This window comes from Phycodurus eques, chromosome 4 (genome assembly GCF_024500275.1).
Source record: "Phycodurus eques isolate BA_2022a chromosome 4, UOR_Pequ_1.1, whole genome shotgun sequence".
Classification (NCBI taxonomy): domain Eukaryota; kingdom Metazoa; phylum Chordata; class Actinopteri; order Syngnathiformes; family Syngnathidae; genus Phycodurus; species Phycodurus eques.
The window spans coordinates 20,213,201-20,265,323 of NC_084528.1; the positions used below are offsets into that span (position 1 = coordinate 20,213,201).

At 42.2% G+C, this 52,123-nt stretch overlaps 3 protein-coding genes across 5 annotated transcripts; all 3 read right to left on the bottom strand.

Moving 5' to 3' along the window:
- Positions 1 to 843: 843 nt before the first annotated feature.
- dbpb (D site albumin promoter binding protein b) lies at positions 844 to 10,471 on the bottom strand. Of its 2 annotated transcripts, XM_061674507.1 has the most exons (5): positions 9,847 to 10,471; positions 9,383 to 9,708; positions 7,345 to 7,803; positions 3,906 to 4,174; positions 844 to 3,030 (listed from the first exon to the last, which is right to left on the bottom strand). In XM_061674507.1, the coding sequence occupies exons 2-5, from the start codon at positions 9,570 to 9,572 to the stop codon at positions 2,815 to 2,817; spliced, it is 1,134 nt and encodes a 377-aa protein (XP_061530491.1). In that variant the 5' UTR covers positions 9,573 to 9,708; positions 9,847 to 10,471; the 3' UTR covers positions 844 to 2,814. The 2 variants fall into 2 exon arrangements, with proteins under 2 accessions (XP_061530491.1, XP_061530493.1); XM_061674509.1 differs by lacking the exon at positions 9,383 to 9,708 and having other exon boundaries at positions 9,847 to 10,470.
- Positions 10,472 to 14,369: 3,898 nt separating this feature from the next.
- si:dkeyp-69b9.6 (Krueppel homolog 1) lies at positions 14,370 to 31,294 on the bottom strand. 2 transcript variants are annotated; one of them, XM_061674510.1, is made up of 4 exons: positions 30,886 to 31,294; positions 30,405 to 30,520; positions 20,200 to 20,863; positions 14,370 to 18,098 (listed from the first exon to the last, which is right to left on the bottom strand). In XM_061674510.1, exons 3-4 carry the CDS (start codon positions 20,414 to 20,416, stop codon positions 15,763 to 15,765), a joined length of 2,553 nt encoding a protein of 850 aa, XP_061530494.1. In that variant the 5' UTR covers positions 20,417 to 20,863; positions 30,405 to 30,520; positions 30,886 to 31,294; the 3' UTR covers positions 14,370 to 15,762. The 2 variants fall into 2 exon arrangements, with proteins under 2 accessions (XP_061530494.1, XP_061530495.1); XM_061674511.1 differs by having other exon boundaries at positions 30,390 to 30,520.
- A 7,884-nt stretch (positions 31,295 to 39,178) lies between these two features.
- Positions 39,179 to 51,437, bottom strand: LOC133402091 (uncharacterized). Its single transcript, XM_061675674.1, has 5 exons — positions 50,040 to 51,437; positions 47,480 to 47,634; positions 46,925 to 46,990; positions 44,637 to 44,822; positions 39,179 to 44,468 (listed from the first exon to the last, which is right to left on the bottom strand). The coding sequence occupies exons 1-5, from the start codon at positions 50,729 to 50,731 to the stop codon at positions 43,432 to 43,434; spliced, it is 2,136 nt and encodes a 711-aa protein (XP_061531658.1). The 5' UTR covers positions 50,732 to 51,437; the 3' UTR covers positions 39,179 to 43,431.
- Between the last annotated feature and the right edge of the window lie 686 nt (positions 51,438 to 52,123).

The following is a 52,123-nucleotide window of genomic DNA, read 5'->3' on the forward strand; positions in this document are numbered from 1 at the left end:
ATGATCCAAAGCATACCACATCATGCGAGATTCGTAGTGACTGCAGTGTTATGACCTGGACATGCTGAGTGATGTTGTCGCTACTAAGTTATAAGATGAATTGTGACATGCACAGGGCTATACGCTCGGTTCACATTCAACCCCATGCTACTAAACTGACAGAGAAGTGATTATTTTATACTTTTTACACCAAGTACAACAGAAAAAAATACTTAGCCCTCCAAGTACTACCATTATGACTAACATTAAAATACAGTAGAGTACTCGCTAGTAGCCCTAAGATTTCATCAAGAACGAGACAAAGGTTATATTCCTAAAAGGAGCATTCCTTTAACATCATGCACAATTAGAATATTAACACTGCTCTTGCATATATATAAAAAAAAATTAAAAAAAAAATTGTAAATGTAAACGATGACAAAAAGTTCAATAAAATGTGTTTACCTAAATAAAGGTTTAAAAACACACAGTGCTTAAAGATTGAACACAAACATAATCAACTTAAAAGTGAAATACAACTGAACTGTATTTAGGCACTTATTCGTTTGCATACCACTAAATTATCAAATCATGTCCAGAACATTCAGAATTTAGCAGCGTCCATCGACTCCACACTTCAGGCCCCCATTGACTGGAAAGGATTTTCATCAAAATATTAATAGTGATGTATATACTGTACTCACAATTATGTCAACAAATTAAACATTTCAATGACATTTTCACCAATCTATTTCAAATCAATTGTGGTGTGTGGTCAAGGAAAAATCACACAAAAAATACTATCCAGATACTGTATTTCTTGACCTAACTGTATTTTACCGTACATACAGACAAACCAGAGAGTTGGTGAATGAGAATAATTTTTTATTGGTGTAATTCTGGGGAAATCTCAACTACATCCATAAAACCGGCACATAGTGGGTTGGACACCAAGGAGCCCGCTGATGTCACAGGGTGCAGATGTAGTTCAATTAGAGTCACTCTAAAGATTTATAGCGCACATCTGTGAGGCTTTTAAGAACAGTCCTGTTGGGAGAGAGCGAACTATCACTTGACGGAGGTGACAAAGGCTGAAAGAAAACCAACGAAAGGACGACGCCGTGCATAGTCCACCGGGTTCGTGAGGAGGTCGTCCCGTAAAGAAAGGCATGTAGTTGTTGTTGTTTTTTGGGGGGGGGACACACACACAATGGGAAACTCCATTAAAGCAGAAGTGTAGCAGTAGTGTCTGTGGGCGATGTTGAGGAATACCAGATTGAGAAGGTCATAGTCTTGTTTTTTGGGCAGGGTGGGGGGGGGGGGGGTGGTCACTGTATCAAGGTGCATCAAGGTGGATCATGTTCATCCAAAGGAAGAAAAACAGTCGTTAATATATAACAACGATAACAGGGATAATCCTTATAATAATCAACAAGAAGAATAATAGCAGTCATGGTGATCACTCATTACAGGGATTACAATCACGCTCTCGAGTTGTCATGCCATCCCGCCGAACATGTCATTGTTACAGAGAGTTTAATAGATGCAGTATTAAGTCGAGGGGAATTGTTAAGAAAAAAAAACAAAAAAGCAACTTCGTTGCTCAATAGAAGTGATTTTGGCTTTAAATCTGAGACATATCTCTTTCAATATGCATAAACTAGCACATACCCTGTCAATAACCCATTAGAGAACAGTCATTGAAAGATAACTTGAATATGATTGGAGCACTTTGCAAAAATGTTTCACCCTTAAAAACTACTTTTTAAAAATATTTTGAATTGTAAAAATAGTTATCACAAAAATCTATGTCATCTAGTTTTCTGTCAAATTGCCTTTGTTTGCTGATTGGCCGGGTGAAAATCCCATGCTCATTTGACTTACCCTATGAAAGAATAATGATGCTTAATGAATCAATATTATGTAGTACAGTATCTGTTTTAGTGTTAAAGTCCAGTACCGTCGAAGTAAAAAAAATAAATAAAATGTTACGGGGAATGACATCATACTACAGTTGGAAAAGGAAATGGGAATAAAAGGAGTAGAAGTAGACAAAGGCTTTCACCACTAATGCCCATTTAGTGAAGTACCAGTCTGATAGAATTAGCCCGGGTGGTAAATGGGGTAGTAAAGGTGCTTATAATTACAGAGGATTGTCTATTTTAAAAATTAAAAAAAAGATGCACAAAACGTCTCGGCTGGTCTCTCCCTAAAATAGGGAGGATGGGGCGGGAGGGGTAAATAAAAGAAAACATAAGTGCTTGCGTTGCTTCAATGCATAAGTAAAATCCACAAAAATGTTGAACTATACGACGTGAAGATCATTTTTGCTCTCTATATTACAATTGTTACACGCGTCTTCGCCCTCGCCGCAGCGTCCTGACATTAATAAAAGAGTCCCAAAACTGAATAGACCCATCAATGGCTGACCCCCGTTACACCTGACTCGTCTGCGATAAAAAGATAGTGTTTCCCCAATCTCTAGTCACGTAGAAAATATACAAAATTGTTCTCCAAATTTCTACTCTCCTTCTAAATGTTTTCTGAAGTATTATAAAAATATACAATTCTCCAATAGCAAAACCCTTAAAAGTCACATCTGTTAAATTATTCTCTCCGTCCGTCGCTTTTAAAGCGCTCAACAAAAACAAGACACCTGAGCTGCAGTACGCACTCGTTCCTCCTCCTCCTGATACATTCATCATCATCATCATCATCATAATCATTATCATCATCATGATTCCAGACTTTTCCATCCTGTCATCCTAAAAATCCAAAGTCTTAAAAAGGAATCCAGCTTATTTCAGTCCTCATCCTCCTCGTCCTCCTCCTTGATCACTGGTCAGACAGACGGTTCTCATATTTGCTCAGGATGTTGCGGCACCGACCCAGTTCCTTGCGCATCTCGGCCACTTCCTGTCGCAGGGCGGCATTCTCTCGCTCCAGGTAGGCGGCGCGCACCGATATTTGGTTCTCCTTGAGCCGGCGCGCGTCTCGGGAGCGCTTTGCCGCTTCGTTGTTCTTGTATCTTCTGCTCCAATACTTCTCGTCCTGAGAAGAACACAACACAGGAGATTGATAGATGGATGGATATGGATATCTAGATAGATAGACAGATAGATCGATAGTGCGATATAATTAAATTCTGACACGCACAAAAAACTACATTAGTAATAAAATAGTGACTTAAACATCAAATTACTTTTGAAATAAATTTATTCAACTACAAATACAAAAAACACATGAGCTTAAATGAAAGAATGGAAACAAGAAATAAAATGTGAAAATTAAATAAATTACAAATAATATTAAATGTGGTAAATTATTTAGCTGGGTTAAGGAGAAATAAAGGTAAAATAATAACTACAATACATTTTTAATTAAACACCGCAGTTAAAGTACAAATAAAATATTAAATTATATTGATAAAATAATAATGCCTAACTAAATCACAGTGTAAGTAAAATAATTAAATACAAATAAAATAGATTAAATTAAAGTGCTGATAAAATAAATATATTAGGATTTTAAAAAAATTGCAATAATTTTAGAAAATGTATTACAAATAAAAAATATTAAATTAAATAGATGGATAAAATGATTAGATGACATTTAAAAAAAATTACAAAAATAATTACATGAATTTTTTTTATGAAATTGAAAAATATATTGAATAGAAAACGAAAGGTCAGTAAAATGGCTACAAAGATGGGTGAAAAGTGAAAATTCAGCACAATAAGTGTAACTATTTGGATTACAAAAAAGTTTCTATTAAGTAAATCCATAACTCATCAAAAATACAAAATAGTGCCAATTTTTACTCACATTCTGAGTTACATTTATCAGATAGAGTGCTGCTTATATGAAAAAAAGCGATATTTCTAATGAAGTTAAAGTGTATGTGTGCCACCATGGTGCAGGCTCACCTTCATGTTATCAGGCACCAGGATCTTGCGTGCCTTCTTCACCATTGGCTGCGGCTTGAGCTCCTCTTCGCTGAAAGTCTGCCTGGGGTCAAAGTTCTGCTGGCCGGGGCCATTGGACAAAACGATGTCCGATGGATCCATGTCGAAAATTCCCACCACGTCCGGCCCGCTGCCCGTGGGCGTCAGCAAGGGTGGGCACGAGGACGACGACGGTGAGGAGGACAAGGATGATGGCGACTCGCAGGAGTCGTTCATACTCGTCTGGCTCCCTGCGATTTTAAGAGAGGAGACGTCAATTCTGTTTACATACAATTGCACTTAATGGGTCCGAAAATTGTTATTTGTTTACGACTATTATATATGCCAGCGACTGACAGCGACAGGCAGAACAAGTAAATGTTGATCCACTAAATGGCAGAAGGTACAATTCGCCCGTGTATTCTGATTTAGGTTATATCCACTTTTTCGTGGCATTTTTGTTTGGTGGTGTCCCGTGAGATTTTGTAATATAATATATGCGCCTTTTCTAAATGAAGGTTGTGAAAACACATGCAGTATTACATAAAAAAAAGGCCACCAGGGGGGAATAGAGAGCTACTTTTATATGTCATGAATGTCATTCCAGCTGTCTTAACTCCATGCCATCAATAACTCAACCTACAACATAAATAATCTATTACACAAGAATACTAGTAGTACTTTATCAATCAAAGCATTCTGAAGTTCTGGACGGAGACCTAACTGAGAGATCTGAACGTGGGAAATGCTACGTAACGCTCTACCCCTCCCCTTGAAACAAGTTGAGTAAAGTGGGGCCACAGAAGGGTTATACCAGCAGGCTTTAAGGTGTGATGCACCTTCAGCACACTGCAGGCAGTCACACAAACTCCCATATGCACACACACATGAAGGGCATTTGTTATGGATGTGGGCCGAAAATAGAGCTGGGAATCAATATTTGCTCGGCGGGCGGGGGGGTTGCCATGCTATTGCTGTGATATGGATGGTCCAAAGCTAAGCGGCATACAGGAGAGATGATAATGCTATATGTCCATGCAATAGCAGCCAATTGCTGTGGAATATGAGATGTAACTGTTTGAATGACAATAAAAACCAAGTCTGTGTAGTGTTTAGAAGAGGGGGTGAAGAATCTACAGCTTGAGAGGCAAATGCAGAGTGCTAGCGTATTTCATCTGGCCCATTACACATTTCTAAAAAATAAAAATGTAGCTATTCGCGAGGGATAGCAAATAGCCCTGCTGCGAATAGTGAAAATCTTCGAGTAATTGACGCCCACCCAAAGAAAGGTTAACAATTGCCACAAGATGGCACCAAAGCAATATTTTTATGTGAGACATGGCTGTGGCGTGAGCACAAAAACTGGATAGGGTCCCTCAAAAGAAATCTGCAAATACATGTATGCAAATTTGTGAATGCCCAACCATGACTATGTGGGGGTTCACTGTAAAATAATGAAGACACATTTCAAACATTTTGTATGGCCGTCATAGGACTTTAAGAAAATAGAAATGGCCCCTGATGGCAAAAATGTTAAATATTTTTAAAGGTTCCTCCTGTTGCTAAAAGATAATTCTCCAAATCTGGCTCAATGCTGTCAACAAGCCACACAACAGTGACTGCAGAACGGCTAAAAAGACAAGCAGGGGCCTAAAAACGTCAAGGTGACAACTAGAGGTGCAACAATTAACTTATTAATCAACAATGAATTGATTAAATTAAGAGACAACTATTTTATTAATCAATCATTTAGAGACATTAACTACAAATTGTCCAAATCCTCAGGATTTCAACTTCTCAACAGTAAATCTTCACATTTCTGTCCTCAATGAAAGCAGACTGATTGATTATCTTTGTATTGAATCCAAATAAGAAATTTGCAAACATCTGCTTTGAATTTAGAAAAGAATGATGAACATTTTTCACCCATTTTCTGACATGTACTGAATCATAATCAAATCATGTTTGTGCATTAAACTCGTAAGTCAAGGTGTCATTGTACTATTCGATCATGACATGTCATCGAACCAGGTGCAAACAAAACCACATTCCGCACCACGGATCTCCATCTAACAATCTCACAATCAACCGCCCATGAGAACTTTGTTATCCATCGCTTCTTAATTGTTTTGATTTTATTTTCCTTCTCGGCTTGCACTTGCTGGCAGGAAGCACTGAGCACAGCCACCTGCTGCTGGGGGGGTTCTGCTGCAATGTGCAGGCTCTATCCCCGGACCTCCAAACTAGAACATCTTTCACAGCTGGAACTCCAGTTCAGATTTATGCTTGAATACGCCACTTTGCCCTTAAAGGTGAAGCGCTCTTCGGTGTCTTTTCATCATTCTGTTTGACGTTAGCACAGTGGTCTCTCTCACGTATCGGAACGAGGAACCAGATTCAGTAACGTGTTCAAATGGACGCAGCGTGCCTTGAATAAGGCAGTCAGTGATTAAGAATAAGGCAGCCTGTGATTTCTCCCAGCCACTCACAGAAAATATGTGAATGTTAATAATGAAAACACATTGTATGGATTTTAAAAATTGGCAAAAATTAAGATGACTTTAAAGTACAGTAGTAGTCTACAAGTGTGGTATAAAAGGTTCAAAGAGAATGTGAAATATTCACTCCTGGCCCCAGCACGTACATATTCGCTAACATTATTCATTGGTGATCAGATGTCCAGTGTTTCCAGCAGCAGCAGCAGCAGCAGCAGCCGTCTTCCTGTAGCCACGGCCCTCCCCCTCGTGGGCTCCTCCCCTATGTGTACCGGCCCGCCTCTAGTTCTCTCACTCCAGCGGACTCAGGCAGCCTCGGCACGTGTAGCGACGCGTGCACATGGCTGTGGCGTGTGAAGTGAGGGAAGATTTAAAGACACGCAATCATAAACACTCCACGCGCTGCTCTCGCTCTTTCTGTCTCATTTCCAGAAAGTGTTTTGACCTCCACCCCCTCCCATGCCGGTGAATATTAATAATTGGCCGGGGTTGAATGCTGATCATGTCCTTACACGGAGAAACATTGATCACATGCAAAATACTGAAGCTGACTCATAATATTCTCGTGGTCTGTTTTCCTCGCTCGAATGCCACATATCTTGACTCCTCTGAGCTAAAGGGACCAGATTTGAACCCTGGGGGTGAATTCCGGGCCTTGTTTGAACCCTTAAGTCTATTTCTATGCTCTTGTGAAGCCCTGTGACAGTATCTCGGGCGTTCACTTTGATTCCACAGGACAGAAAGTGCTTTGTCACCACGGTATCTTCTTTTGTGACTACTTCACTAGCCTGTGGGAATATTACACGCATGACATAGCCTCCGCTGCATTTGCAAGTGTACTGCAGGAGCCTCAGTTTCAAGAGACAATTCTTACTAATGAGGGGCCCGTCTTCTCGAGCCTCCTCCGGTCGTGTCAGTGAACTCACCGTGAAGACAGTCGTTTCCTCCGGTGAGGCTTTGAGGCTGCGCCACCTCCAAACCGAGCAGGGACGGGGAGGACGAGGATGAGGGCGACGAGGACGAGGAGCAAGGCGGAGATGGGGGCGGTAGGCACTGGGAGCTCTGGTTGGGCACTGCGGACTGGGAGCTCTGCGAGGGGATCTGGGCCGAACTGGAGCTGTTGTTGCTGTGCATGCTGCCCATTCCGTTTTCAGTCAGAAACTCCTCCAAGTCCATGTACTGCAGCTGGAAGAGGCCCCCATCCGCTGGCAGGGTGCGATCCCATAAGAGAGGGCCCAAGAACTGGTTGAAATTGCCCCCTCCATTACCACCGGTACTTCCTCCATTGCATCCATTGCTACTGCCGCCGCCGCCTATTCCAGATGTGTTCTTCATGGAGCACACGCCCATAGAGTCTTCATCGAGGTCCATAGATCGCTCTTTGTCTAAAATTAAACAGAGGAGCATATTATTATTATGGTATACCAAGTCGTTAGGTAACACCAAGAAACATTTTAAGATTGAGCCTTTTAAGCTTACAACAACCATTTGTACCATTGGGGAGAGGGGGGGGGGGGGGTACTTTGTTGTCACTTGGGCGGTATCTTTAAAAGTGCTGCCTTTTCACCATTGACATTTACAGCTAGGGAACACCCTTCAACTTTAGTATGAGGTACGAACAGTCACCTTGGAGTCCTAAAACTATCCCTATGGGGTCCATTAGTGAAGACTGTAACATGAGAGAAAGAAATAAAGGTCTAAACCCTTTATTCCACCAAACAGTACGGTTTGGTTCAGTTTTGTATGGTATGCTATTTTTGGTTCCAATTGTCAAAGTTGTAAAGCTAAGAGTCACATTGGAGTCCAACAATTCACCCTGTGGGGAGTATTGGATTGTATCTTGTGGGACAGAAATGGAGCCTTAAGCCCTGCAGTATAGTTTTGTTCAGTTTGGTATGGTATGCTTTTTTAGTGTCCATTGTCAAAGTTGTAATTCTAACGGGCACCATCGAGCTTAACATTTAGCCCTTCGGGGTCTATTACATTGTATCTTGAGGGATAGAAATGGAGCCTTAAGGCTAGTTTCCACCAAGCAGTACAGTTTGATTCGGTTTGCTATTGTACCCTTTTTTGGCTCTCATTGTCAAAGCTGTAATGTTAAGTCACCTCGCTCAACAATTAGCCCTATGTGGTCCATTAGATTGACTCTTAAGGAAACGAAATGGAGCTTTAAGGCCCGTTTCCACCTATCAGTACGGTTTGGTTCTGTTTTGTATGGTCAGCTTTTTTGGTTTCCATTGGCAAAGTTGTAGAGCTAACGGTCACATAGGAACACAACAATTAGTCCTACTGAGTCGATTAGATTATATTTTGAGGGATAGAAATTGAGAATTAAACCCTGTTTCCACAAAGCAGCTTGGTTTGTTTCAGTTCAATATGGTCGGTTTTATTTACGATGCCAAAATAGTATAGGTACACTTACAGTGTGAGATTGACTAACAGATCAAGGTTTACCGTTCCGAATAGTACCATAACCAAAGCAAACTGTGCCGCTCGTTGGAAAGGTAGCTTCGACTGTTCCCCAAATTCTAAGGGTGTTTCTATAAAACTCGCTTCGACAAAAAAGTCATTTTTATGCTCCCCCCAACGCCACCCACCTCACACAAGCACACCACTCACAGATAGAGCAGATGGCAACAGAATTGCTGTATTAAAACGAGAGCCAGGGCCAGTCTGTTATCCTCATGTCGACAGTGCTGAAGATCCTGAGCTAATCTCACTATGATGGAAGATCAGAATTCATGGGAGTAGCCTTGACATTAAACACACATTGTAAAGTGGATACTAATTGTCATGTGATTATACTCAAAAGGGAGGGGCGATTAAAATGTGTGGCGGTAGATCTCGCATGAATTACGATGGATTAATGTTGCATATTTGTACTGAAAGGGCAGCAGCAGGTGAAACTGTGACTTATTTGTGGGAGGCCGTGTCACACGGTGCACAATATAAACAAGAGCCCACCTTTGAGATCACAGGGGCTTCTCAAGCGCTGGTCCCCCTTCATGGGGTGCTGCAGGAGGGATTTGAGTCCCGCCATGGAGTTGAGGTGCCCCCCTGTGAGGGAGCCCCCAGGCTGGGTGCAACTTCCAAACTGTGGGCTCGCGCCTGCGGGCAGGTCCGGTGTAGGGAGCTGGGTGAGCTGCCTGGACATCCTGGGCCAGAGGGCAGGAGGGTGGGGGGAGTCTCGGAGAGACACCTGTGAGGTGAAGGTGGGCGGTGGGAGGGGGATGTATATGGGAGGGCCGAGAAGAGCTGACCACAGGAGGTAACAAAACCAGTTTGGATGACTGTGCATGCAGTGGGGGTGGAGGAGGGGGGTGGAAAGAAAAAGGGGGGAGGAGGAGGAGGGGGATTGTTTATAGTGCTGGCACCGTACAGAATTATAATAACAGTACAGTATTAACAACACATGCATGTTTAATTACCTTTTTTCACGTGATAAGATAGCCAGAAAGCTCCCTTTATTTCCTTGCAGGGCTGTTTGCCTCGAAGTATTCCATTGCACTCCTCTGGGGGGGATCAAAATCGTTCTTCTCAGTGCAGTGTGGGAGGATCAGCTGAGTGGAAAAGCTCACGAAAATGACTGGTGAAGAGGGGAGAACAATGCAATGCGTGAAATTGCAACCCAAAACAAACAAAAAATGAAATCCAGTTGTTTGACAAATGGAGCACTGGAGCTGGTGAAAAGTCCTCAAAAGAATGTATGGATCGATGTTTACAAAAAAAGAGAGAAATCGACGACAGCGTGTCGATGTTGTCGTTCAAATGACAACTTGATGTTTCTCTTCTGTGGGCTCGCGCTCACTTGTCCGTCGCGTGGAAGTGGGAGGAGGTACCCGAGTGGCGGTGGGAGGGGGTCGTTTCCTCCTTCTGTCTGTACTTTCTCATTTGCATCCGGCGGCTCCAAGTCACGGGCACGGTTGTGTGTGTGTTGTGTTGTGAAGCCGTCGTCGAGCTCAGATGGAACGGACACGGGAGGCTCACGTGACGTCAAACGTCGCCGAATAAGCCCGAAGAGGGTTGGCCAAAACTCTTCACTCATCCCCTCCGAGCTTGTGCTATTATTTATGAGCTACGCCCACTCTCGTGCCACACCTCGAGGAGAGCCGTCTGCTGTCACTTGTTCTTGTTTGTTTACTCCGCGGCGTCAATAACACGAGTGGGGGAGTTCACCTGAGCGCTCACCTAACCGTGCTGTTTAAACAACCCTAAGGGAAGTTTAATATACGACTAGTTGTCAACTCACACATATTTTTTGTCTGACCGGTAAGATTATAATGATGTGTGTTTTCAATTTCCCTCCTGAATAGCAGGCCAAAGAAAACGTGAGTGTGCTTTTTTTCTACGCTGGCTCCCTCCCGGTGGACTGTACAAAAGCTCCACGGCTCACGTGTAGCGGGCACGCGGAGACAAGCCTGTCCGCTGGCGGCTCTCGCTCCGATTGGCTGGGAGCTCGTCGTCTCCGAGCGCCCCCATTGGCCACAAGTAGGTCGGCTGGTCCCGCCCACTCGGATCCCCTGCGTGCATGCTAGTGCCGCGTGAGAGCGAGTTGGAAGGGGGAGATGAAAAAAAAGAGGGGAAAGGCACGAGGGCGGCCCAGCTCGCTCCGCTGTACCCGAGCACATGCAAAACAGCGCGCCACAGGAATCCAACTGTGCACTGCCCACAGACGGATGTGCTCGAGTTGACAAGTAAACATTTGACAGGGTTTTGAGACACCGTCGGCGGGGGAAATCATTTACAAGCGTGAGCACACACGTGACGACTTATTTGTATAATTTAAACATGATGTGAACAGGAGTGGCTCGATTATACCTACATTCAGGCTTTGTTTATTAGTAATTCCTGCCATTTCAATATCGATTTGAAAGCCTTTTAACGTCACCTTAATGTCTAGATGTTTAGCCTTTATCATCTGGCCCAAACCTTTATGGGGCCATGAAGAATTTGATTTGGGGTTAGGGATAGATACAACATCGGCCATGGCGATAGTCGGCGCCGATATTCGGCATTTTGATGCATCTGCTCTATTTTTATTTTTTATCTGACTGCCAATAAGAAATCAATTTAAAACTTTAAACTTCAGGGAACTATTCATTTATTTAAATTTTCAGTTAAGTTTGAGATGCTGCTAACACGAGGAAGCCCCTGCACCTTTTGTTTGAACTTAAGACAAATATAAGTCAAAGATTAAAATTTCAGTTCTATTGAAATTTTGGAAAACGTTATTTACTGTGGAAAATTTTAGGGAGCTATATTTTTGTTTCATTTAACGTTGCAAGGTATGCTACTTACTGAGCCTGGAAGCTAGCTCTCTGCACTTTTTTGTTAGAATTTGAAATCAAAGCTGTCTACTGTCAAAAATAAAATGAAAAGCTTAAAACATACTTATAATCTGTTTGATAAACATATGCTAAAAGGCATTTAAACAAAGTGTTGGAGTTTGTATTCAAAATTATACAATATTTCCGCTTTTACCGCAAATGAATATCGGCTCCAAATATCGGTTATCAAATTCCTTGACTAATAATCGTGTCTGCCCTGGGAAAAAAAACATCTATCCCTACTTTGTATCATTTGGACCAGTGCCAGACAAAGCCTTTATAGGGCCCATAAAGGATTTTATTTTGGCCCCCCTTCCACGACCGCAACATCTCGACTCTGCTTGAACTAATTGTTACACTTGTACATTTGATTTTGTTGTCTGTCACCTCATTCATTTCTTTCTCTCTCTTTTTTTTTTCAATCCTCACACTATTGGGAGGCCTCCAAGCAGCTGTGTAGTCCACTTATGTCTCAGGCCGGCTGTTTAAATTTGACCAAACTGAGGCTTGATTTAGAAGTCAATCTCAGCAATCAAGATTTACAAATTAAACCTCTATCAACATGGCCTTAAGTGTAAATGTTTATATCAATGCTTTCTAACCTTTATTTAGCCAAGCCACATATTTTCCACAAATGTCACACCACACCACTTAAAAAAAAAAAAAAATTAAAAAGTTGATACGCAGGTTATGCAATTGTTATTGCCAAGTGGAAGAAATATTTTTTTGTTCTGCCTGTCACTTTACGTCACTGTCATAAACGGTTAAATCTTCTTCTGACCAATTAGTGAAAATGGGATAGTTTCCTGGAGCTCACCTGCTGATCTCACACAGTACACTAATTTACCACAGCAAAGTGGTTGTGACTCACTGATTAAGATTTTTTATAATTAGAAAATAGTCTACATTTGTAGCTCTTCACAAAATTGGTGGAGTCAAGGAAACCACTATCATCTGAGTTGTGCTTTAGATATGGGTCAACTGGTCACAGCGCCTGAGAGATGCTAAAGCATATTCATGTCCTTCCTCAGGTCTATTTTAAGAGGTAAAACAGCAGGCAGAACTCAGAGCCATACAGCATTATCCCCTATCACAGTGCAAGTCCATGTGACTTGGATGGCAAAGCCACACTGGAGCATGGGAACAGTAGTCCTGTGTGGTTTACTGACACCCAGTGGCGCTACAATGACAGTGAGTGGATTTAGGCCAAATTTATTTCACATGTAGTCATTATTCTGCATCAACTGCAGTTATTAACAAAATCTAGAGTAAAACTATCAAAAATGTACCCTGTGATACATCTGATTACCAGGAGCATTAAACACCCATCACAATGAACGTTTATTTATAAAAACCTGGCATCAGGAAGTACAACTCAAATTCCAATGAAGTTGGGACGTTGTGTTAAACATAGAGAAAAACAGAATACAATTATTTGCAAATCATGTTCAGCCTATATTTAATTTAATACACTACAAAGACAAGATATTTAATGTCCAAACTGATAAACTTTATAGTTTTTAGCAAATAATCATTAACTTAGAATTTTATGGCTGCAACATGTTCCAAAAGAGCTGGGACAGGTGGCAAAAAAGATTGAGAACGTTGAGGAATGCTCATCAAACACCTGTTTGGAACATCCCACAGGTGTACAGGCTAATTGGGAACAGGTAAGTGCCATGATTAGGTATAAAAGGAGCTTCCCTAAACTGCACAGTCATTCACAAGGATTTCATCATCTACGGTCCATAATATCATCAAAGGGTTCAGAGAATCTGGAGAAATCACTGGATGTAAGCGACAAGGCCAAAAACCAACATTGAATGCCCGTGACTGCATCAAAAACTGACATCAACGTGTAAAGGCTATCACCACATGGGCTCAGAAACACTTCAGAAAACCAATGTCAGTAAATACAGTTCGGTGCTACATCCGTAAGTGCAACTTGAAACTCTACTATGAAAAGCAAAAGCCATTTATCACCAACACCCAGAAACGCCACCGGCTTCTCTGGGCCCGAGCTCATCTAAGATGGACTGTTGAACAGTGGAAAAGTGTTCTGTGGTCCGACGAGTCCACATTTCAAATTGTTTTTGGAAATTGCGAATGTCGTATCCTCTGGGCTAAAGAGGAAAAGAACCACCTGGACTGTTATGGACGCAATGTTCAAAAGCCAGCATCTGTGATGGTATGGGGCTGTGTTAGTGCCAATGGCATGGGTAACTTACACCTCTGTGAAGGCACCATTAATGCTGAAAGGTACATACAGGTTTTGGAGAAACATTTGCTGCCATCTAAGCAACGTCTTTTTCATGGACGCCCCTGCTTATTTCAGCCAGACAATGCCAAACCACATTCTGCACGTGTTACAACAGCGTGGCTTCGTAGTAAAAGAGTGCGGGTACTAGACTGGCCTGCCTGCAGTCCAGACCTGTGTCCCATTGAAAATGTGTGCCGCATTATTAAGTGCAAAATACGACAACAGAGACCCTGGACTGTTGAAGAGCTGAAGCTGTACATCAAGCAAGAATGGGAAAGAATTCCACCTACAAAGCTTCAACAATTAGTGTCCTCAGTTCCCAAACGTTTATTGAATGTTGTTAAAAGAAAAGGTGTTGTAACACAGTGGTAAACATGACCCTGTCCCAGCTTTTTTGGAACATGTTGCAACCATAAAATTATAAGTTAATGATTATTTGCTAAAAACAAAGTTTATCAGTTTTAACATTAAATATCTTGTCTTTATAGTGTATTCAATTAAATATAGGTCAAACATGATTTGCAACTGATTGTATTCTGTTTTTATTTATGTCTAACACAACGTCCCAATTTCATTGGAATTGGGGTTGTATATTTGTTACTGTAATTGTATAGTTTTCTGCATTGCTTTGAACAAGAACAGAAAAGCAATTATTACACGCAAGGTTTATTCATTTCAAATATAATCAACTACTGGCTTTTCGGTAAATAAAGAGATAGAAATCTACTAAAACTATATTTTTTTTTCTTTAGAAGAAAAAAAGTGTAAAACAGGCATGGACAATTCATATGTGAGGAAATTGATTTCTTTAGAAGAAAAAAAGGGTGACAAGATCATGATTGCAACTCAGCACACACTAAATGGTTGAGGTTCAGTCTAAGGTTGGTATGAAGACAGTTACATAAATACATGGAATTGTACATTTGCTTGGAGAATAGGTCCTTGTCTTTAGCACAATGTGAAGCACTGTAGAAATAATCACTGCTAAAAAGAGCATACAAATAACATGAGACAAACTTGTTATACTTGTCCTTCTATCCCTTGGTATAAAAGCTAAGAAAATTTTGAAATAAATGAAGTAAACATAAAAAGCAAGGCTTTTTGTTCCTTCATCTTGGCAGGAGACCCTTTATACTAATTACCATCAACATTTTTATCGATATGTGATTATAATCACTAGGGCGGGCGTCTAGGAGAAACCCTTAAATCAAGTTCACACTACAAACTTCTGGGATATACTTGAATAAGCCATCACATATCACCTCAGCAAAAAAAAAAATTGACTAGAGAACAAACATGCACTGACAAATTAACAAATATCTTCATCCCAACGTCCCTACTCCTAATAAAAGCACTTTACATATTAAAAAAACTCCTCAGAGCTGCTACATGAACCAGACAAAGTACACAGCAGAGAGACAGTTTATCATACAGCAAAAGGGTGTGTAGCAGGGTTGCTAGTTAGAATATAGGCAGGGGAGATACATGTGCAGGTAACATTATCTATACTTGCTTAGTGACTGCACAGTGTCTGCCAAGCATAGTGTCAATGCACTTAAGGGGTTAGTGATCCTATGGAAACAGTCACATTTTTGAAAGACATTCCAAAAGAATCTGGAAGCATTTCAGGTGATTTAATAGGATGCTTTTCAGTAGTTGTTACCACACTCAGTCCTAAAGTCATCAGTCCAAAAACGACTATTCCTTTTCCAAGTCCCTTTATTGTCATCATGTTGTCACATGAGGTACCAGGATGCTCAGTATCTATATGATCCCAGTGGATGGTATGGCATGTCGCCCTGACCATCTCGGGTCTGTCTTTCTCCCGGTCTCTTTAATAGCGTCGGCTTCTTGGCATCGCCTTCCTGTGCTCCCTTAGCAATGCGGCGGCAGGAACCCTTGTGTCTTTGGAGAAGTGTACCATTCCAGAAACGAGCGGAGCAGCACTGGCAGGAGAAGGTCCCTCTGGCACGATGAGAAGCCCGATGGACAAAAGCTGCCATAGCCCTCTGAGATTGCTTCCCACATACACTGCACTGAAGTCGCTCTCGAGTGGTTCTTGCTTTTCGTGGGTGTCTAACTGCCATGTGGACTAGGAGCCCCGCTTTGCGAGAGAACACTGAATTGGGGCATACAGGACAGCCAAAACGCTTCACAGGAACTTTTAAGGACGACAGGATCTGAACCTTCACTCCCCCAGTGTTGACAAGTTTATACCCACCGCCACCAGATCCTTCTCCCCGCCTAATGGTCAAGCGAAGAGAGCCTTGTTTTTTGTTCAACTGCCCTCTTACAGTACAACTTATCTTTCTCTTCTTTTGGCTCCCATCAAATCTGACTAAGTCTTGGGATTCATACTTATTATCCCGCCACTCTCTCCTATCTGACTTTTTTTTTTTCTTCTTGTGTCGTCTGATTTCATCATGCGGCAACTGGTTGCTGCAGTCGAGGTGTTGTTGGAGCTGGGCACCTGACTGATGATGAGGATGATGGTGGGGGTGATGGTGATGATGATGTAGATGGTGATGTTCGGTGGAGGGCAGTTCCGTAAGGGGCTGGAACGGGGCTGTGGTGTGTAGAGTACGGCTGCGGGATCCGGCTGGATATATGTGCTCTCCTTTCACCCCGGCCGGGGAGTGCGGATGGTGGGGGGGCATGATTGTAGAATTGGGGGGCAGAGGCTGCGAGTAAGATGGGGCACTGGAGGCTGAAGACTGGGCTGCTGTAGCATCATAAAAGAGGGGAGAGTAGCCAGCTGGTGGTTGCGGTGGTGCCTGTTGGTGGCCATGAGTGACAACATTAAGACTTGGAGCCCCATGGCTGTCGGTAGATGGGGCCATTTGCAGTAGAGCATTGGTGGCGGCCTCGCTTTCTGACGTCGACTGGTTCACATCAGTCCCTCCCCGGTTGTCTCCAGACCCACTGCTGCCTTCTTGAGGGTTAGATGTTTCACCTCGGGTGATTCCATGCTGGGACTGCCTGTGTCGAGTCAGGCTATTTGAGTAAGCAAACGCTTTCCCACATACCTCACAGCAGAAATGCTTTTCACCCCCACCTTCATGAACCGTCTGGTGATGAGCAGTCAGATGGAAGTGGTGGCGGAACGACTTCCAGCATATAGCACAGGTGTAAAGACGAGGCGGAGGCAGTGAATGTGGCTGGGTATCTTGAGGCTTGACATCTTGAGGATAAGAGTAATAGGAGGAGGTGCTTGGTACTTGGTTTTGGCTCCCGTCTTGGGTCACACTGCATTGAGGGTTCGGATTAAAGCTGTTTATATTCTCTGCAGCTGGTGTTGTGGGCACCTCTTCAATCTCCCCTTTCTGGTGGAGTTTGCTGTGCCTCCTCAGGCTCTGGGAGTAACCAAACTCCTTCCCACAGATGCTGCATTTGTAATTCTTTGCCCCAGAGTGAACTGTTTGATGCTTGCTAAGGTGGAAAGCCTCTCTAAAATACTTTCCACAAACAGTGCAGTGATGAGGCTTTTCTCCGGTATGTATGCGGTCATGCCTGCGTAGAGTCTCGCGACGTGCAAAACCCTTACCACAGACACTGCAGAGGTGAGTGCGTGGGAGCCCACCGGTTCCCATTCTCGGAGTGTACTGCCTACGTTTAGGGGGCTGCCCATCGACTGCTGGTTCTTTCTTGGCTCTGGGTTTGCGGGGACGTTTGGGCTTTGCAGCAGTATTCTGTGGATTGTTGCTCAACGCCTCCTGGTTGCCACCACCTCGGAAATTCTTATCCATGCCAGATGTTGATGGTGAACCCAGAGGGCCGAGACCAAGACCACCAAGTAGACCTCCTATGATGTCTCCCCTGTCATCTCTATTTCCAGTTGCTGCAGTGATAGCAGAGATCGCATTATTGACGGAGCTAGTGACATCATCCTCTGAGTCATCAAGAAGAGAGGAGAGGGGCAGGTGGGGCTGTTGTTGCGGATGATGGTGCTGGTTGTGGCTCTGAGAGTGTGGATGCAGTGTTGGGGCCAGGGGTGCCTTTCTCAGAGCTGGGCCGGCCATCCCACTTCCACAGGGGGAGGCACCAGAGTAGCATGGAGACGGATTACCTTGAGAACGGTGGTCTTCATGGTAGCCTGTGTAACGATTCCGAGAGTAGTCAGTGGGGTATTTACCATCTGTTCTGTCCCTGTCATTTGAATTCCCTCCCCTTGCAGACTGAAACAGATCACATCCTAAACCTGATTTTTGTTCTCCTTCCCCAACAATGATTACACCATCCTTTTCCTCAGTTTTCCCATAAATTACCCCCCTATTGCTCGGATAAGTTCCCCCTCCTCCATTACCTCCTCCACTCCCTCCCCCTATTCTGTCCTCACCATCACTTCCTGTCTTGCTGCCTCGTTGTTTGGGTCCCCTACCTGGCTTGCCGCAGGTGCCTGAGGCAGCATGGTTGAGTAGAGAGGTGCTCTCACGGAAGGCACGACCACAGGCAGGACATCGGAAAGGCTTTTCCTCATGTATCTTCTCATGCCGTGTCAGTGACTCTCTACGATTAAAAGCCCTAGAGCAGGTGGAGCAGCCATATGGGCGGGCTGAAGAGTGTAGGACACCATGTTGCAGGAGGTGTCCTTTTTTCTTAAAGCCTTTACCACAATCTGGGCAATGAAATATTTTGTCTGGGCTAGGGACAACAATTGGACAAGGGCTGGGGTGTTTCTTGGGTCGAATGGGGGAGGGTCGGGTCTGACTGACTTTTAATGTGCACAGGATTTGGGCCAGTAGTGGTAGATTTGCTAGTGCCAACAGCAGTTGGCTCATGCATACGCATATGCCTGCGAAGGCTTGAAAGGTGAGGGAAGCTTTTGCCACACTCTCCACAGCTATAAATTGACTCTATATCAGACTCTGTGGTGTTAGCTTGAACTGAGCTTAGGTTATCAGATTTAGTAAGGTGAGACTCATTAGTAACCAGTACTGAGGCAGCAGAGGAAGAGGGAGCAGAGGAGGAGGAAGAAGAAACTACTGATGAGGATGAAGATGAAGAGGCAAGCAGGGATGACGGGTCTCCACCCATATTTGATAAACCAACCCCACTTCCAATTAAAGCCGGGGGCTGACTATGACTAAGTGCTCCATTGTTACTACTAGTGCTAGGATTAGTGTGGCTGCTGTGGCCATTATTAGTGCTTTCAGATTTTCTCTGGGGCAAATAGCCAGCCATCGCTTTCTTCCTCCTACTGCTACTACTGCTGCTGCTACTGCTACTACCACCACCGGTTCCAACACCTGTGCTTTCCGCTTTACCATCATCCTTAGACAAGGATAAATGAAGTGGCAAGGGAAGTGGCAAACCTGCTTCCTGTTGCATCAGCGAAGCTATTTGATTTGATGAGAGGACAGGGATGCCTTGAAAGTCAAAGCCGCCCAGCGACGAAGGCTGTGACCCAGGGTGGAGCGGGTGGTGAGGATGAGAATGAGAGTGAGGATGAGATAGGGTGTGAGGCGGAAGCTGTTGCTGCTGGGGGGGTTGCTGCGGAGCCTGCTGTGACTGAGAAGCGGCGTGGCTATGTGAGTGAGAGGAATGCAGCGCAGGGGGTGGAGCAAGGCTAGTACTAGGCTCCCCACCGGTCTGACTTAAACCAATCCCTAGGTGGTTATGGCTACCCTGTTGAACTAGAAACTGTTCTAAACTAGCATTAGCAGGCACCCCAGAAAGGAAATACTGATTAGCAGCTAGCATGCAACTAAACTGTTGGTGAAGGCTCCGTGCATCAGACTGGGCCCCAACCAACTGGTGTCCCAATGAGCTGACTGCACTGCTGCTAGAAGGGTTGTTAGAGGTGGCCACAGAGGTTGAAGGGGAAGGGGAGGACGAGGAAGGGCCAGATGATGCTTGGGGGACAGACAGGCCGGGATGCAGAGGAGGTGGGGGTGGAGGTGCGGATGTTACTAATCCTCCTAATCCCCCAGCACTCACACTACTGCTACTTCCTCCGGCAAAGTGCTCAAAGCGGCCTACACCTGTGTGTAACTGCTCCTGCGCTAGTGCTGCCTCAGACGGGTGGAAAGAGCGCAGGAACTGTGGATAGCCTGAAGAATGGCTTGAGCTGCTGCTGCTCATCTTGCTTGACTTTGAACGAGAGCTCTGAGATGAGGAAGGCTGCTGTTGTAAAGGTGGGGGAGGAGGGGCACTCATCTTGGCAAAAATTGACGCAGAATCAGAAAAGGCGTTACCTCTTGACCCCTGCAGGGGGCCCAAGCCAAGTCCAGACAGAAGAGCTCCAGACGACTCAGCTTGCTGCTGCTGCTGCTGCTGCAGTTGGTGCTGGTGGAGTTGCACTTGCTGCTGATGCTGCAGTTGTCGGTCTAAACCAATGCCTTTAAACTGGTGGGCCTGGTGCCCACTTAACATTTCTATAATGTCCAAATTGTATTTTCCAAATTGGAACATTTCCCACTCAAATGCACATGGGGGGGTACAAGGCCAAACCTCCAGTGCTAGAAGCAGCAACAAGAGTCCCAAGACAGAGTGGTGAAATAAAAAATAAAAAAACTAGACGCTTTTGTGAAAATGTTTTGTCCAGACACACTTGAATGTCAGTTAAAAGTTTCTTATCTGGACAGTACAAAATCAGCTGTTGGTACTCTCGATCATCCACTGCTCACAATTTATTTCCAAAAGCAGTGGGGTAGCTGGGAAGCTCAGAATCTTAAAAAAAATAAATAAATAAATAAAAAAAGAAAAAAGTGTTGCATCTAACTTCAAAATTGCGACCAATAACTTATAGCGAAGCAGTTCAATAGACTTCCTCTTGTTTCCTTTGTGAGTTACTGCATTGACATTTTCCTTGATCTAAGTGAGATTCCTCATCTGTGTTCAGCCAAGAAGACCCTGATGCTGAAAAAAACACAAAGTTAAAGAAAAATACATGTCATAGAAGGAAGTCATATTTGTGTTTTTCCAATCCAAAATTTTGGGGGGCTCAATGTTGAAAAGTTTACGAGCCAACTACCGTATTTTCATGACCACAAGGCGCACTTAAAAGTCGTAAATTTTCTCCAAAATGGACCGGGCGCCTTATAATGCGGCGCGCCTTATGTGTGCACCAAGTTCCAAAATCTATTAATGTTGTTGTGTGATGAGCGCTCCGCTTGACTGACTGGGAGCATTTCCTGCCGCCACACTGCTTATACAGAATAAAAGCGGACGTGGCTGAGGACAGCATGCGGACCTAAAGGGGTAAGGGTGCGCGTGAAGGAGGACGCTAAGCGTACGCCCCCAGTAGGTATATAGCGCCGGTCAAGCCAGCCTCCACTCGTAAAGTAGCAATCAAGCCAGCCGCCCCTAATTTTGTTCATACTAGGCATTACGGTAATTAGTCGACAACTCACGGCGAAAGCCACCTTCAAAATAAAAGCTTCCCAATAATACGGACGTCAATGCTCTTCGGTTAAGGAATGCAACCAGCAAGGTTAATTTATTGAAAATGTTTTTTTAAATTAGTTTTCAGAGACTTTTATTTTGAAATACAATATCAGATCTTCATCAAACCTCTTTTAGTGGAGTCCTTGGTGGTCTGTCACACAGATCTGGACTTGTCTTGCGATACCAATGGGATTATGTTGGGGTGGCTTTGGCTCAGTAGGTAGAACAGGTTTGAATCCCTGCCACGACTCTCCGCATGTCAAAGTGTCCTTGGGCAAGACACTGAACCCTAATTTGCTCCCAGTGTGCCTGGCAGCGCCTCGCATGGCAGCAGTCACCCATTAGTTTATGAATGTGTGTGGGAATGTGAGGCTTTGTAAAGCGCTTTGGGCACTGTGATAATGTAGATAAAGTGCTATATAAGTGCAGTCCATTTACCATTTATTTTTCCTAAGATATCAAATAAACTACATTTTTTAATGTATATCAAGATTCAAATGAACTTTGCTGGCTTCATTCCTTAACCGAAGAGCACTGAGGTCCGTATTAATGGGAAGCTATTATTTTGAAGGTGGCTTTCGCCGCAAGTTGGCGACCTATTACCGTAATGCCTAGTATGAACAAAATTAGGGGTGGCTGGCTTGACTGCTACTTTAAGAGTGGAGGCTGACTTGACCACAGACAAAAACGGCACCTACGAAGAGACACGCTTACGAAGTACAGTTTAAACTGCAAGCTATCAGTTACGCGGAGGAACATGGCAATCGAGCAGCCGCGAGAGAATTCAAGATCAACGAATCCATGGTTCGCAAGTGGAGGAAGCAGGAAAACGAGCTTCGCCAAGACAAGAACACGAAGCTGAGTTTCCGCAGAAAAAAAAGAAAAACAAAACGCGGAAACAAGGCGAAGTGGCCCGAGTTGGAAGACCAACTCGAGGAAGCAGGAAAACGAGCTTCGCGAAGTCAAGAAGACAACGCAGAGTTTACGCGAAAAAAAACACACAAAAAAACACACAAACAGGGCGAGGTGGCCCGAGTTGGAAGACCAACTCGAGCAATGGATTAATGAACTCCAACCGCTGGACATCGGTGTAAACAGGGCGTTCAAAGTGAAGTTGCGAGCGGTGTGGAGCGATGGATGACAGATGTCGAACACAGCTTTACTAAGACTAGGAGGCAGCCCCGGGCGAGTTACGCCACAATTTGTGAATGGATTGTGGATGCTTGGGCTAACGTGTCTGCTTGCACTGTTGTTCGAGCGGTCGTATAAAGCCGGCATCATTTCTGAGGAGCCGCACGCCAACGAGACTGACATGAACCTGGCGTGTTTGATTGAGAACTTGCCCAGCTGTTCATTTCGGATACAGAACATGTGGACTTTGATGGATTTGTGGATAAGAATTGATTAAAAAAATAACGTGAGTACATTGTTAAATACTTCAATAAAGTACAACCGAACTCAGTTTTGCTCCCGCTGCCTTTTTAAAAACATTGTTTTCGCATGCATGGATGCTACCGTATGATTTAAGATAGCGTATGCGTTACCATGCCTGCGCCCAATAATATGGTGCGCCTTATGTATGTCTTAAATACAGAAATAAACCCCGTAACTGAGACTGCGTCTTTTAATACGGTGCGCCCTATGGTTGTGAAAATACAGTACTTGTAGCACGACATGAATTTATTGAAGTAGTCAAACCACCTGGCAATCAATGGGGGCCCTGTATCTACTAGAGTGGATGCAACTATTTGAGGAAGTACAGTAGATTTAGGTTGACTAAGAATTAACATTGCAATTTATACCACAATTTAGAAAAGGTTTAATTCACATTGTGGGGCATTGTTTATTTTATTTTTTTTACTTATTTAGCCACATCATCAAATTAGTAATCACAAACACTTGAGCTGGTTTTATGAACACTGATGGTAAATAAATGTTCAATAGTGTCACTTTCATTAGTGAGGGATTATGGCAATTACCAGGGACATACATGAAACAATCTCAATGACAAATTGTACAATCTATTGAGATCCTATACATGTGCTATTTTACAAATTAGGCCTTTAGAAGGATATAATCAATCTTAATTTTAACTGACACTAAAATGAATTCGAAGTATATGTATTTAACGTTATATTATTCTTAAATTCCTGATTGCGTCATTCAAGATTGAGCTCGATCAATTCCTCTCTGATTGCGTCATTCAAAATTGAGCTCGATCATCTTTGTAACAACTGATGTTACGGATCTGGATCTATTGGATCTGTTTAGACCAGTGATTACCAACCGGGGTGCCGCGGCACACTAGTGTGCCATGAGTTTATAAAAGGGTCCCGGGGAAAATTATCCAAGTTCACTTAAAATTGTCAGGAAATTATTATTTATCAATTACATCTCTGCCGGCACGGTGAACGACTGGTTAGAGCATCTGCCTCACAGTTCTGAGGACCGGGGTTCAATCCCCGGCCCCGTCTGTGTTGAATTTGCATGTTTGCATGTGGGAGGAATGTGTGTGCATGTGGGAGGAAATTGGAGTGCCCGGAGAAAACCCACGCAGGCACGGGTTTTCTCCGGGCACTCCGGTTTCCTCCCACATCCCAAAAACATGCATGGTAGGTTAATTGACAACTCTAAATTGTCTGTAGGTGTGAATGTGAGTGCGAATGGTTGTTTGTTTGTATGTGCCCTGCGATTGGCTGGCAACCAGTTCAGGGTGTACCCTGCCTCTTGCCCGATGATACCTGGGATAGGCTCCAGCACGCCCGCGACCAGAGTGAGGAGAAGCGGCTCAGAAAATGGATGGATGGATGGATGGATGAATTACATCTCTGCTCATCTATCTTTGCCAGCGACATATAGTTACAGGCAGGGCAATTAAATGCTGTTGCACTAGATGACAGAAGGTGCAATAAACCTGTGTATCCACCTGTTGCTACTAAAAACAAGAGAATAAGTCATGGCTTCCTCCGAGTATATCAGCTTTGTGGTCAATTAAACAGGCCCAGATTTCACACACCGAGTCAGTAAATACAGAAAAGATAATCATTATTTCTGTAATTATACAGAATTTTAATTATACTGTTTGCAGCATTGCTAGTGTGCAGTGAGATTTATTTTCTTTCTGTAAAATGGGTGCCTTGGCTCCTTAAGGGTTGGGAAACACTGGTTTAGACTGTACAAGTGCCATAATGTTGCGGTCAGTTGGTGTACATAAGTCCCTCGCAGTTCTGAGGACCCGGGTTCAAATCCGGCCTCGCCTGTCTGGAGTTTGCATAGTCGCCCCGTGCCTGTGTGGGTTTTCTCCAGGTACTCCAGGTTCCTTGCACATTCCAGAACCGTGCATGGTAGACTAATGGAAGACTAAATTGTCCGTAGTTGTGAATGTGTATATGACTGGTTGTTTGTCTATTTGTGCCCTGCGATTGGATGGCGACCAGTTCCTCTCGCACGAAGTCAGCTTCGATAGGTGCCAGCACACCCCTTACGCTAGTGAGGATAAACGGTTCAGAAAACGGATGGATATAAAAAGTCTACACACCCCTGTTCAAATGCCAGGTTTTTTGTGATAGGAAAAAAATGACACCAAGATAGATCAGACATGAAAACCTTTTTTCACTAATGTAAATTATAATCTGCACAATTAAAATAATAATAATAAAATTAATCTTTGAGAGGGTAAGTTAAAAAAATAAATAAAACTGAAATAACGTGGTTCCCGGTGGGCGACTGGTTAGAGCGTCAGCCTCACAGTTCTGAGGACCCGGGTTCAATCCCCGGCCCCGACTGTGTGGAGTTTGCATGTTCTCCCCGTGCCTGCGTGGGTTTTCTCCGGGCACTCCGGTTTCCTCCCACATCCCAAAAACATGCATTAATTGGAGACTCTAAATTGCCCGTAGGCATGACTGTGAGTGCGAATGGTTGTGTGTTTGTATGTGCCCTGTGATTGGCTGGCAACCAGTTCAGGGTGTACCCCGCCTCCTGCCCGATGACGGCTGGGATGGGCTCCAGCGCGCCCCCGACCCTAGTGAGGATAAGCGGCTCAGAAAATGGATGGATGGATAACGTGGTTCCACAAGTGTACACGACCTCATAACTGGGACGTGGTTGTGTTTACAATTAAGCAATTCCATTCAAACTCATGTTAAATGGGAGTCCCCACACACCTACCACCATTTAAAATGAATCTGATGAACCCTAAATAAATTTCAGATGTTCTAACTTCGGTGCTAACACTTGAAAAAAAAAAAAACAGCCCCAAAGGATGATTCTACCACTACCATGATTCACTGCAGGTATGGTGTTCTTTTGGTGATGAGCAGTGTTGTTGTTTGTGCCAAACAGACCTTTTGGAATTATGGCCAAAACATTAAACCTTGGTTTTAAGTCTTAACGATATGGGTGGGGGAGTCCTCTCTCGATAGTCATGCTAGATATTTCAATATCAATACGATAGGTTGATGGATTTAATGAAAACTAAGCCTTTTTTTAATCATAATAAAAAAAGAAGTGGAAAGTGCAGATTTATTGATTAGCAAGTAACTAATAAATAAAGTAGCAATCAAACATTTTACTGCAGCTCTGCTTTAACAATAAATAATTATGCTGCAACTAATGGAATTTGAAACAATAGTGCAATATCTTAGTCATCAAAAGACATAACTGTAGGCAAAATGTATTGAACAAAGTGTGTGTTTTGTATCTATGTGCGGGTTCAAGCATGTGTGGCTCAACTGCAACAGTGCAACTTGTTGAGATTCTTTGAGAGAAACACTAGCTTGTTAATTGTGTGGCTTCAGACAGGACCTGTTACAACTTATAATGTTGCTTAATGCACTAAAAACGTTGTTGTGTCATGTCTGTTACATATAGTGGAACATAGCGTTGTGCTTCGCCATAATTTTTCCTAAGTGACCACAACCTACAGAATTCGCTCTGGTTTGGAAACCTTTTCATCCATCCATTTTCTGAGCCACTTCTCCTCACTAGGGTCATAGGCGTGCTGGAGCCTATCCCAGCTATCAACGGGCAGGAGGCGGGGTACACCATGAACTTGAACTGGTTGCCAGCCAATCGCAGGGCGTTTGGAAACTTTTTTAATTCCAAAATAATAACCTCCAAATAATGGATGATTACTTAATGTAAGTTCTCATGTATAATGCGCACCCCCAAAGTTGACCTCAAAATTCTGGAAAACCCTTCTACCTATTTTTTTACAATGCATATTTTGTTTCTACCGATATGATCAAAACAAAGTATTTTATCAAAGAATTATTCTGAAGTGAAGCACTTTATTTGAACATGTAATGCTTTTTTTATTTACTTGCTCTTATTTTGAAATTCACAGCCTCACTTTTATTGAGTAAATGAGAAAAAACACAGTTGTGCTCATATGTTTGATTACCCAGGCAGAATTTGTAAGATGGGTACAATTCTTTAAAGAAAACCTAAAGGGCTCGGCAAATCACACTTAAATTTACTTTAATGAGATTCAAATTAAACTGTCAATAGTTTCAGAAAAGCATTACCATTAAACAAAACATAACCATAAATAAATGAATGATGGTTGTTGTTCAGTCATATTTAAAAAAAAATATATATATATTTCACAAGTACTGCCAGGGTATGTACATTTATGAGCACAACTGTACATACAGTATATGCAGTCATACGTACCCGTCATATTGGAATGAAAGTGTAGGCTACACCTTTTTCATAACCTCTAGGTGGCGACATATTAGAATGAAAGTGTACACCTCTCTCATAACCTCTAGGTAGCGGTGACATTGGAATGAATGTGTACAGCTTTTTCATCACCTCTACATTTATAAAATGTGAAAGTTATTTTCATTTTCCCCTATACCCATGTATAATGCGCACTATTAATTTTTGACAATGTTTTGGGGGGGGGGGGGGGATACACATTACACACAAGAAATTACGGTACTTTAAATGGTGGCAGGTATGCGCTGACTCCCATTTAACATGAACTTGAATGTGACTGGTTAAGTCTGACCACAGCCACATCCCATAAGAGGATGTGCACACTTGTGCAACCACATTATTCCAGTTTAGTTATACTTCCATTATTATTTGTTTTATTATTATTATTCAATTGAGTTATACAGGTTGTAGGTCAAATTATTGGTAAAAAAAAAGTCATGATTTATCTTGGTTTATTTTTTTTATATCCAAAAACCTGGCATTTGATCAGGGGTATGTAGACTTTTATATCAATTGTATATTATTAATGTAAATATAAAATCTATACTACTCATAATGGTTGCTCTTTGTGCACCATTGTTACTTTTCTAGATCATAATGGAGCTGACTACAGTAGTAGACATCGATTTACTACTGTGGGAACAGCAAAGTAGTGGCGATTATCTTGATACCAACTTTCATCACTTTTATAGTGTAATTACTGTACAATGATTGTGTTCACAAATGACAAATATATGACTTATGTCATTATGAAAATTCGATGACAGTACCATTATTCCATCCAGGTTTACCTTTTATGATGAAACACTTCTTTAGTGATGCATTGCTCAGTAGTAAACAAATGTAGGTCAAAATGCCCTGTAAACAATAGTAAATCATTTTCATCCAGTCCTGGTTGGTTGAGCCATTTTTCATGTGGGGCCCAAATATTAACAGACTTCATTGATTTTGGTTACAAGTACTATGTCCTAAACACATTTGCATAATGGAAAATTGTTTAGTGCTAGGGTTGCTCCGTATTGCTCAAAGTTGGTAGCAACAAGTCTCTGTGGATAATAGCTATTTTTTTACGTTCAAATTCACATTCTAAAGCATAAATCATCTTATACTGTACACTATTCACTTACGTAACAACTCTTCACTGTGTGTGGGATATGCAGAGCTGCAAACCTATAAAAATTCACTTCCAGAACAATCTGTCCAAATTTGTCTAAACTGTTTCGGCATAAAAGGGATACAGATTTTCCATTCTGCTTGACCAAACAGGATAAAAAATAAATAATTTGTCTAAATTGCTATATTTTCAAAACTTTGTCAAGAACATGCGATAGTCATAACCAAAATCGTTAATAAATTACGGTTTCAATATTTGTTATTTCAATGTTTTTATTAATGGCGGACAAAGTCGCAGCCTGAATCAAAGTACCAGTATATGAGATTTCGACGTTCCATCATCAAAAATATCTGTCTCTATGGATTATTTCGCATTTTGCCAATTCTGTTTTCAACCCCAGTAACAAAAAAAGGCAAGTCTATTATAGCAAATTAATCAGATCTCAAACGTCAAATTTAAAACTCAGCACTATTTTGCAAACAAACAAATAACATTGCTGATAGACTGAATTTGATAGTATAAGTATGGACAATAGTTGTAGTTTCTATTTTGTGCAATGTACTTCTTACATGCAATTTATATAACATTTATATTTCCTATATCCACAATTTCAGTTGAAACGATGCAAATTTACCCATTATGGGACTAATAAAGGTTACCTTATATTACAAATATTTATTACTATTAATAATGTACTTTTAACCTGCCCATGTTCTGAAGTGACGCGTGCAGTGACGTAATAATGAATTACCACTTCAGATGGGCCGTCCCGTGTGGACGTGTATTATTTTATATTTATATCTCTAAACATGTATTAATTGGCCTGTTATTTTGTTGAAAGTTGGTTACTCTGGCAGTTCCAGTCAGATCTACAATATATCACAAGTGTACTGTACCACCAAATCACTTATTTCGATGTTTTACGACCAATGACACGATAGCTTAGTAATTAGCATGGCTTTGACACCGTCTTCGCCTATCCACTCCTTGTCCTCCCTTCCTGACACTTGTAATAAGCATGGTAAGAAGTGTAGCTTTATTCGCTACCATGGAGGCGATGATCAGTGACTTACAATGCATTGACTCCGGACGCAAAGGGAACCTTCGCCTCCACAGCTTGGCAGCCGGGGGGCGTACTAAAATTAGCGTGCACCAAGCAGCTGTTCAATGTGGATGCGTCGGTAATGTCAGACGCTGGATTTTTTTTCTCCCCAATATCAGGAACAATCAGTGTTACGGCGGTAACGTGTCAACGTTTCCGTAACAAAATACGGACGTTCCGTAACATGTGGCAGCTCTGGATATGCCCTTCGGACACTGACGTAATGTTAAACATATTACATATCGTCACTGTCAGCTGGAAACCTCCTATGTCCAAATTGGGTTGACTTCATATTTTTTCACAAATCCATACTATTAGTGGGTCTGTTACTTTTACAAATTACTGACCAAGTTAAAGGGTAGAAAATGGCTTGCTCTCTTTGACGATGCAGTGTTAATGGGTTAACAAACATGCTGGGGTTTTTTTTTTTGTTTATCTGAAAAGAAACGGGCTTTGGAGATGCAAGAATTTTCCACCCGATGCCAGCGACATGTACAATCAATATTTTGTGTATTGAGATATGTAAAATGTGACTTTAGTAGCACATTACGTCACCAAGTTATTATTTTAGATCACAGTCAATGATAGGTGTACATCCCACTTTGGACTAATTGTAAAAATATTACTGTATCAAAATTAGACTATATTACATACCACACACTAATAAATGTGCAACATCTTAATCTGTTTTTCTTGTTCCGATTAGATTTAAATTTATTTATTAGTCCTCCTCAGTGCTACTCTTTACTCTCTATTAGTTTAACCTTCTTGGTTGTTTCTATACTACTAATACTAGTGTATATGTGTGAATATTACAGATTTGACAATTTCCCTCATGTATAAATAAAGTATATTTATCTGTTAAGACGAATGTAAACAAACAACTGCATCTGGTTTTCTTCAATTAAGATTTTTAAAAATGGAGAATTCAAGTCAACGTCAAATCAATGCAAAGTTGTTCCAGTGTGTTCCTTTCTGTCTATTGCATTTGTAAACACGTGAAAAAAAGCAATCTGGTTCCCGTCCAATTGCTCACTTTATACGTCGTGTTTTTTGCTCACCTCTTCAGTTCTTACCGTTTCCGCCAATCGATCCCAAGGTCTTTTTGCAGAACACGATCCCCGACTGATGAACAAGGGCGTTATTATATCGCACTTAGGGCCGACTCTCATTTTCGTGAAAAGTATCAATCCTGCAAAGGAAAAAAAACGACGAAAAAGTAGCGCACACATTAGCATCGCCCTCGCTGCACACTGTAAACATTGGAAGCGGGTTAAAAAGAGCAAACAACGGTGGACTTCGAGGAAGGCGCCTTTAATTGTAGTCAACACTTCCAGGCTCATAATTCACTCCGGCAAGATCATTTAAACTGGCCCAATGTAGTGTAGCTGCTCCATCTCCGTCTGGGGGTGAAGGGGGGGGGGGGGGGAACTGCACCATGCTAACGTTAGCCTACGTCCAAACCACAATATAAAGCACTAGCAGGCTTCACTTTGGGATGCTAACGGTAGCTTTCGTCCACCCGGAATAGATAATTTGAATTTAAAATATTTTTACCTGGGCCTTGAGAGCGTAGAAGACCGATGCGGCCTGTCACGCCTTCTTCTTCTTCTTCTTCTTCTTCTTCGAGCCGAGCTAGCTATTAGATACGAGCTAGCAGCTAGCGCTCGCTTCCATTGCTGCGTGCTGTTTTCCAGTGGTTAGCCGGGGCCATTTTCACCAACGCCGCCGAGCCAAAAGGCGAAAGCGAGTCCGGCCGCCTGTCTGTCTGTCTCCCTCCGCACGGAAAACAATCACCCACGGAGAACGCCGTCGTCCTTCCGCATACCACTCGTCGAGCAAGGAAGGGATAGTGACACTATTAGCCGGAGGAAAATGTTGGAATGGTGGTGGGCGCCAATTATTTTGGGGTAAAGAAAAAAAAAAGTGAGTGACGTGTGCTCCCCAAACATCGGTCCTTTCCGGCCCTCCTAATGTTTCCGGGTAGCAGCAGCGATACTAGTCGGTGGACTCCTTCTCCACCGACGCAGTGCTTTTTCCCACTTTACAACAATCCCTCATTTGTTCACAAATCACTTCCCCACTCCAGTAAAGAAAAGAAAAAACTTATTTATGATAAGTGGAATAATTACACTTTAGACGACGAGCCACCCAATGGTATGTCATTCAAACACTTAGGTGTTGTGGATTAAAAATAAATAAAATATATTTTTTTAAAAACTGCTGTACTAGACACATTTGACCTCTCTCAACATATTAAGAGTCCAACCCACACTCAAGGTCACATCTTAAACCTGGTCATCTCTAAGGATGTTGAAATTCTATCAATTGACATTAAGGATATGGCTATTTCTGACCATTTTTGTGTATTCTTTGAATGCAGATTCTTCCAAAAGTTCAGACAACCTCTATGTCTATTAAGAAAAGGTACATAAATGAGAGTACCGCCACTAAGTTTATGGAGACCGTTGCTGTGCCACAAACTGTGAATGCTGAGACAGTTGATGAACTTTTGGATAATTTCACCTGTAAAATGTCATGAATGCTGTCGCTCCTGTTAAAACTAAGACAATCTTGGGCGACCTAGAACACCGTGGAGGAGAACAATGATGGTTAAGACCTCTAAATCAAAGTGTAGGAAAGCAGAACGTAAGTGGAGAAAAACTTAACTCCAAATTGACTATGACCTCTACAGACAAAGTCTTTGTAATTTTAACCACGAGTTAGTCAGGGCTAGACAGCAACACTTTTCGGAAATCAAAATGATAAAGTTATACTACATCTGAAGCCACCCAGGAAAAACTCTATTACTATGTCAGAATTTGATACAGTTGACCAAAAAACTGTAGAGAAAACAGTTCAGCAGCTGAAACCATCAACAAGCTGTCTTGACTCAATACCATCTGACTTTTTCAGATATTGCGAAGTCTGTGCGAGCTGATTTGCAGCAAATAATCAATTGCTCACTTTAGTCAGGCGAGTTTCCTGAAGCTCTTAAAGTGGCTACCATTAAGCCTCTGCTAAAAAAACAAAAAAAACAAATAGAACGCTGGACGCTTCCATGTTAGCAAGCTATAGACCCATCTCAAATCTCCCTTTCATAGCCAAGATTGTTGAGAAAGTTATTTTTAACCAACTCAGCAATTTCTTGAGCTTAAATGGACTTTTTGACAAATTTCAATCAGGGTTCTCATCACAGTACAGAATCTGTTCTTATCAAAGTGCTAAATGATATCAGGTTGAATACTGACTCGGGAAAGGTGCCAATTCTGGTCTTGTTGGACCTCAGTGTGGCTTTTGATATGGTAGATCATAATATACTGCTGAACAGGTTTGAAACGTGGGTAGGACTAAATGGAACAGTCCTTAAATGGTTCAGGTCCTACCTGGAGGAAAGGAGTGATTTTGTAACCGTGGGAAGTGTTCAATCTCATCGAATGGCAATGACCTATGGGGTCCCTCAAGGGTCAGTTCTTGGAGCCCTCCTGTTCAACCTGTATATTCTACCCTTGGGTCAAATTCTTCAGAACTTTAATTTTGACTATCATAGCTATGCAGATGACAGACAGTTATATCCAGTGGTGTCTTCCAATGACTACAGTTCAATTAAGGTGTTGTGTCACTGTCTAAAACAGAATGTTCTTCAATTAAACCACAACAAAACTGAGATAATTATTTTTGGGAATTAAAAAAAAGAGGATTGCTGTTAGTAAATACCTGGAGTCACTCTCTTTAAAAACCAAACACCAAGTCCGAAACCTTGGTGTTCTGATTCTGATTCCGACCTGACTTTCAACAGTCATATCAAATCAATTACTAAAACCGCCTTTTACCTTCTGAACAACATATGCAGAGTGAAGGCTTGTATGTGTCAAGCAGACCAGGAGAAGCTCATCCATGCATTTATCTCGAGTAGACTTGACGATTGTAATGGTCTTCTGACTGGACTCCCCAAAAAGAGCATTAAACAGCTCCAGCTCATTCAAAATGCTGCAGCTCGGGTTCTGACCAGAACAAAGAGCTTTAGAATAGAGTATAAAGTTCTGCTACTCGTCTATAAATCACTGAACGGTTTAGGTCCTGAATACATGAATTAAATGCTAATGGCAAATAAACTCAGTAGGGCTCTGAGATCGACAGACTCAGGTCAAATAGTTGGGCACAGAGTCCAAAGCAAACATGGTGAAGCAGCATTCAGCTATTATGCTGCACACAAATGGAATAAGTTGCCAACAGAAGTGACATCAGCCCCAAGTGTGCTTGTTTTAAGTCCAGGTTAAAACCTTTTATTTTTTCCCATGCTTTCTAGAGCATTTCCACTTTTAAATGATATTTTTATTTTTTTTTATTTTTTTCTCTTTGTTTTGAATGTTTATAAGCTATTTTTCCCTTTGTTTTTAAATGCTTTTAATCATGTAATGCACATTGAGTTACCATGTGTATGAAATGCGCTATATAAATAAATTTGCTTTGCTTTACACACCATTGTTCAAACGCTAGAGTTTTGCTATTTTAAAAAAAAAGACCAAGAGAAATAGTTTCAAAACTTTTTCCACCATTAATGTGACCTGTAATAACCTGTACAACAGAATTGAAAGAAAAAGACAAATCTCAGAGAGGTAAAATAAAATTAACAATTGAGATAAAGTAATTGCACAAGTGTGCACACCCTATAGTCAAGTTCATTTATATAGCCCTTAAAGGGGAGTTATACAATAAAAAATAAAAATAAATTACTTTGGCATATTTGTTAAAACTAGCATCATAACAAGTGGCCACCATCTTAGTGGAATTTTATTTTTAATTTTCTTTTTTTTTTTAAATGGAATGAGGACTTCAAAATTCTCTAAAATCCTCCAAAACAAAACAAAATCTCAAACAAAAAACTATTGCTTACTAAAGTACATTAACTATTCTTCCCACCCTGCTCCTCTGACAAATAATGTTGCTCTATTTACAGTCAGTCGAAGTTTTAGGGCAAGTGACGCCGTTTGAAAGGTCATGGTCATTTTGACGTAGAACACCTTGGAATTTTGATCCGTACGAAGTTTATTGGTGGATATTTGAACTGACACTTGTCAGCCAATCGGAGAAGGGGTTCCCTGAGTAGCAAAAGTAGCGAAACAAAGGTTCGAGGAGGTACTGTATGCTGAGAAATAATCCAGTTATACTGTTTTACTCTAATTTGAAGACACTTTTTGACCAGATTTTCTACAGGTGATAATATCACACAAAAATGTTCCCCCCCCCAAAAATAATTTCTGACAAAAAAACTAAATTTGTTCTGAAAACATCATCCAATTTTAAAAATTTATCGTGCGATTTTGGCTCAGGTTGAATTGGCCTTGACAACTAGACTCATCATTTTAACAGACTGTCATGTTTGGGAAATCTTTTCACGTGGCTATTAAAACATTCATCCATCCATCCATCCATTTTCTGAGCCGCTTCTCCTCACTAGGGTCGCGGGCGTGCTGGAGCCTATCCCAGCTAACATCGGGCAGGAGGCGGGGTACACCCTGAACCGGTTGCCAGCCGATCGCAGGGCACATACAAACAAACAACCATTCACACTCACATTCACACCTACGGGCAATTTAGAGTCGTCAATTAACCTACCATGCGTGTTTTTGGGATGTGGGAGGAAACCGGAGTGCCCGGAGAAAACCCACGCAGGCACGGGGAGAACATGTAAACTCCACACAGGCGGGGCCGGAGATTGAACCCCGGTCCTTAGAACTGTGCGGCTGATGCTCCAACCAGTCGTCCACCGTGCCGCTTAAAACATTCTATATTGTAATATCTGTAACTCTGAGTGTGGGCCGTTCATGGCGACGTCTGGTGTTTGGTGGTTTTGACGTCAGCAACGATAAAAGAGCACAAGGAGATTTCATCTTAAACGTTGGCTCGAGTTAGTTATTCTGCATGTGGGGTGACTGGGCATGAGTTGTGGCCGATAGCAGAATGAATGCATTCTGTTACCGCTCATGGTAATAAAGCGACGGAAGTGCATCAGTGACTGTGTTGTCCTTGATCACATGCGAGTGGCAGGGAAGACAGTCATCAAGTGGACAAAATATGGCACAATAGTGACATTAACAAGAACTGGACATCCTTCCAAAATAATAACAAGAAGAGAAGAAAAGTGGTCAGTGAGGCTCCCAAGAGGCCTACAGCGACACTGAATGAGCTGCAGGAGTTCTACCATTTTCAGAATCAGAATCATCTTTATTTGTGTCCAAAAAATGTCCAAAAAACACACAAGGAATTTGTCTCCGGTAGTTGGAGCCGCTCTAGTACAGTACAGTCTTTGTGCATTTGAGTACAGATCATTAGTATTCCGATTCTTAAAAATTATAATAAGAGTACATAATTCCGGAGCAAAATAGCAAACATTTGCCGTATATGTGTGAACTTGAGGCAGTTCATAAAAATGTTTGGTTATCACGTTTTATTTCTGTACAAGAAAGGCTTTACTGTAGATGTATTTGAAAACAAAGTATCATAAAATTACTGTCCAAATGATTACACAACATGAACATGTAAAACCATTCCACACATTTCCGTGCATAGACATGCAAGGCTCTTTAGTATGCAGCAACAATTGAATAAAACCTGCATAAAAAGCATTCATTCACTTCTTCTCTATCTGCAAAACGCGTTATTATTCAATCGTTGCAATCACACAATGTGAATCATTCCAGCGCTGTGAAACTCTTAAGTTTTCTTCATGTCTGAGTTGGAGGGCTAATCACAAGGACAGAGCAAGTTTTTATCTCCATCAAATGAAACTCTAATTGTATAGTCATGAATGTAACATCGAAGTACCCATTTGTACATGCTTGTCTTGTCAGTCTTGCCTTGAAGTGAGCAAAAGTAATTTACATTCAGTATAGGACGTATAACATTAGGGCTACCTACTGTACACAATCTAGTCATGTCCAATATAAGAGCTGTATCCAAAATAATGTCTATCCTTTGTGAAGATAAAACACGAAAACCTTTATCAAAACAAGAATGGGGTAGTGGATATGACAGCGCAGCAAGGTGAGAAGACAAGTGCGATACAAAATGGATGTATGAATGGGTAGCTTAAAGGTGTGTCGAATGAAATGTCCAGTGAATGTCTTATACTGTATAGGCTACTAAATAATAGGGATGGGGAATCTTTTATTTGTTTTTACAATGGCATCAAATGCTCTTGTAGCCTGAACTGTAAATGGCCCACGGGTAGAAGTATTGATTCAATTCCTGAAGAAAAGTAAAAATGAATTTTCACTATCAATTTTAAAAACTGTACCTGGTTGGATAACTTGGCACAATGGAAAAACAACAGCGTTTCTGAATTATCTAATGAGGACAACACACCTTACCTTTGTATGTGGGGTTTCAGAATTGTTTAACGCATTCGCCACAAATCATTCCTGGAGCTGACAACATCAAGCAAATCTCTTAAATTAGGTCATGGATGAGGAATATTTTACATTAAATAATTTTGTGGGGAATATAATTTTTTTTCCTTCTGCTTTGTAAGATCCCAAGATCTTAATCAATACACATCTCAACTGCGGTTGACTTTACGTCTCTTTAGTTAAATGTTTTTTACCTTGTGTTGTCAACTGTGGAAATTGAAAGAAAAAAAAATAACAATCCCATTTTGACAAAGAGTAGAAAGTACAGATATGTTGTGAAATATAGGGAGTGAAATTAAAAAATAAGTCAGAAAAACAAATACTCAAGTAAAGTACAGATACCTGAAAAATCTACTTAGGTACAGTAATGAAGTATCTGTACTTGGTTACTTCCCACCACAGTTGTATTACAGTCATGGGTCATTCTGATGAAAAGTTTTGTGCAAATGTTTCTGAGCATCCTTTGAACCCCCTGGTGGTGACATATGTACACTACAAGTGTAGAACTAAACATGATTTTCTTTTGTGCGTGTGTGTCGACCAAAAAGCAATCTGCTTTGCTCTTTCATTCCAACTCCCAATACATCTCGGTGCAATAAATGCAATCACTGGAGGCTTTTGGAATATGAGCCCAATTGCCTTGGCGAGAGCGTACAGTGCGATATAACTTTGTGTGGCCGAGACAGTTATTTGAAGAATGTTTCTACTTTTCATTTCATATATCACAAGTGGAGCTACCCACTCCCACAGGTGCAAGACAACCTTGCCGCTCCTGCATTACTCAACTTTTTTCAATTTATGTGCATGTTGACCCACATTTCTCCCACTATACTGTATACTTTCCGTATTGCTTACATTACGATGACTTGGGTTTTAAGCCGTTGCAAAAGATGACGCACGTTTCTTGGTTATCATTGAATTATGAAATGTAGAATGTGGAAATATGACACACAATTAGGTGACGACGAAAAACATCTTAACTTTTGTGTATGTGCTTTACTGGACAGGGAACCAAATATGGTAAATGTGGTATCTGCTAAATATAAGATTGTATAGATTGAACCCTGACTGTACCCTGCACAGATTCAAGACCCCCTGTGCCGGATGGAGCAAAGAAACAGAAACGAGCATCCTCAATATTTCACAGTAGGCACATATCTCTTTTCTTTGTATGCTTCATTTTTGTATTATATAGAGCACATGTGACTTGTCAGAAAGCGCCAGTGTCTAATCAGTCCTAAGAACATGCTCCCAAAAATGTTGTGGCTCACCAATGTGCATTTTGGCAAATTATTATTTCAATGACTAATGTGGGGTTGGTTTCTTCTGTTTAACACAAGAGTACCTACAGTTTTGTCCACTATGGAAAGGTCTTTGAGTATTTCCATTCATCTATATACTTCATATCCAGTTTAAGGTCCATGCATTAGTATGCACTTTGTCCTAACAAGTAAGACTATTCACCACACTAGTACAACCACTGTAGCGTAATAGAAAATTTCCACTACTCGTGCCAATTTTGGCCACTAGTTCATTGACCTTGAGCTGGATATCAAGGCTATTGAATATATGCTGAAGCAGCCTCAATATTCTTGACATCAAATACATGCTCAAAATATGAAAAGCTGTTTGAGCATTTATTTGATATCTTTGATAGCCACCTTAATGTCCACATTCTAGTACACTCTTTGTCCTTACCAGTAAGACAATTCAGCTTACTAGTAGAATGACTTTGTCTTAATAGTAACAGTAGTACTTAGTAGTTTTTTTCCATTGCTACCTTCCACTACTGTATGAGATTTCTGCATAACTTTGGCATACCAGTAGGACAACTGCATCTTACTCGTGAGGCAAAACTGTAGACAAGTTGACAACTGTGCCCTACTAGGACGACCAGTGAAGCACCAAATGTTACCTCATAGAATTTTATAATGTCACTAATAGTACTAGTAGCATGTCGTTGTCAGCTAGTGCATAGTTTTGTCTCAAGGATATTCGAATAAATGCTCAAATGGCTTTATTGAAGTATCTTTTGAAAGCCTTAATATTGAAGCCAATTGAGCAGTTATACAATAGCAGATCCAGATTACGTTCGTACTACTAGGCAAAAGGTGTTACTGGTAGTCGAAAAACACTACTAGTACGATACAGTTGTTCTACTAGTGCACCCTATTTGTTTTACTAGTGAATCGTGTTACTAGTGCGGACAGAGGGCGTACAAGTGCATGGGCCTTAAGTTGGATATTAAGGATATCGAAGGATAATAACTGGCGAGAGGAACCGATGAATTCATTATATGACACTAGTTTAGGAACATGTGATCATGCCCAGGTCTACCTCTCGCAACTGTGCTTGAGCACGGCGAAAACTAGAAAAAAAAATGACAAAAATATATTTCCCACCAACTTTATTATGCAAATTCTCTGTAAGTTGCTGTCGTATCCAAGGGGGTGGATGCATTGAGCAATAACCAAAAAAAAAGTTGTTTGAAAATTAGAATCATGAAAATAAATTCATTTTTAGGCTACTGGACACCATTCTTGTCCTTACAATTGTCATGTACTTTTGGCAATGCTTTTGTTTGACATTTAAAGAGGGCACTAAGCATCCTCACTCCAAACAAATTCATAATGGTTCAAAACACACACCATATTCATTCATTTCTCTCCAAAATAAAGTCCCTTACGTTACTGTATCGTTGGTTAGCGCTCAGCATTGAAAAAGATATACAGTAGTGTACCACTGTAGCCACACAGGAGGGCGTGACAATAAGCAAGACTGCAAATGTTATGAGTTTGGCACTGTACAATTCATTAAATACTAACACAGAATTTGCTTTTTAATTATCAAATTAATGAAGATATCACTCAAAATAGTTTTCTGATTGTACTAGCTATACAAAATACGATACTTGCACAAATTAGATTAACCATTTAGAAAAGTGTGAGAACATGAGTTTTGGTGGATATGGCTTGTGAGAGTTTACAGACTTTGCTACAAACCTTTTGTGGCTCTATTCAAATTTATAAACAAACAAACAAACAAACAAACAAACAAACAAACAAAACCACTCTCTATCTAATAAACCCTTTACATGTGACGTCAGAACAGATACGCTTTGTCCTACCTTCACTTGCATCGCTTGTATTAGTTAATGTAATAAGACTTACATTAAAATCAGAAACATAAACTAGTGTGCAGTCGAGAAACTGGACCGGAGCGGGAAACCACCATGCTGGATTTCCCTTAACCTTTGGTTATCAATTTGTTTACATCTTATTAAATAATCAAATACGGTGCAGGAGTGACACTAAGACAGAGTGGAAGTGGTATGACATCACCGTGAAAAGGGTCTATTTCCCTGAAGAAAAACAAACCCACACTGATGTTTTTAAACCAGACCTACTCAGACTTAAACATGTCATAAAATTATCATAAACATCATTAATGTATAATGGATTCACAGGTTTTAAATCATGAGAATCAAACAAGGGACCTTTGCTCTTCTGGTGGCGTTAAAATCCCCATCCCAAACTACTCCAGCAGATTCTTTTTGGAACTTCTGTGTCAACCCAGGCAATCAAATGAGATCAAGAAGCCATAAGGCCGATGTCTAGGCACAGTACGTACAGCTAGAAATAAGAAAATGACCATAGAGTCCAGACGTACGAGAAATGCTTCTTAAAGGAATGGAGCCAGGCATGCATCAAGGAACCACATGTATTGAACATAGAAAAACTAATGAAGGATGCTAAAAGTTATCCAAAAACAATAAACACCAAAACCCCACCAAGTAAATGAACATCACATCTTAAGATAAATGTTGATAACAACCATAACAATTATAATAATCTTCAATAAGAACACTCCATCATATTCATAACAACTACATTTAGCACTGCGTATAGGAAGATCGTTCGAATGAAATCTGTGTGTCCTTTCGTAGAGAAAAGCCAGTGGGAAATTCCCTTTGTCATTAAAAAGTGGAGGAAAAAAATACATCCCTTCCGCAAAATATGAGGGGCAAGCTAGTTTATTTGTGCAAATTTCAGTCTCTTGTGTTGTGACTCTTTGAACTGTGCTTCGAGTGCTCCTCTATCTTTTTCTACATGAATACTCAATACTCAATGACAATATTAACACAAAATCAAGAGATAGCTTCATATATGGACCACAGATATCACATACTACAGTCTATAAGGATAAGATAGCCCTTAGTACTGATAAGCGTTGTTATTGTTTATTGGGGTTATTTTTCTGTGCGTGTTGTAATTCTCTACTGGCTGCAGTGCGTTATGATACAGCGGGGTCTTTGCGTGGGAGGATGTTTGGAAAGGGCTTCCTGGTTGTCCCGAGTCTCCTGTGCCTGTACAGATTATGTCTCGCTTGTTTCGAATTGGTGAAACGCATTCAAATGGTGATTGTCTGACCAGCTTCCTCTGTGGTATTTTTCTTTGTATCTCCATAAAATGGCTTTGAAGGACATGTTGGGTATGTGCAACCTCTGCGACAGTGGTCTATTTGTGCTCTGTTTAAATCGATACAAAAACAAAAGGAAAACAGAATCTTCAGATACATCAAAGCAAGTTGGCAATTGTTAAGTACAGTGCATATAAAAAAGTCTACACACCCTTGTTCAAATGACTGAGATTAATCATTTTAAAAGGAGGGAAGTAAGGAAAGCCTACTAAAACATCCAAACTTTATCTGGGGTTACTCAGAGGCACTTTTAAAGTTGGCATGTGAGTCCTGACTCCCATTTAACATGAGTGTGAAGGTGACTGGTTAATTCTGAACACAGCCCAACCCAGTTATAATAGGGTGTGCACACTTATCATTATCAACAACATTATCACCATTGTTTGATTTTAATTCCCCTAAAAGATTTTTTAAAACTAAGTTGACAGATTTTGGGTCACATTAATGCTGGAAGAAGTTTTGAAATTATTTATCCTGATGTCATTTTTTTTATATCACAAAAACTTAGCATTTGAACAGGGGTGTGTAGACTTTTTTATATATCCACTGTAATCATGGCTCTTGGTTATTTGGTAGCCCATTTGTTTTTGCAGTCAGGTCCTGATTTTAAACAATGGGACGCTGTCGTCGTCTGATACCGTCTTGAGACATTTGGCAGTGCAAAGCGACGATCGGTGAGACTTCCTCCTCAAAGCTAAGGTCGCATGGCAAACTAGGCAACCCGGGCATCGGACTGATCGGTGTCTGTCCACAGTTTAAATGCATGCGGCGTCCTGGCTCCTCCGTTATCCCAGAAAGTCAGAGAAAAGTCACTCTTGCGGACAGGAAGCAACGCGAGTTATTTTCTCCCTGTGGGGAGGTCAGACTAATGTCTTGCTGCTCACCCACGAGAATCGTCTCTGTAATAAATCATTGTAGGCGAGGGCTGGCCAAGCAGGTAGTCTGCACTGTTCTTTAATAAATTCTCTATCCCACATGGTCCTCTTCTCTTTAGCAGTCCTTTTATATATATATATATATATCTTATCTAATATGGCTCCTGAGTGCTTTTTTAAAACCGTCTACTGTACATGTACTGCTTTGTTCCACCCTACCGCTCTGTGCAAGTAATGGCACTGCTGTGTATATGGCAAAGATGGTAAATTCACTTACAAAATATGGCTGATGTATGCTATCACACAATTGGAGCGCTCCTAACTTTTTAAAGAAGTGGTCATATTTAAGCTGTTTCACTACAACACCAATTAGAATAGCCTAAATACGCTACTCACCAAAAAGTAGGGATATCGGGCTTTGGGGTGAAATTTCAGGATGAAACTAGAATGCACTGCAACCTTTACAGCGCAACTTAATTTGAGCCTGTCTAAACTTTTGAATGGCATGTCCAACTGTTTCATGTTCGTGTGTTTTTACTTGCTATTCTCTAACAAAAAGCGGAATGGCAAAATTCACATCATGTGTTTGATCCATGAACGGTCCAAAACATTTCCCAGTTCAATTAGAATTGGTATTTAAGCAGTCCTCTTGAATTATGCTGTTTACATTTTGACAAGACGAGACCAAGACAACGCCTAACAATTGATCAACAGTACAGTGAACCCCCACATATTCGCGGTTCAACATTCATAAACTTGCCTATTCGTGAATTTTTTGGGGGAACCTATCCTTTGTAAACTCACAGAGTCTGTGTTTTTGTGTTCAGAACAAAGCAATAACAGTATTTTGGTGCCAAGGAAACCATTTTAAGTTAGTCGAGTAGCTTTAATCAGACAAAAGTAGCCCTTTCCTGTCATCTTGTGGCTTCTAATGGTAATGACAAACCCTCTTAGGAAGTGAGTCAATTACTCGCAGATATTCACTATTTGCAACGGGGCTACAGAATGAGCTTAAAATGGCACAGAGTGCCGTCAGTAAGTTGCAGCAGCAATACAGAGAGACTGGAAGAGTCACAGAAAGTGGATGTCCTGGGATATTACAAAAATAAACCTGTTGTCAATTTGTTGCTGTTCACCTCCTTGTTAGAGAACAGAATGTAAAGGTTAGAGTGCATTTCACCCAAAAGCTGAATATCCCTAACAATTTGTGAGAAGTGTATGTTATACCGTTACAATATTAATTCTATTTCTGGCAGCTGTGAATCTGTGGATTAAATGCAGACGGGCGCTCTGGTCCCATGGCGAGTTGTGAGCTCTACGTTAGCCACAACGCCTCCTCACACTGTTACCTCATTTTTGCTCCCTGTCCTGATCCCCTGACTGCCGCCGCCCCCACTGCCGCTCCCCCCGGACCCGCTGCCGCCCCCGCCCGGGATGAAATGCAGCTGCTCGATGGTGTTCTGCCGTTTAGTCGCGAAAGCCATCCTGCGGGCGTTGTGGCCTCCTAGAGTTCCCGTTCCCATGACGACACCCGCCCCGGGCATCTCCCCCGCCCAGCCCATGCCCCCGCTGATGTGGCCGGTCACGCCCGGGTTCCTCTCTTGCTCTCTTCCGGATGTCGGGTGAGAGTTCATCTTGATCATATGATGGCGGTCAAGAGAGGGGGTGGCGCACACGTTCTGCTGGGACTGGGCCTTCTGCTGGCGAGGCAGGGTGGGGACGCCCCCTCCTGGGTGGGCGTACGGATCCATGACCCCTATGCCGCCCATTCTCTCCTCCAAGTGGTCCGGGGACATGAGCAGCCGGTCCTGTCTCTCCTGTCTCTCATGTCTCTCCTGTCTGTCCTGTCTGTCCTGCCTGTCCTGCCTGTCCTGCCTGTCCTGTCTGTCCTGTCTGTCCTGCCTGTCCTGCCTGTCCTGCCTGTCTTGCCTGTCCTGCCTATCCTGGGTCTTGCGGGTGAGTGTCTGCGTGTTGGAGTTCTTACCGGAGGCAGCCATGGCTTTGTAGTACTGGTGCTGCTGGTTCTTGGAAAGGCGGGACAGGGTCCCCGTATTCCCGGGGACATCGCCCATGTTGAGCAGTTGGTCGGTGGACTTTACCTTCCTTGGTTTAGAGAGGGTGTCGTAGTTGGGGTTGTACTGGGGCTCCGGGAGGTCCAGGGGGTAGGGGTTGGGGGTGGGTGAGGCGGGCATGCCGGACGGGGGCGGGGGAATCCAGGGGCGGGCCGCGTGCCTGGGCAGCGTTCCTCTCCCGCTGAGGGTGTAGTCCCCACCCCAGTGGAGGTGGTGCTGAGAGGACTGGAGGGCCGGCTGGGCGGTGTGCGGGCGTCGCTTGGTGGTGCAGTAACCAGAGGAGTACTCATCGAGACCTTTTTCTGAAAGCCAAATGAGATTTCTCTGAATTGTTTAGCAGCACACGATGACACATTTCGCACAGGTCAAGCGCATCGCTGCCTTTCAGCGTTGATGGAGTCGAGTGAGGAGGTCAGCGGGCCATTTGTCCTCACCTCTAAAAAAAAATGTAAAAAAATAAGTGCACTTACCGAGTCGTTTGAGCGAGGAGTATCTGTTGAGTTCAGGCTTTGTAGCACTCTCATAGGAGGGGGGCAGCTGAGCCAGGTTGTGCAGGGAGTGATGGAAGGACGGCTGGGATTTGGTGTTGTTGTGTTTACTGGAGAGCAAGGTGCCACCCGCTGCCAACTGAGCATTGTTCATCCGAGGGGTGCGTTCTGCGAGACGCCATGGGGGGGGAAATAGTGTTAAATTAGATTCGCTCCTCTTAAAACACCAAGCGGCGTACAGCAGTGTTTGCATCGCCCAATTTTCACCGCAACAGACTTAGGCTGTGTTTGGAGTCACAACATGTCCACTATACAGCACCCTATATAGTGAGCTCGCCATTTTCTACTGCAGTTTGAAAGCGTAGTGAGTATAATGTTTCATAATATTTGTAAACTATGAATGCCCGGGGTTCTGGATGCCGGGGTTCTTCTGGCTGGCAGAACGTGAGTGACTACCACGTTGAATAATGATATCCATCCATCCATTTTCTGAGCCGCTTCTCCTCACTAGGGTCGCGGGCGTGCTGGAGCCTATCCCAGCTGTCATCGGGCAGGAGGCGGGGTCCACCCTGAACTGGTTGCCAGCCAATCGCAGGGCACATAGAAACAAACAACCATTCCCACTCACAGTCATGCCTACGGGCAATTAATGCATGTTTTTTGGGATGTGGGAGGAAACCGGAGTGCCCGGAGAAAACCCACGCAGGCACGGGGAGAACATGCAAACTCCACACAGGCGGGGCCGGGGATTGAACCCGGGTCCTCAGAACTGTGAGGCTGACGCTCTAACCAGTCGGTCACCGTGCCGCGGATAATGATATTGTATTTTTAATTTATAATTAAACTTTAAGATGAAGAAGAATCACCTTTATTGTCATGAACATGCATGCATGCACGCACACACAATTTGTTCTCTGCATTTTACCCATCACAGTGAACATTCACACTTGTGAGTGGAACACACTGGAGCAGGGGACAGCAGAAGCGCCCGGGGAGCAGTTCGTGTTATCAGTGTCTTGCTCAATGACACCGCGGCCGTGAGTCCGGGGGGGTGTTGGCGAATGGTCCGGTCAGGGTCTTGAACGTAAGTCCCCCATGGTCGCAGTCGATGATCTTAACCATTGGGCCACGGCTGCCCAATTAATCTTTAACGTGTTTGTTTTATTCATTTCTTCATGGGTTACTGATATCTATCCATCTACTTTTAGGTCTTCGCTGTGGTCGCTTTGTGTCCAGTGGTATCCAATTGATAGTTTCTGTGGTCCACCTTTTGTCAGCTCTTCGGGCAATGTGCCCAGACCATTTCCATTTAAGGCCTTTTATTTTATGAATGACGTCAGTAACTCGCGTCTGCTGTCTTATCCAACTGCATCTTTTCTTGTCACGAATGCTTATTTTCAACATTTGGCGTTCCATGTTCCTTTGGGTTACACATAGTCTTTGTATAACTTTGGCATATACATATACTCTATAAAAGTATGCATTTGAAATGTCAGCACCCTCAATATATTTAATATGGTTATAGTAGAGGATGGTAAATGAAAAAAATAACTATAAAAATATATAATAGCGAAAATCTCTTTTGTTTTTACATTATAAAAATTTTATTTTTAGAATACTTTATCCACAGCACAGCAGGAGGGTTAATCAGTTAAGCAAATGTGGGGGGAAATAACTCATTGAATGCAACAAATTAAAATGTTTTTACATGACTCTTCATAATGTAAATGCTTAGCAGGCCAGACTAAAGAACAGGGTGGGTCGTGTGGCCATACTAGCAACCAGTGGTCACTAGAAAAGCAATATATCCCATGATGCACTGCGTTGTGGAGCGAAAATATTTTTAATATAAATAGAGCAACGCAATCCAAGATGGATGGATAAAGTGCTTTGTTTTTTCCCCAAAATACACTCACCTTAAAACAATATAACGTTATCATAAATTATTTACTTATATATTTATCACGGAAGGGCCACCAGTTGATCCAGTATGTTGTAATTATGGGACAGCATAACGTAATTACAGTATAGTGCTTAGGTGGTAGGGAAGCAGTGGATGATTCTGAACACAGCTCCCTGCTTTCTTCAGAAACATCAACGGCATTTTATTAGAAGGAAAATGGTGGAGCAACAACCATTGAGGTAGGCTGCATAACCAGGAAAATTACACAACTGAAGCTTGCACCTCAAATCTTGGCTCGCAACACAAAGCAAACCTACTCATAACTCGAAAAACTCGGAAGTTGGGGCACTCGTAAACAGCTACTTACCGATAGTCGCAGTGTGTTTGGGGCTGGAGCCTGACGTGTGGATAAAATTGTGCTGCAGGTTGCCCACTGTAATTAAAAGGACATAATGGTTGATATTCAGCTCACAGCAGTGTTTTTATTTTTTTATTTTATTATTATTTTATCCAGCCAAGTGATCATTTTTTTTCAAGCACACTCGACACCCTCTCATAGGCTTTTTCTAGTGACTGGATCATGAATGGCAAATTTTTATCTTAATTAATCATAGCGTTACAAACTCTACTGCACATACACTACTGTGCAAAATATATATATATATTTTTTTAAACAATGCGGTGATGAGTTTTTAAATACAAAAAAAAAAAACAATAACGAATCTGCTTCTACACACACATACGAGCATCTATTCTAAAATATAGTACTCGTGAAAAAAAACGATCATTAAAACAACAAAGCTAGTGTTGGCCTACGCGTTTTAATTTGCACAGGAGTTGTTAAAAAGCATGCATTCACACATTCAATTGGCAAAACAGACAAAGTTGTGGGTTTGCGCGATAAAAAGCCCTACGCCCTCACATCTGTTGTCCTTGCTCGGCAGTCCCGGAGCGTAGAGGTTTTTTGGCGCTCTCCCCAGCGTCCCTTGGCCATCCCCCACTGTTAGAGCCACACTGTTGTTTCTCTCGTCCTGCTGCCTCGGACTGGACTGGTGTCGTAGCATGTCCACCAGGGCTCTACAGTGGTCCGGTGCAAACAAAGGTGGGGGATAATGGTTGAGCAACGTGGGTTCATAATAAGATATGAGGTTTATTTTCAGAGCCGACCCAAGGCGTAAGCAAACGAAGCACCTGCTGAGGGCCCCGCGACAACTAGGGCTGCCCCAAGAGCAATTAACAGATGTTGGAGTATTTTGTCAGCAATGTGTTTCAGCTAAGGTAGTTTATTTTATTAATTTCCCAATTACCAAAGCTTTTTAAAAATTTTACATAGTATGGAGACCTAATTATTCAACTTCGTTATTTCTTATTTTAAACCATTTGTCCTTTTTTTCAGGTAAGTTCTATCATTAGTTAAGTATTTAATTAACATTTTATTGTTTATTTAAATTTAATGCTCTCTTATTGTACATCTAAGTGGTTTCATTTGTTATTTTTGCACTACAAATTATTTTTGCACATTTTTTTAAACTCCAAAGTAATAAACCAGATTACTCTGTTACAGTAAATACACAGAATATGATTTTACTTTTGTTACTTTTACTCAGCCTACCCCTGTAGTTCTCAAAGTGTGGCACATGGGCTCCCTCTAGTGGTACTGAAAGAATCACTGCCTAAGTACAGTTCCGTTGTATTTAACTTTTAAGCACTGGGGCTTCAGCCCCTCTAAAAACTTGTCAAGCCCCCCCAAAAAATACTTGGTAGTATGTGTTTATGGTCAAGATTTATAGTCCGAGCCCCCCCTAAAACCTATCTCAGGTATTAAAGTTTCCGGTTCATGTATAAAAAGAGCATATTACTAATATTGTTGGTTCTGTACAGCACAGTATACGAACTGAAAGGCCCAAAGGAGTGTGCAGTCGCCTCTTACATTTTTCAGCTGATGACTAAGAGAATTATTGTGAGGCCAGAATGATGAATCTGGGCCATTCATTGAGTCCTGAAAACCTAATTTCTTCACATCATTCATTCAAGGATGTGCGGAATAACCAGAGGTGGCGAAAGTATTCCCACTGTACTTATGTAGAAGTACAGATACTTGTTTAAACAAAAATACTCTGGTGAATGTAGAATTAGTGATTGAACTGATGAACAAAAAATCCTAAATTAGCTAATGATAACAACTGAAAAGTACACCTTACCTGTATGTTTTGGGTTTTTTTCAGATTTGACACAGAATTTTATAAATGCCAAAGGCTGGGGTGGTTTTTAGGCTGATACAAGACACCACTAATCATTTTCATGTTCTTCCATATCACCGCTGCTCCATATTTTTCTATCTTTTGAGACCCCAAGATCTCAATTAATTAAGATCTCAACCACGGTTGACTTTACCTGCTGTTTTACCTATAGTATTTTCTGTACATTTTGTTTATGTCGTACCGTCATCACGGACTTTGAAAAAAGTAACAAGCCTATATTGACAAAGTAATGTGTATAAAGTAAAGATACCTGTTTTCAATTGTCAAGAATGAAAGTAAAAAGTTGCCAGACAAATAGCACAGTAATAAAGCATACATCATTATTCTCCACCACTGAGAATAGATAGGGAGAGAGTTAAAGAGAGAGAAGGAGAGCAAGAATGATAGTGAGAGACAGAGAGAGGTAGAAGGGCACAGAGAGATAAATATAATGAGAACAATAAGATCGACTGATAGAGAGCTAGAGCAAGCTCGAGAGATAGATAGTGAGAAAGATAGTGATAGAGAGAGGTAGAGTGATAGAAAGTAAAAGCGAGAGATGGATAGAAAGACTGACAGAGATAGATAGAGCAATAGCTCGATAGAGCGACAGAGATACAGTAATATGATAGAACGTAATAGAGATTGATAGGGGGGGGAGAGAGAGAGAGAGATAGAGAGCAAAAGAGAGAGATCGAGACAGAGATAAAGAGGGCCATAGATAAAGAGAAAGGTAGAGTGATCGAGAGTTGATAGAGTGATAGAGAGTAATCGATGATAGAAAGACAATGACAGAGTGATCCAGTGATGATAGAGTGATCCAGCAATACAATGGAGAGAGCGACAGAGATTGATTGATAGAGAAATAGAGCGATAGAGCAAAAGAGAGAGATTGAGATCGATCGAGACAGCGATGAGAGCAAGAGAGAGAGAGAAGTAGTGTGATCGTCGATAGTGATAGAGAGTAATAGAGAGATGACAAAGAGAGAGGTAGATAGAAAGACAGTGTCAGAGAGATAGAGCGACAGCGATTGCTAGAGATAGAGTGATAGCGCAAAAGAGAGAGATTGAGATGAAGAGAGCAATAGATAGATAGAGAGGTAGAGTGAATAGAGTGATAGAGAAGAATAGAGAGATGAGAGATATAGATTTATATCTCTATCTATCTATAGATAGAAAAAAACAGCTAGACAGAATATTGCAGTGGAAAGAAAAAATTAATAGAGCTGGCAACCTCCTGACCTGGGCATATTGAGGTCCCTCTGGTGGGCCTCATGCTGCACCTTGTTGAAGACCACCTTGATGCCCACGGCCACGGCCACCATGAACACCACCACGCCTCCGATCACGAAGCCTGTGTTATGGCTCTGCTGCTTGAGCGGGTCAAAGTCCGGGTCAGAGACCTGCTCCTCCTCAGTGACCAAAGCGTTGGACTCGGTCTTGGCCCAGGCGGGCGAGTCGTAGTTCCTGCAGCTCTCCTGCTCCAGCTGCCGGTTTCGGTCGGGGCAGCAGAAGCGGTAGTGGCATGTCCCACAGCAGTAGACGAACGTGTCCTTGGTGCAGTTGAACGAGTTGTCGAAGTGTCCCATCACGTCGTAGTAACCCTGACACACGTCCATCCACACGTCGATGAGGCGCGGGGCCACCTGGGCCGCGCCAAGGGGCGGGGCCAGGGCCTCGGATGATGTCACATTCTTGGGGAACATCACTTGTGGCATAGGTTTAGGGGGCGCCTCCAGGACTCCCTCTGAGGGGCTTTCCGGAATTTTCTTGGGGACTTTGAGCCTGTTCCGAAGGGCAGCCGACCTCGGGTTGAACTGTGGGATAGAGGGGTCGGACCGGGTGGAGGACGGGGTGATGTCCTCCCCGGTGGTGTGTGGGGCGGTAAAAAGGAAAAGCAGGGCAAGGATTCGGAGTTTGGCAGTGGGCGTCATTTTTACATGACTATAGGACAGAGCTTTTATTGTGCAGGTTTTAGTTCGCCAGCTGATTCCAGTAACGTCGTGAATATTCAAAATGTAACAGAGGCTTCATTCAGAAAAGCTGGTGAGATGAAATTTGGCCGAGGAAAAAAGGGGTCAGTAGCGAACACAGTTAGCGGGTAGCTTTTAATGATTGTTGCTAATGGCTTTGGGATGGCAGAGTCTAATGTGCATGAATTTTGTAAAAATGCTTTTTAGTCTCGACGAGACTCGGCCCGGAAAACATCTAACTCTCGATCGATTTAAGGTACGAGGCAGTCGTTTACATTCCTGTGCTGATCGCGGCACTTAAACAGTATTTTTTCCCCCTTGTATATTCAAATGTAAACATTGTGATCTGCGTTGTTCCTTATGTTCGGTATGGCACATTCAAAAAGTAGGCACTCGTTGGAAAGCTCATCAGCACTTTGTAAACAGAGACTGTCACTCAATCACTGACTTAAGGGGAGCCCGCAGGAGACTCCCCCCCGCCGTGCTAACTCTTCCTCGGGCATATCTATCGATACACACTGTACTTTTATCTGCTGCTTTTTTATTCCCGGATTGGATTAGTGTGTATCTGCGCCGGCCTGGCACTGGCTGTAACTGTGATGGGGTGCTGGTGGGTGATAATGAGGGAGCTTTTAAGTGCGAGAAGAAGGAGGATGAGTATGATGATGAGGAGGATGCTACTGCTGGAAATTAGGAGTAAGCACAAACCGAGGAAATGGCTCCCCTCCTGCAAGAGACATTGCGAACGACGACTTCTGCCGTTCTTCCGCGCTTAGCTCTGAAATTGCCAGTGCCATTTAAACTGGGCTGACTAATTAACCGTGTGATGAATGGCGTCTCCTCTCAAAAAAAAAAAAAAAAAATCAAAAGGGAGAAAAATTATCCCTGATTTGTCACTGGGGAAAGGGGGATGAGGGTTTTAAAGAATATCACTTTTGTGGAGAAATATGTAAATGCATGAAAGTTATTGTGTTGGAGGTGCTGGCAAATAATAAGATGGTGGCAGATCCGTCTCCCGCTGGAAAAAGAATAATTATATGTAATTATGAAAAATGTGTGGCAGAGAATGGAGGCACATATGGATGGATAGGAGGGGTAGGAGGGCTCCTGGAGGCTTTATAGGGTGTGTTTGGTAGGGGAGAAGGGGGTTGGGGGCAAAAATGACTCTGGGAATCGTGCGCAGGCCGAGGGGGGTCTTCTGGAATACAAACAAGACATGAAGTGATTAGCGGCAAGGTAAATGAAGCCAAGGAAGGGATTGAAAGAAGCACAGAGAGAGGCGAGGAGGGAGAGCCAGAGGTATAGGAGCAGAGACGACCGCGAGTGGGAGGGCGCTGTGTGGGTGGGTGGCTA

Excerpts from the sequence above, each read along its gene's own strand:
- dbpb (XM_061674507.1), bottom strand. The coding sequence starts at position 9,572 with ATGTCCAGGCAGCTCACCCAGCTCCCTACACCGGACCTGCCCGCAGGC. Across the intron at positions 7,804-9,382 it reads AAGCCCCTGTGATCTCAAAG|ACAAAGAGCGATCTATGGAC; the intron begins GTGGGCTCTTGT and ends GTTTAATTTTAG. Across the intron at positions 3,031-3,905 it reads TGGTGCCTGATAACATGAAG|GACGAGAAGTATTGGAGCAG; the intron begins GTGAGCCTGCAC and ends TGTTCTTCTCAG.
- si:dkeyp-69b9.6 (XM_061674510.1), bottom strand. The coding sequence starts at position 20,416 with ATGTTCCAATTTGGAAAATACAATTTGGACATTATAGAAATGTTAAGT. Across the intron at positions 18,099-20,199 it reads CCCCCTGCAGGGGTCAAGAG|GCTACCATGAAGACCACCGT; the intron begins GTAACGCCTTTT and ends ATCGTTACACAG.
- LOC133402091 (XM_061675674.1), bottom strand. The coding sequence starts at position 50,731 with ATGACGCCCACTGCCAAACTCCGAATCCTTGCCCTGCTTTTCCTTTTT. Across the intron at positions 46,991-47,479 it reads GCCGAGCAAGGACAACAGAT|TGGGCAACCTGCAGCACAAT; the intron begins GTGAGGGCGTAG and ends TTTTAATTACAG. Across the intron at positions 44,823-46,924 it reads CAAACACACTGCGACTATCG|AACGCACCCCTCGGATGAAC; the intron begins GTAAGTAGCTGT and ends GGCGTCTCGCAG.